The 71,652-nt window shown below is 47.2% G+C and overlaps 4 protein-coding genes and 1 long non-coding RNA gene across 7 annotated transcripts in view; all 5 read left to right on the top strand.

Moving 5' to 3' along the window:
- Positions 1 to 26,614: 26,614 nt before the first annotated feature.
- On the top strand, positions 26,615 to 29,705 carry LOC148398535 (uncharacterized). Its single transcript, XR_015858720.1, has 7 exons — positions 26,615 to 26,720; positions 26,952 to 28,223; positions 28,360 to 28,752; positions 28,881 to 28,920; positions 29,139 to 29,201; positions 29,288 to 29,386; positions 29,472 to 29,705. It is a non-coding gene; the product is annotated as an uncharacterized LOC148398535 (long non-coding RNA).
- Positions 29,706 to 30,101: 396 nt separating this feature from the next.
- Positions 30,102 to 31,309, top strand: LOC148398534 (janus kinase and microtubule-interacting protein 3-like). The gene is made up of 2 exons (XM_088377295.1): positions 30,102 to 30,465; positions 30,545 to 31,309. Exons 1-2 carry the CDS (start codon positions 30,253 to 30,255, stop codon positions 30,659 to 30,661), a joined length of 330 nt encoding a protein of 109 aa, XP_088233421.1. The 5' UTR covers positions 30,102 to 30,252; the 3' UTR covers positions 30,662 to 31,309.
- A 14,241-nt stretch (positions 31,310 to 45,550) lies between these two features.
- On the top strand, positions 45,551 to 50,262 carry LOC148398533 (janus kinase and microtubule-interacting protein 3-like). The gene is made up of 11 exons (XM_088375397.1): positions 45,551 to 47,006; positions 47,091 to 47,161; positions 47,298 to 47,402; positions 47,547 to 47,858; positions 48,079 to 48,141; positions 48,228 to 48,326; positions 48,416 to 48,649; positions 48,770 to 48,835; positions 49,042 to 49,119; positions 49,176 to 49,409; positions 49,489 to 50,262. Exons 4-11 carry the CDS (start codon positions 47,790 to 47,792, stop codon positions 49,603 to 49,605), a joined length of 960 nt encoding a protein of 319 aa, XP_088231523.1. The 5' UTR covers positions 45,551 to 47,006; positions 47,091 to 47,161; positions 47,298 to 47,402; positions 47,547 to 47,789; the 3' UTR covers positions 49,606 to 50,262.
- Positions 50,263 to 68,914: 18,652 nt separating this feature from the next.
- On the top strand, positions 68,915 to 71,262 carry LOC148398532 (janus kinase and microtubule-interacting protein 3-like). Of its 3 annotated transcripts, XM_088376634.1 has the most exons (8): positions 68,915 to 69,434; positions 69,519 to 69,589; positions 69,726 to 69,830; positions 69,975 to 70,286; positions 70,506 to 70,568; positions 70,655 to 70,753; positions 70,843 to 71,076; positions 71,197 to 71,262. In XM_088376634.1, exons 4-7 carry the CDS (start codon positions 70,218 to 70,220, stop codon positions 70,978 to 70,980), a joined length of 369 nt encoding a protein of 122 aa, XP_088232760.1. In that variant the 5' UTR covers positions 68,915 to 69,434; positions 69,519 to 69,589; positions 69,726 to 69,830; positions 69,975 to 70,217; the 3' UTR covers positions 70,981 to 71,076; positions 71,197 to 71,262. The 3 variants fall into 3 exon arrangements, with proteins under 3 accessions (XP_088232760.1, XP_088232758.1, XP_088232759.1); XM_088376632.1 differs by having other exon boundaries at positions 69,726 to 70,286; XM_088376633.1 differs by having other exon boundaries at positions 68,915 to 69,589; positions 69,726 to 70,286.
- A 209-nt stretch (positions 71,263 to 71,471) lies between these two features.
- LOC148398531 (janus kinase and microtubule-interacting protein 3-like) overlaps positions 71,472 to 71,652 on the top strand; it is a 1,218-nt gene continuing 1,037 nt past the window's right edge. Inside the window, exons 1-2 of the mRNA XM_088376636.1 lie at positions 71,472 to 71,546; positions 71,603 to 71,652. The exon at positions 71,603 to 71,652 is cut by the window's right edge and continues 184 nt beyond it. Coding sequence (XP_088232762.1) covers positions 71,472 to 71,546; positions 71,603 to 71,652 — 125 coding nt within the window. The remainder of the gene's footprint in view (positions 71,547 to 71,602) is intronic.

The raw sequence follows: 71,652 nt of genomic DNA, 5'->3' as shown, positions 1-71,652 counted from the left end.
CTCACTTTTCACTATTTTTCCATCTTGTCGGCCGAAGACCTGGGTAGCGCCTCAGCTACTCGGGGGAGGTTCTGGTTGAGGTGCATTCTCACTTCGCCGTCCTTCGTACCCATTCCAGGATTTATGCGACTCCGGTACGGCGAGGTTTACTGAAGGAGACATGCGCCGGCCTGTGCCTTCCGCTGCCTTCTATCTAACCAACTGGGTCGGCGGACCCTTTGGGGAATGTGTAGCGAGATAACCTTATAAACCTAACTCGCCTGAGCCTATCGGACATCCCAGTATTCCCTGACCCAAATTACCGAGTCGCATACTTTTCTTATTTTCCCAATTTCCTTTCTACATATGTTTCCTCTCCCCCACATCTCTCCTCCCCTTTTCTATCCTAGGGGGGGAGGGATATAAGACCATGTGTCGGGTCAGAAAACTCGGGGTTTTGGTTGAGATGCAGTCACATTTCCCTTTACCTATCCGTGGTCTCCCTCTCTCAATCTCTCTCTCTCTCTCTCTCTCTCTCTCTCTCTCTCTCTCTTTCTTTGTCTCTCTCTCTCTCGTTCTCTCGTTCTCTCGTTCTCTCTCGTTCTCTCTCCCTCTCTCTTGCTCTCTCGCTCTCTCTCTCTCTTTCTTTCTTTCTCTCTAACCCTAACCCTAACCTCTCTCTCGCTCTCTCTTGCTCTCTCGCTCTCTCGTTTTTTCTCTCTCGCTTTCTCTCTCTCCCTCTCGCGCTCTCTCTCTCTCTTTCTCTCTAACCCTAACCCTAACCCTGACCCTAACCTCTCTCTCTCTCTCTCTTGCTCTCTCGCTCTCTCGTTTTCTCTCTCTTTTTTTCTCTCTCTCCCTCTCTCTCTCGCTCTCTCTCTCTCTCTCTCTTTCTCTCTAACCCTAACCCTGACCCTAATCCTAACCCTAACCTCTCTCTCTCTCGCTCTCGCTCTCTCTCTCTCTCGCTCTCTCTCTTGCTCTCTCGTTCCCTCGTTTTTTCTCTCTCTTTCTCTCTCTCTCTCGCTCTCTCTCTCTCTCTTTTGCCCTCTCTCTCTCTCTCTCGCTCTGGCTCTCGCTCTCTCGTTCTCTTTTTTTCTCTCTCGCTTTCTCTCTCCCGCTCTCTCTCTCTCGCTCTCTCGCTTTCTCTCTCTCTCTCTCTCTCTCTCCCCTTTTTTTTAACTTTGACCAAAATAAAAAAGGAAAGTCTAAACTTTAATCAGACTCTTTGTTTTAACTCGAACAAAATTCTAAGCGCGTTTTCTTTCCAGACTAAAAGAGACGATAGAGGACGGGAGAGTACACATGAGGGCGCCATAGACACATAAAATGGCTGTCTGGCAAACAGGGCTTAGTTGGATAGAATCACTAATTGGTTATTATTATCTTTTAAATGTAGAAATAAATAAGTGGGGAAAACGCTAATAGATAGTATTAAATTGTTTTTTAACATTTTGTTTGATTTTGATGTTGGGGTGGATATTGTAATAAATACGCTTGGGGACAGTTGGTTGCCATGACAATGGAAGCGTCATCACGGATACTTCCGGCTTGGCTAACGTTTACTAGCCACTTGACGCGCACGGCTATTTCGTTTTAATTGCGCGGTTTTATTATTGTGGTGGGCGAGTGGATTTACGGACAATAGTGACCGGGTAGTGCGAGTTAACAATAGCAATCGAAATGTATTCTGTTATTATCACTGGGATGGGTAATTTTAATAATATTTTCGATTAACGGGGTTCACTACGACATTTTGCAGGGGTTATAGGTACTTCTGGGTTGCTAGTGCGAGGGTACTTCCGGGTTGCTAATGTTCATGACGTTGGCGCCGGTACGCCAAAAAAGAAAAGAGAAGAAGAAGGAGGAAGAGCGATTTCGTCCTAAATATGCGATCTTATTAATGTGAGCAATTGAATTTACGGATAAATGGGACCGGTTAATACATTTGAATAATACCAATGACCTTAATGGAAGTTTATTCGCTTTTTAACACTTTGTGGTATGAGTTTTCCGGCTTGCTAATGCTATATAGCCGCGATTTGCGTTAATCGATTTATTTCAAATAGGTTGTTGCGAATTAAATTTGCGGTTGCAGGGGAACAGTTAACACAATTAAACGGCACAAATGTGTTTTATCTAACTTTATTTAGTGCTTATTACATTGTTAGATAGGTTTAGGGACGGGATTGGTTGACGAGCCGCCGTGACACTTCGCAAAGGCTCATGGGAATTTGACAGTGACACCGTGAACCAAGAAAGTGGCGCTGGGAATGACAATCTCCTAAGGTAAGATTTTTCCGATAGATGAATGTCAGTTAAACGGATGATACAAACACAGTCCCTTTGATAAAATAATATTAATTACGTGGATATAATGGTTTGAAGGGTTTTACATCACAACTGGACTACAGGCAGACCTCCAATTATGCTGATAAACTTGTCCAGAGACTTAAATGAAATAATGTAACATCGAGTTAAATACAAACATACGTAATGATGGTTTAAATTCAATGAATCAATAAATTAAAAGAGGCAAAGACTGACCTATTGATCTTTTCTGTCTGCGTTAAAGCTGGACAGTTGACTTGACAAATAACTGTAATTTTAATTGACTAGGTAGACACACACCGGGGCTCGATCAACCCCGGCGGGGCCTCCCTTGGGCGAGGGTGTCTGGTGATAATGGCCGAAACACTCTGTGACCCCAAGGTCCACTACTGATGACGTGTCTACGAAATTCTGACGCTCAAATTACCCACAACAAGGACGACTTAATGGGACCCCTTCTAAAGAAAGCTGTTGGTTGAATATAAAAACAAGATATTAGGTCAAAAATACTTCAAAGTTAATAGACATAATATAATCCAAGGGTAGGACTTTGGGTTGCTTTCTTCTCTCACTTTTCACTATTTTTCCATCTTGTCGGCCGAAGACCTGGGTAGCGCCTCAGCTACTCGGGGGAGGTTCTGGTTGAGGTGCATTCTCACTTCGCCGTCCTTCGTACCCATTCCAGGATTTATGCGACTCCGGTACGGCGAGGTTTACTGAAGGAGACATGCGCCGGCCTGTGCCTTCCGCTGCCTTCTATCTAACCAACTGGGTCGGCGGACCCTTTGGGGAATGTGTAGCGAGATAACCTTATAAACCTAACTCGCCTGAGCCTATCGGACATCCCAGTATTCCCTGACCCAAATTACCGAGTCGCATACTTTTCTTATTTTCCCAATTTCCTTTCTACATATGTTTCCTCTCCCCCACATCTCTCCTCCCCTTTTCTATCCTAGGGGGGGAGGGATATAAGACCATGTGTCGGGTCAGAAAACTCGGGGTTTTGGTTGAGATGCAGTCACATTTCCCTTTACCTATCCGTGGTCTCCCTCTCTCAATCTCTCTCTCTCTCTCTCTCTCTCTCTCTCTCTCTCTCTCTTTCTTTGTCTCTCTCTCTCTCGTTCTCTCGTTCTCTCGTTCTCTCTCGTTCTCTCTCCCTCTCTCTTGCTCTCTCGCTCTCTCTCTCTCTTTCTTTCTTTCTCTCTAACCCTAACCCTAACCTCTCTCTCGCTCTCTCTTGCTCTCTCGCTCTCTCGTTTTTTCTCTCTCGCTTTCTCTCTCTCCCTCTCGCGCTCTCTCTCTCTCTTTCTCTCTAACCCTAACCCTAACCCTGACCCTAACCTCTCTCTCTCTCTCTCTTGCTCTCTCGCTCTCTCGTTTTCTCTCTCTTTTTTTCTCTCTCTCCCTCTCTCTCTCGCTCTCTCTCTCTCTCTCTCTTTCTCTCTAACCCTAACCCTGACCCTAATCCTAACCCTAACCTCTCTCTCTCTCGCTCTCGCTCTCTCTCTCTCTCGCTCTCTCTCTTGCTCTCTCGTTCCCTCGTTTTTTCTCTCTCTTTCTCTCTCTCTCTCGCTCTCTCTCTCTCTCTTTTGCCCTCTCTCTCTCTCTCTCGCTCTGGCTCTCGCTCTCTCGTTCTCTTTTTTTCTCTCTCGCTTTCTCTCTCCCGCTCTCTCTCTCTCGCTCTCTCGCTTTCTCTCTCTCTCTCTCTCTCTCTCCCCTTTTTTTTAACTTTGACCAAAATAAAAAAGGAAAGTCTAAACTTTAATCAGACTCTTTGTTTTAACTCGAACAAAATTCTAAGCGCGTTTTCTTTCCAGACTAAAAGAGACGATAGAGGACGGGAGAGTACACATGAGGGCGCCATAGACACATAAAATGGCTGTCTGGCAAACAGGGCTTAGTTGGATAGAATCACTAATTGGTTATTATTATCTTTTAAATGTAGAAATAAATAAGTGGGGAAAACGCTAATAGATAGTATTAAATTGTTTTTTAACATTTTGTTTGATTTTGATGTTGGGGTGGATATTGTAATAAATACGCTTGGGGACAGTTGGTTGCCATGACAATGGAAGCGTCATCACGGATACTTCCGGCTTGGCTAACGTTTACTAGCCACTTGACGCGCACGGCTATTTCGTTTTAATTGCGCGGTTTTATTATTGTGGTGGGCGAGTGGATTTACGGACAATAGTGACCGGGTAGTGCGAGTTAACAATAGCAATCGAAATGTATTCTGTTATTATCACTGGGATGGGTAATTTTAATAATATTTTCGATTAACGGGGTTCACTACGACATTTTGCAGGGGTTATAGGTACTTCTGGGTTGCTAGTGCGAGGGTACTTCCGGGTTGCTAATGTTCATGACGTTGGCGCCGGTACGCCAAAAAAGAAAAGAGAAGAAGAAGGAGGAAGAGCGATTTCGTCCTAAATATGCGATCTTATTAATGTGAGCAATTGAATTTACGGATAAATGGGACCGGTTAATACATTTGAATAATACCAATGACCTTAATGGAAGTTTATTCGCTTTTTAACACTTTGTGGTATGAGTTTTCCGGCTTGCTAATGCTATATAGCCGCGATTTGCGTTAATCGATTTATTTCAAATAGGTTGTTGCGAATTAAATTTGCGGTTGCAGGGGAACAGTTAACACAATTAAACGGCACAAATGTGTTTTATCTAACTTTATTTAGTGCTTATTACATTGTTAGATAGGTTTAGGGACGGGATTGGTTGACGAGCCGCCGTGACACTTCGCAAAGGCTCATGGGAATTTGACAGTGACACCGTGAACCAAGAAAGTGGCGCTGGGAATGACAATCTCCTAAGGTAAGATTTTTCCGATAGATGAATGTCAGTTAAACGGATGATACAAACACAGTCCCTTTGATAAAATAATATTAATTACGTGGATATAATGGTTTGAAGGGTTTTACATCACAACTGGACTACAGGCAGACCTCCAATTATGCTGATAAACTTGTCCAGAGACTTAAATGAAATAATGTAACATCGAGTTAAATACAAACATACGTAATGATGGTTTAAATTCAATGAATCAATAAATTAAAAGAGGCAAAGACTGACCTATTGATCTTTTCTGTCTGCGTTAAAGCTGGACAGTTGACTTGACAAATAACTGTAATTTTAATTGACTAGGTAGACACACACCGGGGCTCGATCAACCCCGGCGGGGCCTCCCTTGGGCGAGGGTGTCTGGTGATAATGGCCGAAACACTCTGTGACCCCAAGGTCCACTACTGATGACGTGTCTACGAAATTCTGACGCTCAAATTACCCACAACAAGGACGACTTAATGGGACCCCTTCTAAAGAAAGCTGTTGGTTGAATATAAAAACAAGATATTAGGTCAAAAATACTTCAAAGTTAATAGACATAATATAATCCAAGGGTAGGACTTTGGGTTGCTTTCTTCTCTCACTTTTCACTATTTTTCCATCTTGTCGGCCGAAGACCTGGGTAGCGCCTCAGCTACTCGGGGGAGGTTCTGGTTGAGGTGCATTCTCACTTCGCCGTCCTTCGTACCCATTCCAGGATTTATGCGACTCCGGTACGGCGAGGTTTACTGAAGGAGACATGCGCCGGCCTGTGCCTTCCGCTGCCTTCTATCTAACCAACTGGGTCGGCGGACCCTTTGGGGAATGTGTAGCGAGATAACCTTATAAACCTAACTCGCCTGAGCCTATCGGACATCCCAGTATTCCCTGACCCAAATTACCGAGTCGCATACTTTTCTTATTTTCCCAATTTCCTTTCTACATATGTTTCCTCTCCCCCACATCTCTCCTCCCCTTTTCTATCCTAGGGGGGGAGGGATATAAGACCATGTGTCGGGTCAGAAAACTCGGGGTTTTGGTTGAGATGCAGTCACATTTCCCTTTACCTATCCGTGGTCTCCCTCTCTCAATCTCTCTCTCTCTCTCTCTCTCTCTCTCTCTCTCTCTCTCTTTCTTTGTCTCTCTCTCTCTCGTTCTCTCGTTCTCTCGTTCTCTCTCGTTCTCTCTCCCTCTCTCTTGCTCTCTCGCTCTCTCTCTCTCTTTCTTTCTTTCTCTCTAACCCTAACCCTAACCTCTCTCTCGCTCTCTCTTGCTCTCTCGCTCTCTCGTTTTTTCTCTCTCGCTTTCTCTCTCTCCCTCTCGCGCTCTCTCTCTCTCTTTCTCTCTAACCCTAACCCTAACCCTGACCCTAACCTCTCTCTCTCTCTCTCTTGCTCTCTCGCTCTCTCGTTTTCTCTCTCTTTTTTTCTCTCTCTCCCTCTCTCTCTCGCTCTCTCTCTCTCTCTCTCTTTCTCTCTAACCCTAACCCTGACCCTAATCCTAACCCTAACCTCTCTCTCTCTCGCTCTCGCTCTCTCTCTCTCTCGCTCTCTCTCTTGCTCTCTCGTTCCCTCGTTTTTTCTCTCTCTTTCTCTCTCTCTCTCGCTCTCTCTCTCTCTCTTTTGCCCTCTCTCTCTCTCTCTCGCTCTGGCTCTCGCTCTCTCGTTCTCTTTTTTTCTCTCTCGCTTTCTCTCTCCCGCTCTCTCTCTCTCGCTCTCTCGCTTTCTCTCTCTCTCTCTCTCTCTCTCCCCTTTTTTTTAACTTTGACCAAAATAAAAAAGGAAAGTCTAAACTTTAATCAGACTCTTTGTTTTAACTCGAACAAAATTCTAAGCGCGTTTTCTTTCCAGACTAAAAGAGACGATAGAGGACGGGAGAGTACACATGAGGGCGCCATAGACACATAAAATGGCTGTCTGGCAAACAGGGCTTAGTTGGATAGAATCACTAATTGGTTATTATTATCTTTTAAATGTAGAAATAAATAAGTGGGGAAAACGCTAATAGATAGTATTAAATTGTTTTTTAACATTTTGTTTGATTTTGATGTTGGGGTGGATATTGTAATAAATACGCTTGGGGACAGTTGGTTGCCATGACAATGGAAGCGTCATCACGGATACTTCCGGCTTGGCTAACGTTTACTAGCCACTTGACGCGCACGGCTATTTCGTTTTAATTGCGCGGTTTTATTATTGTGGTGGGCGAGTGGATTTACGGACAATAGTGACCGGGTAGTGCGAGTTAACAATAGCAATCGAAATGTATTCTGTTATTATCACTGGGATGGGTAATTTTAATAATATTTTCGATTAACGGGGTTCACTACGACATTTTGCAGGGGTTATAGGTACTTCTGGGTTGCTAGTGCGAGGGTACTTCCGGGTTGCTAATGTTCATGACGTTGGCGCCGGTACGCCAAAAAAGAAAAGAGAAGAAGAAGGAGGAAGAGCGATTTCGTCCTAAATATGCGATCTTATTAATGTGAGCAATTGAATTTACGGATAAATGGGACCGGTTAATACATTTGAATAATACCAATGACCTTAATGGAAGTTTATTCGCTTTTTAACACTTTGTGGTATGAGTTTTCCGGCTTGCTAATGCTATATAGCCGCGATTTGCGTTAATCGATTTATTTCAAATAGGTTGTTGCGAATTAAATTTGCGGTTGCAGGGGAACAGTTAACACAATTAAACGGCACAAATGTGTTTTATCTAACTTTATTTAGTGCTTATTACATTGTTAGATAGGTTTAGGGACGGGATTGGTTGACGAGCCGCCGTGACACTTCGCAAAGGCTCATGGGAATTTGACAGTGACACCGTGAACCAAGAAAGTGGCGCTGGGAATGACAATCTCCTAAGGTAAGATTTTTCCGATAGATGAATGTCAGTTAAACGGATGATACAAACACAGTCCCTTTGATAAAATAATATTAATTACGTGGATATAATGGTTTGAAGGGTTTTACATCACAACTGGACTACAGGCAGACCTCCAATTATGCTGATAAACTTGTCCAGAGACTTAAATGAAATAATGTAACATCGAGTTAAATACAAACATACGTAATGATGGTTTAAATTCAATGAATCAATAAATTAAAAGAGGCAAAGACTGACCTATTGATCTTTTCTGTCTGCGTTAAAGCTGGACAGTTGACTTGACAAATAACTGTAATTTTAATTGACTAGGTAGACACACACCGGGGCTCGATCAACCCCGGCGGGGCCTCCCTTGGGCGAGGGTGTCTGGTGATAATGGCCGAAACACTCTGTGACCCCAAGGTCCACTACTGATGACGTGTCTACGAAATTCTGACGCTCAAATTACCCACAACAAGGACGACTTAATGGGACCCCTTCTAAAGAAAGCTGTTGGTTGAATATAAAAACAAGATATTAGGTCAAAAATACTTCAAAGTTAATAGACATAATATAATCCAAGGGTAGGACTTTGGGTTGCTTTCTTCTCTCACTTTTCACTATTTTTCCATCTTGTCGGCCGAAGACCTGGGTAGCGCCTCAGCTACTCGGGGGAGGTTCTGGTTGAGGTGCATTCTCACTTCGCCGTCCTTCGTACCCATTCCAGGATTTATGCGACTCCGGTACGGCGAGGTTTACTGAAGGAGACATGCGCCGGCCTGTGCCTTCCGCTGCCTTCTATCTAACCAACTGGGTCGGCGGACCCTTTGGGGAATGTGTAGCGAGATAACCTTATAAACCTAACTCGCCTGAGCCTATCGGACATCCCAGTATTCCCTGACCCAAATTACCGAGTCGCATACTTTTCTTATTTTCCCAATTTCCTTTCTACATATGTTTCCTCTCCCCCACATCTCTCCTCCCCTTTTCTATCCTAGGGGGGGAGGGATATAAGACCATGTGTCGGGTCAGAAAACTCGGGGTTTTGGTTGAGATGCAGTCACATTTCCCTTTACCTATCCGTGGTCTCCCTCTCTCAATCTCTCTCTCTCTCTCTCTCTCTCTCTCTCTCTCTCTCTCTTTCTTTGTCTCTCTCTCTCTCGTTCTCTCGTTCTCTCGTTCTCTCTCGTTCTCTCTCCCTCTCTCTTGCTCTCTCGCTCTCTCTCTCTCTTTCTTTCTTTCTCTCTAACCCTAACCCTAACCTCTCTCTCGCTCTCTCTTGCTCTCTCGCTCTCTCGTTTTTTCTCTCTCGCTTTCTCTCTCTCCCTCTCGCGCTCTCTCTCTCTCTTTCTCTCTAACCCTAACCCTAACCCTGACCCTAACCTCTCTCTCTCTCTCTCTTGCTCTCTCGCTCTCTCGTTTTCTCTCTCTTTTTTTCTCTCTCTCCCTCTCTCTCTCGCTCTCTCTCTCTCTCTCTCTTTCTCTCTAACCCTAACCCTGACCCTAATCCTAACCCTAACCTCTCTCTCTCTCGCTCTCGCTCTCTCTCTCTCTCGCTCTCTCTCTTGCTCTCTCGTTCCCTCGTTTTTTCTCTCTCTTTCTCTCTCTCTCTCGCTCTCTCTCTCTCTCTTTTGCCCTCTCTCTCTCTCTCTCGCTCTGGCTCTCGCTCTCTCGTTCTCTTTTTTTCTCTCTCGCTTTCTCTCTCCCGCTCTCTCTCTCTCGCTCTCTCGCTTTCTCTCTCTCTCTCTCTCTCTCTCCCCTTTTTTTTAACTTTGACCAAAATAAAAAAGGAAAGTCTAAACTTTAATCAGACTCTTTGTTTTAACTCGAACAAAATTCTAAGCGCGTTTTCTTTCCAGACTAAAAGAGACGATAGAGGACGGGAGAGTACACATGAGGGCGCCATAGACACATAAAATGGCTGTCTGGCAAACAGGGCTTAGTTGGATAGAATCACTAATTGGTTATTATTATCTTTTAAATGTAGAAATAAATAAGTGGGGAAAACGCTAATAGATAGTATTAAATTGTTTTTTAACATTTTGTTTGATTTTGATGTTGGGGTGGATATTGTAATAAATACGCTTGGGGACAGTTGGTTGCCATGACAATGGAAGCGTCATCACGGATACTTCCGGCTTGGCTAACGTTTACTAGCCACTTGACGCGCACGGCTATTTCGTTTTAATTGCGCGGTTTTATTATTGTGGTGGGCGAGTGGATTTACGGACAATAGTGACCGGGTAGTGCGAGTTAACAATAGCAATCGAAATGTATTCTGTTATTATCACTGGGATGGGTAATTTTAATAATATTTTCGATTAACGGGGTTCACTACGACATTTTGCAGGGGTTATAGGTACTTCTGGGTTGCTAGTGCGAGGGTACTTCCGGGTTGCTAATGTTCATGACGTTGGCGCCGGTACGCCAAAAAAGAAAAGAGAAGAAGAAGGAGGAAGAGCGATTTCGTCCTAAATATGCGATCTTATTAATGTGAGCAATTGAATTTACGGATAAATGGGACCGGTTAATACATTTGAATAATACCAATGACCTTAATGGAAGTTTATTCGCTTTTTAACACTTTGTGGTATGAGTTTTCCGGCTTGCTAATGCTATATAGCCGCGATTTGCGTTAATCGATTTATTTCAAATAGGTTGTTGCGAATTAAATTTGCGGTTGCAGGGGAACAGTTAACACAATTAAACGGCACAAATGTGTTTTATCTAACTTTATTTAGTGCTTATTACATTGTTAGATAGGTTTAGGGACGGGATTGGTTGACGAGCCGCCGTGACACTTCGCAAAGGCTCATGGGAATTTGACAGTGACACCGTGAACCAAGAAAGTGGCGCTGGGAATGACAATCTCCTAAGGTAAGATTTTTCCGATAGATGAATGTCAGTTAAACGGATGATACAAACACAGTCCCTTTGATAAAATAATATTAATTACGTGGATATAATGGTTTGAAGGGTTTTACATCACAACTGGACTACAGGCAGACCTCCAATTATGCTGATAAACTTGTCCAGAGACTTAAATGAAATAATGTAACATCGAGTTAAATACAAACATACGTAATGATGGTTTAAATTCAATGAATCAATAAATTAAAAGAGGCAAAGACTGACCTATTGATCTTTTCTGTCTGCGTTAAAGCTGGACAGTTGACTTGACAAATAACTGTAATTTTAATTGACTAGGTAGACACACACCGGGGCTCGATCAACCCCGGCGGGGCCTCCCTTGGGCGAGGGTGTCTGGTGATAATGGCCGAAACACTCTGTGACCCCAAGGTCCACTACTGATGACGTGTCTACGAAATTCTGACGCTCAAATTACCCACAACAAGGACGACTTAATGGGACCCCTTCTAAAGAAAGCTGTTGGTTGAATATAAAAACAAGATATTAGGTCAAAAATACTTCAAAGTTAATAGACATAATATAATCCAAGGGTAGGACTTTGGGTTGCTTTCTTCTCTCACTTTTCACTATTTTTCCATCTTGTCGGCCGAAGACCTGGGTAGCGCCTCAGCTACTCGGGGGAGGTTCTGGTTGAGGTGCATTCTCACTTCGCCGTCCTTCGTACCCATTCCAGGATTTATGCGACTCCGGTACGGCGAGGTTTACTGAAGGAGACATGCGCCGGCCTGTGCCTTCCGCTGCCTTCTATCTAACCAACTGGGTCGGCGGACCCTTTGGGGAATGTGTAGCGAGATAACCTTATAAACCTAACTCGCCTGAGCCTATCGGACATCCCAGTATTCCCTGACCCAAATTACCGAGTCGCATACTTTTCTTATTTTCCCAATTTCCTTTCTACATATGTTTCCTCTCCCCCACATCTCTCCTCCCCTTTTCTATCCTAGGGGGGGAGGGATATAAGACCATGTGTCGGGTCAGAAAACTCGGGGTTTTGGTTGAGATGCAGTCACATTTCCCTTTACCTATCCGTGGTCTCCCTCTCTCAATCTCTCTCTCTCTCTCTCTCTCTCTCTCTCTCTCTCTCTCTTTCTTTGTCTCTCTCTCTCTCGTTCTCTCGTTCTCTCGTTCTCTCTCGTTCTCTCTCCCTCTCTCTTGCTCTCTCGCTCTCTCTCTCTCTTTCTTTCTTTCTCTCTAACCCTAACCCTAACCTCTCTCTCGCTCTCTCTTGCTCTCTCGCTCTCTCGTTTTTTCTCTCTCGCTTTCTCTCTCTCCCTCTCGCGCTCTCTCTCTCTCTTTCTCTCTAACCCTAACCCTAACCCTGACCCTAACCTCTCTCTCTCTCTCTCTTGCTCTCTCGCTCTCTCGTTTTCTCTCTCTTTTTTTCTCTCTCTCCCTCTCTCTCTCGCTCTCTCTCTCTCTCTCTCTTTCTCTCTAACCCTAACCCTGACCCTAATCCTAACCCTAACCTCTCTCTCTCTCGCTCTCGCTCTCTCTCTCTCTCGCTCTCTCTCTTGCTCTCTCGTTCCCTCGTTTTTTCTCTCTCTTTCTCTCTCTCTCTCGCTCTCTCTCTCTCTCTTTTGCCCTCTCTCTCTCTCTCTCGCTCTGGCTCTCGCTCTCTCGTTCTCTTTTTTTCTCTCTCGCTTTCTCTCTCCCGCTCTCTCTCTCTCGCTCTCTCGCTTTCTCTCTCTCTCTCTCTCTCTCTCCCCTTTTTTTTAACTTTGACCAAAATAAAAAAGGAAAGTCTAAACTTTAATCAGACTCTTTGTTTTAACTCGAACAAAATTCTAAGCGCGTTTTCTTTCCAGACTAAAAGAGACGATAGAGGACGGGAGAGTACACATGAGGGCGCCATAGACACATAAAATGGCTGTCTGGCAAACAGGGCTTAGTTGGATAGAATCACTAATTGGTTATTATTATCTTTTAAATGTAGAAATAAATAAGTGGGGAAAACGCTAATAGATAGTATTAAATTGTTTTTTAACATTTTGTTTGATTTTGATGTTGGGGTGGATATTGTAATAAATACGCTTGGGGACAGTTGGTTGCCATGACAATGGAAGCGTCATCACGGATACTTCCGGCTTGGCTAACGTTTACTAGCCACTTGACGCGCACGGCTATTTCGTTTTAATTGCGCGGTTTTATTATTGTGGTGGGCGAGTGGATTTACGGACAATAGTGACCGGGTAGTGCGAGTTAACAATAGCAATCGAAATGTATTCTGTTATTATCACTGGGATGGGTAATTTTAATAATATTTTCGATTAACGGGGTTCACTACGACATTTTGCAGGGGTTATAGGTACTTCTGGGTTGCTAGTGCGAGGGTACTTCCGGGTTGCTAATGTTCATGACGTTGGCGCCGGTACGCCAAAAAAGAAAAGAGAAGAAGAAGGAGGAAGAGCGATTTCGTCCTAAATATGCGATCTTATTAATGTGAGCAATTGAATTTACGGATAAATGGGACCGGTTAATACATTTGAATAATACCAATGACCTTAATGGAAGTTTATTCGCTTTTTAACACTTTGTGGTATGAGTTTTCCGGCTTGCTAATGCTATATAGCCGCGATTTGCGTTAATCGATTTATTTCAAATAGGTTGTTGCGAATTAAATTTGCGGTTGCAGGGGAACAGTTAACACAATTAAACGGCACAAATGTGTTTTATCTAACTTTATTTAGTGCTTATTACATTGTTAGATAGGTTTAGGGACGGGATTGGTTGACGAGCCGCCGTGACACTTCGCAAAGGCTCATGGGAATTTGACAGTGACACCGTGAACCAAGAAAGTGGCGCTGGGAATGACAATCTCCTAAGGTAAGATTTTTCCGATAGATGAATGTCAGTTAAACGGATGATACAAACACAGTCCCTTTGATAAAATAATATTAATTACGTGGATATAATGGTTTGAAGGGTTTTACATCACAACTGGACTACAGGCAGACCTCCAATTATGCTGATAAACTTGTCCAGAGACTTAAATGAAATAATGTAACATCGAGTTAAATACAAACATACGTAATGATGGTTTAAATTCAATGAATCAATAAATTAAAAGAGGCAAAGACTGACCTATTGATCTTTTCTGTCTGCGTTAAAGCTGGACAGTTGACTTGACAAATAACTGTAATTTTAATTGACTAGGTAGACACACACCGGGGCTCGATCAACCCCGGCGGGGCCTCCCTTGGGCGAGGGTGTCTGGTGATAATGGCCGAAACACTCTGTGACCCCAAGGTCCACTACTGATGACGTGTCTACGAAATTCTGACGCTCAAATTACCCACAACAAGGACGACTTAATGGGACCCCTTCTAAAGAAAGCTGTTGGTTGAATATAAAAACAAGATATTAGGTCAAAAATACTTCAAAGTTAATAGACATAATATAATCCAAGGGTAGGACTTTGGGTTGCTTTCTTCTCTCACTTTTCACTATTTTTCCATCTTGTCGGCCGAAGACCTGGGTAGCGCCTCAGCTACTCGGGGGAGGTTCTGGTTGAGGTGCATTCTCACTTCGCCGTCCTTCGTACCCATTCCAGGATTTATGCGACTCCGGTACGGCGAGGTTTACTGAAGGAGACATGCGCCGGCCTGTGCCTTCCGCTGCCTTCTATCTAACCAACTGGGTCGGCGGACCCTTTGGGGAATGTGTAGCGAGATAACCTTATAAACCTAACTCGCCTGAGCCTATCGGACATCCCAGTATTCCCTGACCCAAATTACCGAGTCGCATACTTTTCTTATTTTCCCAATTTCCTTTCTACATATGTTTCCTCTCCCCCACATCTCTCCTCCCCTTTTCTATCCTAGGGGGGGAGGGATATAAGACCATGTGTCGGGTCAGAAAACTCGGGGTTTTGGTTGAGATGCAGTCACATTTCCCTTTACCTATCCGTGGTCTCCCTCTCTCAATCTCTCTCTCTCTCTCTCTCTCTCTCTCTCTCTCTCTCTCTTTCTTTGTCTCTCTCTCTCTCGTTCTCTCGTTCTCTCGTTCTCTCTCGTTCTCTCTCCCTCTCTCTTGCTCTCTCGCTCTCTCTCTCTCTTTCTTTCTTTCTCTCTAACCCTAACCCTAACCTCTCTCTCGCTCTCTCTTGCTCTCTCGCTCTCTCGTTTTTTCTCTCTCGCTTTCTCTCTCTCCCTCTCGCGCTCTCTCTCTCTCTTTCTCTCTAACCCTAACCCTAACCCTGACCCTAACCTCTCTCTCTCTCTCTCTTGCTCTCTCGCTCTCTCGTTTTCTCTCTCTTTTTTTCTCTCTCTCCCTCTCTCTCTCGCTCTCTCTCTCTCTCTCTCTTTCTCTCTAACCCTAACCCTGACCCTAATCCTAACCCTAACCTCTCTCTCTCTCGCTCTCGCTCTCTCTCTCTCTCGCTCTCTCTCTTGCTCTCTCGTTCCCTCGTTTTTTCTCTCTCTTTCTCTCTCTCTCTCGCTCTCTCTCTCTCTCTTTTGCCCTCTCTCTCTCTCTCTCGCTCTGGCTCTCGCTCTCTCGTTCTCTTTTTTTCTCTCTCGCTTTCTCTCTCCCGCTCTCTCTCTCTCGCTCTCTCGCTTTCTCTCTCTCTCTCTCTCTCTCTCCCCTTTTTTTTAACTTTGACCAAAATAAAAAAGGAAAGTCTAAACTTTAATCAGACTCTTTGTTTTAACTCGAACAAAATTCTAAGCGCGTTTTCTTTCCAGACTAAAAGAGACGATAGAGGACGGGAGAGTACACATGAGGGCGCCATAGACACATAAAATGGCTGTCTGGCAAACAGGGCTTAGTTGGATAGAATCACTAATTGGTTATTATTATCTTTTAAATGTAGAAATAAATAAGTGGGGAAAACGCTAATAGATAGTATTAAATTGTTTTTTAACATTTTGTTTGATTTTGATGTTGGGGTGGATATTGTAATAAATACGCTTGGGGACAGTTGGTTGCCATGACAATGGAAGCGTCATCACGGATACTTCCGGCTTGGCTAACGTTTACTAGCCACTTGACGCGCACGGCTATTTCGTTTTAATTGCGCGGTTTTATTATTGTGGTGGGCGAGTGGATTTACGGACAATAGTGACCGGGTAGTGCGAGTTAACAATAGCAATCGAAATGTATTCTGTTATTATCACTGGGATGGGTAATTTTAATAATATTTTCGATTAACGGGGTTCACTACGACATTTTGCAGGGGTTATAGGTACTTCTGGGTTGCTAGTGCGAGGGTACTTCCGGGTTGCTAATGTTCATGACGTTGGCGCCGGTACGCCAAAAAAGAAAAGAGAAGAAGAAGGAGGAAGAGCGATTTCGTCCTAAATATGCGATCTTATTAATGTGAGCAATTGAATTTACGGATAAATGGGACCGGTTAATACATTTGAATAATACCAATGACCTTAATGGAAGTTTATTCGCTTTTTAACACTTTGTGGTATGAGTTTTCCGGCTTGCTAATGCTATATAGCCGCGATTTGCGTTAATCGATTTATTTCAAATAGGTTGTTGCGAATTAAATTTGCGGTTGCAGGGGAACAGTTAACACAATTAAACGGCACAAATGTGTTTTATCTAACTTTATTTAGTGCTTATTACATTGTTAGATAGGTTTAGGGACGGGATTGGTTGACGAGCCGCCGTGACACTTCGCAAAGGCTCATGGGAATTTGACAGTGACACCGTGAACCAAGAAAGTGGCGCTGGGAATGACAATCTCCTAAGGTAAGATTTTTCCGATAGATGAATGTCAGTTAAACGGATGATACAAACACAGTCCCTTTGATAAAATAATATTAATTACGTGGATATAATGGTTTGAAGGGTTTTACATCACAACTGGACTACAGGCAGACCTCCAATTATGCTGATAAACTTGTCCAGAGACTTAAATGAAATAATGTAACATCGAGTTAAATACAAACATACGTAATGATGGTTTAAATTCAATGAATCAATAAATTAAAAGAGGCAAAGACTGACCTATTGATCTTTTCTGTCTGCGTTAAAGCTGGACAGTTGACTTGACAAATAACTGTAATTTTAATTGACTAGGTAGACACACACCGGGGCTCGATCAACCCCGGCGGGGCCTCCCTTGGGCGAGGGTGTCTGGTGATAATGGCCGAAACACTCTGTGACCCCAAGGTCCACTACTGATGACGTGTCTACGAAATTCTGACGCTCAAATTACCCACAACAAGGACGACTTAATGGGACCCCTTCTAAAGAAAGCTGTTGGTTGAATATAAAAACAAGATATTAGGTCAAAAATACTTCAAAGTTAATAGACATAATATAATCCAAGGGTAGGACTTTGGGTTGCTTTCTTCTCTCACTTTTCACTATTTTTCCATCTTGTCGGCCGAAGACCTGGGTAGCGCCTCAGCTACTCGGGGGAGGTTCTGGTTGAGGTGCATTCTCACTTCGCCGTCCTTCGTACCCATTCCAGGATTTATGCGACTCCGGTACGGCGAGGTTTACTGAAGGAGACATGCGCCGGCCTGTGCCTTCCGCTGCCTTCTATCTAACCAACTGGGTCGGCGGACCCTTTGGGGAATGTGTAGCGAGATAACCTTATAAACCTAACTCGCCTGAGCCTATCGGACATCCCAGTATTCCCTGACCCAAATTACCGAGTCGCATACTTTTCTTATTTTCCCAATTTCCTTTCTACATATGTTTCCTCTCCCCCACATCTCTCCTCCCCTTTTCTATCCTAGGGGGGGAGGGATATAAGACCATGTGTCGGGTCAGAAAACTCGGGGTTTTGGTTGAGATGCAGTCACATTTCCCTTTACCTATCCGTGGTCTCCCTCTCTCAATCTCTCTCTCTCTCTCTCTCTCTCTCTCTCTCTCTCTCTCTTTCTTTGTCTCTCTCTCTCTCGTTCTCTCGTTCTCTCGTTCTCTCTCGTTCTCTCTCCCTCTCTCTTGCTCTCTCGCTCTCTCTCTCTCTTTCTTTCTTTCTCTCTAACCCTAACCCTAACCTCTCTCTCGCTCTCTCTTGCTCTCTCGCTCTCTCGTTTTTTCTCTCTCGCTTTCTCTCTCTCCCTCTCGCGCTCTCTCTCTCTCTTTCTCTCTAACCCTAACCCTAACCCTGACCCTAACCTCTCTCTCTCTCTCTCTTGCTCTCTCGCTCTCTCGTTTTCTCTCTCTTTTTTTCTCTCTCTCCCTCTCTCTCTCGCTCTCTCTCTCTCTCTCTCTTTCTCTCTAACCCTAACCCTGACCCTAATCCTAACCCTAACCTCTCTCTCTCTCGCTCTCGCTCTCTCTCTCTCTCGCTCTCTCTCTTGCTCTCTCGTTCCCTCGTTTTTTCTCTCTCTTTCTCTCTCTCTCTCGCTCTCTCTCTCTCTCTTTTGCCCTCTCTCTCTCTCTCTCGCTCTGGCTCTCGCTCTCTCGTTCTCTTTTTTTCTCTCTCGCTTTCTCTCTCCCGCTCTCTCTCTCTCGCTCTCTCGCTTTCTCTCTCTCTCTCTCTCTCTCTCCCCTTTTTTTTAACTTTGACCAAAATAAAAAAGGAAAGTCTAAACTTTAATCAGACTCTTTGTTTTAACTCGAACAAAATTCTAAGCGCGTTTTCTTTCCAGACTAAAAGAGACGATAGAGGACGGGAGAGTACACATGAGGGCGCCATAGACACATAAAATGGCTGTCTGGCAAACAGGGCTTAGTTGGATAGAATCACTAATTGGTTATTATTATCTTTTAAATGTAGAAATAAATAAGTGGGGAAAACGCTAATAGATAGTATTAAATTGTTTTTTAACATTTTGTTTGATTTTGATGTTGGGGTGGATATTGTAATAAATACGCTTGGGGACAGTTGGTTGCCATGACAATGGAAGCGTCATCACGGATACTTCCGGCTTGGCTAACGTTTACTAGCCACTTGACGCGCACGGCTATTTCGTTTTAATTGCGCGGTTTTATTATTGTGGTGGGCGAGTGGATTTACGGACAATAGTGACCGGGTAGTGCGAGTTAACAATAGCAATCGAAATGTATTCTGTTATTATCACTGGGATGGGTAATTTTAATAATATTTTCGATTAACGGGGTTCACTACGACATTTTGCAGGGGTTATAGGTACTTCTGGGTTGCTAGTGCGAGGGTACTTCCGGGTTGCTAATGTTCATGACGTTGGCGCCGGTACGCCAAAAAAGAAAAGAGAAGAAGAAGGAGGAAGAGCGATTTCGTCCTAAATATGCGATCTTATTAATGTGAGCAATTGAATTTACGGATAAATGGGACCGGTTAATACATTTGAATAATACCAATGACCTTAATGGAAGTTTATTCGCTTTTTAACACTTTGTGGTATGAGTTTTCCGGCTTGCTAATGCTATATAGCCGCGATTTGCGTTAATCGATTTATTTCAAATAGGTTGTTGCGAATTAAATTTGCGGTTGCAGGGGAACAGTTAACACAATTAAACGGCACAAATGTGTTTTATCTAACTTTATTTAGTGCTTATTACATTGTTAGATAGGTTTAGGGACGGGATTGGTTGACGAGCCGCCGTGACACTTCGCAAAGGCTCATGGGAATTTGACAGTGACACCGTGAACCAAGAAAGTGGCGCTGGGAATGACAATCTCCTAAGGTAAGATTTTTCCGATAGATGAATGTCAGTTAAACGGATGATACAAACACAGTCCCTTTGATAAAATAATATTAATTACGTGGATATAATGGTTTGAAGGGTTTTACATCACAACTGGACTACAGGCAGACCTCCAATTATGCTGATAAACTTGTCCAGAGACTTAAATGAAATAATGTAACATCGAGTTAAATACAAACATACGTAATGATGGTTTAAATTCAATGAATCAATAAATTAAAAGAGGCAAAGACTGACCTATTGATCTTTTCTGTCTGCGTTAAAGCTGGACAGTTGACTTGACAAATAACTGTAATTTTAATTGACTAGGTAGACACACACCGGGGCTCGATCAACCCCGGCGGGGCCTCCCTTGGGCGAGGGTGTCTGGTGATAATGGCCGAAACACTCTGTGACCCCAAGGTCCACTACTGATGACGTGTCTACGAAATTCTGACGCTCAAATTACCCACAACAAGGACGACTTAATGGGACCCCTTCTAAAGAAAGCTGTTGGTTGAATATAAAAACAAGATATTAGGTCAAAAATACTTCAAAGTTAATAGACATAATATAATCCAAGGGTAGGACTTTGGGTTGCTTTCTTCTCTCACTTTTCACTATTTTTCCATCTTGTCGGCCGAAGACCTGGGTAGCGCCTCAGCTACTCGGGGGAGGTTCTGGTTGAGGTGCATTCTCACTTCGCCGTCCTTCGTACCCATTCCAGGATTTATGCGACTCCGGTACGGCGAGGTTTACTGAAGGAGACATGCGCCGGCCTGTGCCTTCCGCTGCCTTCTATCTAACCAACTGGGTCGGCGGACCCTTTGGGGAATGTGTAGCGAGATAACCTTATAAACCTAACTCGCCTGAGCCTATCGGACATCCCAGTATTCCCTGACCCAAATTACCGAGTCGCATACTTTTCTTATTTTCCCAATTTCCTTTCTACATATGTTTCCTCTCCCCCACATCTCTCCTCCCCTTTTCTATCCTAGGGATGCCGCACTGAACAACACCATCCTGCACTGAACAACACCATGCCGCACTGAACAACACCATGCCGCACTGAACAACACCATGCCGCACTGAACAACATTATGCCGCACTGAACAACATTATGCCGCACTGAACAACACCATGCCGCACTGAACAACACCATGCCGCACTGAACAACACCATGCTGCACTGAACAACATTATGCCGCACTGAACAACACGATCCCGCATTGAACAACACCATCCCGCAGTGAACAACACCATGCCGCATTGAACAACACCATGCCGCACTGAACAACACCATGCTGCACTGAACAACATTATGCTGCACTGAACAACACGATCCTGCATTGAACAACACCATGCCGCACTGAACAACACCATCCTGCACTGAACAACACCTTTCCACACTGAACAACACCATGCCGCACTGAACAACATTATGCCGCACTGAACAACACCATGCCGCACTGAACAACACCATGCCGCACTGAACAACACCATGCCGCACTGAACAACACCATGCCGCAATGAACAACACCATCCCGCACTGAACAACACCATGCCGCATTGAACAACACCATGCCGCACTGAACAACACCATCCCGCACTGAACAACACCACCCCGCACTGAACAACACGATCCCGCATTGAACAACACCATCCCGGACTGAACAACACCATGCCGCACTGAACAACACCATTCCGCACTGAACAACACCATGCCGCACTGAACAACACCATGCCGCACTGAACAACACCATGCCGCACTGAACAACACCATGCCGCACTGAACAACATTATGCCGCACTGAACAACACCATGCCGCACTGAACAACACCATCCCGCACTGAACAACACCATGCCGCATTGAACAACACCATGACGCACTGAACAACACCATCCTGCACTGAACAACACCATCCCGCACTGAACAACACCCTGCCGCACTGAACAACATTATGGCGCACTGAACAACATTATGCCGCACTGAACAACACCATGCCGCACTGAACAACACCATGCCGCACTGAACAACACCATGCCGCACTGAACAACACGACGTCGCACTGAACAACACGACGCCGCACAGAACAACACGACGCCGCACAGAATAACACAATACCGCACAGAACAACACAATACCGCACAAACAGTTTTAGATAATATTACGTCGCAGTCATGTGATGCGGACATGACGTCAATAGGCGGAACTCACGGCAAAATTATAATCCGTGGGCGTGGCTTGCAACAGGAAGTAGGAAAGCGGCAGTTCTGGCAAACAAGACACAGCTGTTAGTAACACGATGACTAACAAGGCAAATATTTTTGTTTTCAGCTTGCAACTTGACCGTCTAGAGCGTACAAGGTAATTACAACTGTTTTTTTTTAGCCCTGAAAAGCGAGGGAGTGTGGCGTTTGGGAGGAATGTCGAACTCGGCGTCTGCTTCCAGCCACAGACGCTAAATTTCGACGATTATTTCGACTGGTCAACGGTTGTAAATTATTGCGTTGACTAAAAACTTTATTTAACTCTACTCTTAACTTTGCCGTTTCAGATATGCGGGTATTACACCGCGGAAATGACGTCAATAGGCTGAACTCTCGCCAAAATTCAAATCTGTGGGCGCAATGGCCTTGAGCGAGACACCGGATACAAACACGACGATTATCAACAGAAATATCTTTATTTTCCGCTTGCAAGTGGACCGTCTAGAGCGTACACGGTAAGTACAACTCATTGTGTTTAAAAAGATTTACGTTTGTGTAGTTTGCGTTGCGTTGTATCTGTGAATGTTGGTTGAGGCTAAATGTTAATGTTTAATTTCATTCCTTTAGGTTCCACGGTGTTTGTTGGCTGTATGTTTTCCACTGCAAGAAGAGGCTCGTATCATTGACCAGCAGGAGCTACAATGGTGAGTACCCCTTTCGTCTTCCATTTATGTTAAACACTTCCTATTTCATGTCTAACAGTACTCGATTTAACAAATAACCATAAATAAATACAGTGTGGGCAGTCACGTTAACATATGTGATTATCCTGCCTAATATGTTTATCACAAATATGTCACTAATCACTAATATGTTTATTTGTTTATCACAACACCTTTGGACCTTCAGCAATCGATTATTTACCTTCATCTACATAGAGACAGAACGATGGTGTCTTAAACATCTCATTCATTTCACCAAATAACTTCACGCAGGTGGATAACGGCCGTCTCGGTCACGCTATGTTGCGTGATGCAGTTTTGAAGAACCAAATGCATTTATTCAATGAATAAGTCAAGCTAGTTCTATGTTTATGATGTTGTAAGTTACGGTACCGATTGAAGTTGAGTTCGAAGCCAGTGGAAAACAGCGCTGCGTTTGTGCTCTCCAGGTACAAATGTTGTGATCTCTGACTGACGACCGGGCGAGACTCGAGTAAGAGATGTCCAAACGAGCTCCGGCAGGGCGGGCCAAGGCGGAGCGAACGGACGCCCTTCAGGCCGCCAATGACGAGCTGAGAACCAAACTGATGGACGTCCAGTTAGAACTTCAGCAGGAGAAGAACAAGGTGAAAACCTCAACAGACAGACACTGCCTGCCTCCCTGCCTGCCTCCCTGCCTGCCTCCCTGCCTGCCTCCCTCCCTCCCAGTTTTCCCGATGTAGATTAGACATGCGTGTGCCATGACTGTGTCAGCCTACATCAACAAATGCACCGAGGACGTCAGCACCACTAAGAATATCATCACCCGGGGCAACCAACGACCCTGGATGACTGAGGAGGTACGTCAAACGCTACGAGCGCGGAACTCTGCCTTCAAGTCTGGCGACAAGGAGACACTGAGGACAGCGAGAGCCAACTTGAACCGTGCCATCAGGATAGCGAAGCGAGACCGCAGTCGAAAATTTCAGGATCGTTTCCACGACGTCAAAAACATCAGGAGTATGTGGCAAGGCATACGGGCGATTACAGACTACAACTCACCCTCCCCCCCCCCCCGGTGGGTGTAGTTGATGCTGACTTTCTAAATGGTCTAAATAACTTCTTTGGGAGGTTCGAGGCACTAAACGGCACTCCAGCAGTTAAAACTGTCCCCCATCAGGAAGAGGAGGTACTCTGCCTTGACTCCGCCGATGTGTTGAAGACCCTGAGGAGAGTCAACCCCTGTAAGGCCCCTGGCCCCGACAACATTCCTGGGCGTGTGTTCAGGGAATGTGCAAGTCATCTGGCTGGGGTCATCACAGACATTTTTAACACCTCGCTGGGCCAAGCCACAGTGCCGGCGTGCTTTAAGACTGCCTCCATCATTCCGGTGCCGAAGAAACCTCAAATCACCTCATTTAATGATTACCGGCCTGTTGCACTGACTCCGGTTATGATGAAGTGCTTCGAAAGGCTGCTTAAAGGTCACATCGTTTCCAGACTCCCCCTATTATTTGACCCGTTCCAGTTTGCCGACCGGCAAAACCGCTCCACTCAGGACGCCATCTCCTCCGTTCTTCACCTGAGCCTGGCTCACCTGGAGGAGAAGAACACCCATGTGCGGAGGCTGTTCCTGGACTTCAGCTCAGCGTTTAACACCATCATCCCACAGCATCTGGTAGGAAAATTGGAACACCTGGGCTTCAACACCCCCCTTCGCAACTGGCTGCTAGACTTCCTCACCAACAGACCTCAGTCAGTCCGGGTCGGACAGAACACCTCTGATGTCATCACCCTCAGCACAGGCTCCCTTCAGGGCTGCGTCCTGAGCCCCCTGCTGTGCACCCTGATGACACACGACTGCGTCCTCAGGTTCACCACCAATCACATCGTGAAGTCAGCAGACGACACAACGGTGGTGGGGCTCATCAGAGACAACAACGACCTGGACTACAGAGAGGAGGTGGAGCAGCTGGTGGGCTGGTGCAGAGAAAACAGCCTGATCCTGAATGAGGAGAAGATGAAGGAGATCATCGTCGACTTCAGGAAAAAACAGCCTCACCACGCTCCACTGATCATCAACAGCTCAGCTGTGGAGGTGGTCAGCACCACCAAATTCCTGGGGGTCCACATCACAGAAGACCTCACCTGGACTATGAACACTACGGCACTGGTCAAGAGGGCACAGAAGCGCTTGTACTTCCTGCGGAGGATGAGGAGAGCCCACCTGCCCCCACCCATCATGAGGACGTTCTACAGGAGCACCATAGAGAGCATTCTGACAAGCTGTCTCTCTGTGTGGTGTGGAGGCTGCACCGCCTCCGATTGGAAGAACGTGAGGAGAGTGGTGAGGACAGCAGAGAGGATCATAGGGGCTCCTCTTCCCTCCATTCAGGACATTTCATCTCAGCGCTGCATGTCCCGTGCCCGTAACATCATCAATGACCCATCACACCCCCACCATGGACTGTTCTCCCTGCTGCCCTCTGGGAAGAGGTTTGCAGCATCCGCTGCAGGTCCACCAGGTTCTGCAACAGCTTTTTCCCTGCTGTCATCAGACTGTTGAACACTAGAACTGTTGAGCTCTAAACTGAACTCTGCATCACACATTCACAGAACTGTACTTTATGACACTACGGACCTCTATCTTGCACTATCTCGCACTACCAACTTTACTGAACTTGTATAAACCCTTTAAATAGAAGTTTAATACATGGTTTAGCATTCCTCTGCACACTCTTGAATACTGTTTTGCCACTTGCACTATTGCATAATTATCACTGCTGCACTTTATACTTATTTTTAATATATATATATATATATAGTATATATGTATATATATATATTTTCATAGGATATGTTACTTCTATTCAACTGCAATATCACTACTTTGTTGTAAGACGTATGCAACGGAATTTCGTTTTGTATGCACCATGTGCAGACAAGATGACAATAAAGTTTGTCTAAGTCTAAGTCATGTCAGGTCAGCTGTCTGGAGAGAGAGAGAAGTCAGGACCTGCGGGCGGAGCACCACCGTGCCACCGCCGCCATGACGGAACTCAAAAGCAAACTCCATGAGGAGAAGCAGAAAGAGTTAGCCATTACCAGGGAGACATTACTGCGGCAGCATGAAATGGAGCTGATGAGAGTGATCAAAATCAAAGATGGAGAGATCCAGCGACTGAATGCCTTGGTCCTCAGCCTGAGGGACGGCTCCATGGACAAGGTGATCCGCTCTATCCGTGTCTGACTATCCGCACGCCACGTCGGGCTTCGATGCGGCCGCTACCGTATTGTGTAGCTTGTCCCCAGTAAGCGTCGCGGCGCTCCGTTGCGGTCTCAACGGCCCGGTGTGGCGCAATGTCTGCTCAGGTGAGGAGGGGGGGCGCTTTGCTGGCGGAGGTGGAGGAGACGCGGCGGTGTCGGGAGACCGAGCGGTGTCGCCTCCACCAGGAGCGCGGAAGAAGCCCTGGCAGCGGCCCAGCAGGCCTGGCAGTCCCGAGCGGCCGAGCTCCGATCGGCTCATCACCAGCATCGGGAGGAGCTGAGCCGAACCAAGAGAGACTGCGAGAGGGAGATCCGCCGACTGGTAGGACTGATCAGATGCGCGGTGCGTGGCTATGTTCCCAATTTCGTTGTATACCTGCAGTGCAATGACACCTAAGGCATTCTATTCTATTCTATTTCACAAGAAGAAAATGTCCGGTTGCTCGCTTCGCTTTTGTCACAGCAAAGGTGTTCTAGTCGATTCAAGAAAAAAATTGGCCGGTTGCTCTCTTTGTTTTTGTCACAATTCTGGCAAATGAGTTTGCCCGCCTGCCTGAGCGCTCCCCGTTTGTACATCCAGACGGATGAGATCAAGCTGAAAGACAGAGCGGTTAGTGTTTTGGATGAAGCCCTGGGGCCGGCCACGTCCACCGCCTTCAGCTGCAGACTCAGGCTGCCGAGCAGCAGATCGCTGCCCTGAGGGATTCCCAAAGGGCGGGCCTAAACTACCCTGGAAGTGGGGTCAACGCCGCTACTAGCAATCCTCTTCATTGCGTAAGCCACCTCATCACACACTTGCAGTACGCATGACTTAGTTCGTTGCTGGAGGAAGGTAGCACAAAAACAGTTTTGAACTTTGAACGAGTGCTTGTGTGTGTGTGTTGCGGGGCGTTTTCAGTCTCAGGAGGATCGGGACACGCGACGGTTTCATCTGAAAATCGCTGAGCTCAGCGCAGCCATCAGGAAACTGGAGGATCGAAACGCCCTGCTTTCTGAAGAGCGCAATGAACTGGTAATTTATTGACGGCACGCTTGAAGGTTTGCGCTACGTTTGATGCGCGCCATCCAGCGAGGCACCCATTGCGCTTGCTTATTAGTTGAGCGGCGCAGCGAGTCGGTTGCCTGGTAGATGTCTTTTATTGGGAGCCAAAGCCACGATTCCGTTCAAACCGATGCAAAAGGAATGGATACGTTCTGGCCCGCGTGTTGTGCGTCTTTCACATCCCGCACTTCATGCTTGCAGCTAAAGCGACTGAGAGAAACAGAAAGCCAGTTTCTGCCACTCCTGTACAAAAACAAACGCCTGAGCAGGAAGAATGAAGAACTCTCGCTGGTGCTGTGTCGCCTTGAAAACAAAGTGCGCTTTGTCACCCAGGAGAACGAGGAGATGGCAAGCTTGGTAAGTCGACGCGGACAACGGCGGCGTGCCAACAGAGTCCACTGCATTTGTGTTCCACAGAGAAGGCCTAGTTCGCTCAATGACCTGGACCGCGGTTGCGGCCAGCAGGACGGTGAAATGGAGTTCCTTCAAGTTGTGGAGCAGCGGCACATCATCGACGACTTGTCCAAGGTCTTCAGGCAGGCGACTCGGTGCACGTACGGCAGCGCCGCGCTCGCTCGCTGTCGCCAGGAAACCTTTTCCGTCCAAAGCTTGGCCGGCGGCCGCCATCCAAAAAATTGGCCCCTTAAATTCCGACCTTTCAAGCAGGAGCATTGTGCGCACGCGTTTGAACACGCTTTAGACTTGTTTTGCCGTTTTCAGCAGCTCAAAGCTCCCGTTTTGTCAGCGCCTTTGCCACTCGCTGTGCGCTGAAAACGACGGACTTGCCCGGCTGCTCAGCCCGTCAACCATGAGCCGCGAGCGCGACGTCATTGTCCGTAGGCAGCTAGTGGCAAAATGCACCCTGTTAGAGTTGCGCTCGCTCCAACTTATTTTGCAAGAACCACACGGGAGACAAGTAAGTTCTTTTGGACACCTGCAGGTGGAGAGTCCATCCGTTGTACGAATGAAGTCTGACTCTCGGCTCCTGCACGAGCATTTTAATTAAGAGAAACAGGGTGGGTGTAAGAGTGGATTGAATAGAGGAAGCCCTTGACCTCTAGTCAAAACATAGCAAGGGGTGTTTTACGACTTTGTGTAGGAAGGGATAAGCGATAGGGATAAATAAGGGATAAATAATATTATTTATTACAGGTCGCAGTCAAAGTCAAAGCAACACAATGATACGATAAAGATAATCTGGAAAACCCTGACACACCCTGTAGTTGTCACTTTTGGAAAAGACGAGCGTCCCTCCAATCATCGCCGGTGACGTGTTTTTCAGGCTCTGGAGACAGGAGCTCATGTCAGAAATGTCATTGTGAGTCGCGTTTGTTTCTGCGCCGGAGCCGTTCGTTCCCTTTGCATCCAAAGAATCTCAAAGGCGGATTATTTGTGTCGACAGGAGAGAGATTTGCTGCTACGATACCGACGTCGAGAATCTCTGAGGAGGAACAAAGCGTGAGGTCCTGCAAGGTGAGTCTGTTTGTTTGCGGCTGCTTGGTGTTGCGCAAGATGAAATGGCCTTTTTCTCGCTATCGTTCCTCTCGTCGATTCATCGTGAGGTGTCGCTTCAGTTTGTTCAGAGAGATGTTTGCTTCCGCGCCCGCAGGTCATCGAAACATTTTACGGCTACGACGAAGACGTGTTGGTGGACTCGGACGGATCGTCCTTGTCTTTTCACACCGACAGAACCCCCGACACGGAACCCGAAGAGGTAGCCCGCCATTTCTGCCAGCGTATTGGCACCAAACATTCCTCTTCAGCCTGGAATCGGACTCGTCTTTGCGTCGCGGGTGCTTTGTCGCCGGTCTGACTGATTCTGGTACTAGTGCTGTGTTGCATTGGTGTGTGCATGAAGAGGCGGAGCTTCGCTACCGCCAGCTGACGCAAGAATATCAAGCGCTGCAACGAGCCTACGCTCTGCTAGCCCAGACCAGCGAAAGGGGACTACGACGCCGAGAAGGAGATCAAGGTGGCGCCCCTTCCCGCAACCCCCGGCCAGGTCGCAGCCTCCCCGTTCTCACCCAGCCTCGGGTGTTCTCTGGTCTGAAAGGAGGAGGAGGAGCCTCCCTCCTCCTCCTTTCAGACCAGAGAAAAGCTGATGGTAGAAATGGGTCACTATCAAAGCAGAGTAGCAGATCTGGAGTCAGCGCTGAAGCAACAAGGACAGGTAAGCTCATCAATGAGCACACCTTTTTCTCAGACAAAATAGCTACATTCTTCAGTCACTCATCCGTCTGGCATTACTGGACCAACCCCCCCTCCCCCCCCCCGAACGTGGCTGGGAAAATGCGGAGAAAAGAAAATGTCATTTTCCAGTCAACCAAAGAATTTGTGGATGAAAATGACACAACATTCCAAAGCTGTCCACGCGTTTGTCTCTTCTAGAATGTCAAGTGGGTGGAGGAGAAGCAGCTGCTGCGTCAGAGCAATCAGCAGTTGGCCGAAAAGGTGACGGAAAGAAAGGCGCTGGGCGGAGTCGCTTGGCGTCACACCTGTCGGGAAGCCCCGCAGATGAGGTCTGACTGTCTTTTCAGGTCAGGCGGATGGAGGCGGAAGAAGCGCGTCTGAAAGAGCACATCCAGGATATCCGAGACCAAAACGAACTGCTTGAGTTCCGCATCCTGGAGCTGGAGGTGGGAAGACTCGCACAAGCGTGTTGAGGCCAGAGATGTGACGGACGGACGGACGGACGGACGGATGCATGCCTCTGCCTTTCAGGAGAGGGAGTGGCGCTCCCCCGTCTTGAAGTTTCTGCAAGTCCGTTTCCCAGACGGCCTCAGCCCTTTGCAGATCTACTGCGAGGCCGAGGGCGTGAGCGTACGTAAGGCGTCCCTCGCAACCCTAACCTTAACCCGAGGTCCCAGAACACCTTACATTGCTCCTTGCGCCTTTCCCCCGGACATCGTCATCAGTGATCTGATGAAGAAGCTGGACATCCTGGGCTATAACGCCGTAAGTGTATGTCGAACTCCTTATGTTCGCACTCCACGAGACTCGGCGGCTCAAATGTGACTTTTGGAAGGCTTTGCGCTGAAAGAAGCTTGTTGACGCTGTGCCTTTGGGCTCTTGCAGAATCTCACCAACGAGGAGCAGGTGGTCGTGATTCACGCCAGGACCCTTCTCACCCTAGCCGAGAAGGTAACGCGCACGTCCACGCACGCTCTCGCATTCTGCTTATGTGACAGCAGCCTTTCCTCAGTGGTTAGAATACATCAAAGTGACCAAGTCAGCACTTCAACAGAAGATGTTGGACATTGAAAGTGAGAAGGTAGACAGACACGCGACATCAGCCAAGGGGAACTCCGGCAATGTGCCCCAACAATTCTGACCTTGAGCTGTGCTAGGATATGTTCTGCAAGCAGAAGGGCTACCTGGATGAAGAGTTGGACTTCAGGAAGTGTTCCATGGACCAGGCTCATAAGGTAAGCCGCCCTCAAATCTCCCGCCGGACCACTGATGGACGAGGATTGCGGCCCAGAGGATCCTGGAGCTGGAGGCCATGTTGTACGAGGCGCTACCGCAGCGGGACTGCCCCGCCACGGACGGCGAAAAAGCCAGCCACGCTGGCGTGAATGACGTGCTGACGGCGGATCAGAGAGAAGAGCTTAGGAGCGCCGTGGACCAATGGAAGCGAGCCCTGATGTGCGAGTTGAGGGAGCGCGACGCTTGCATCCTCCAAGAGAGAATGGATCTGCTGCACAGCGCGCAACAGGTAAGGGCCCAAAGCCAGCCCGGCACTTACTTGCACGCTTACTGGCTTTTGAATGCCACTTTCCATTTGTCCGTCCTAGAGGAACAAAGAGCTGAAAGAATTCATCGAAGCTCAGAAGAGACAAATCAAACAATTGGAGGAGAAGTTTCTGTTTCTCTTTCTATTCTTCTCCTTGGCCTTCATTCTGTGGCCCTAACACCAGCTGGTGAGTGAGCTCCAGCGGCACCGCACTCGACACCTCCGATACACTGCCAGCCGGTCTCAGACGTTGGCAGACGCTCCGATGCCAACGTATACCCCCCGCCACGGTGACAGAGGCACCGCGTCACACCGGCGCTCATCCAATCAGAAGGCAGGAAAAGCAAATTCACATGCAGGGCACTTTTGAACCAGAAGAGAGCGCCACAAAAAACGGTTGTTGCCCCAAACGCGCACTAAAAAGGGTCAGAATAACAAGAGTCCCACTGGCCAGCCGGGGCCACCCGTCCAGCTGTTTCTTCAGGGGGGAAAAAAATTGGAGTCACCGGTGAGTACATTTTGCATTTAGCTCTGCTTTTCTGCTTCTGTCTTCAAGTGTGTGGCATCCTGCGATCAAAGAGTCAGCCAACCCCAAAGCGGTTGACCTCAACGTCCCACCACCATGCCTACCAGAGCAGGTGACGTGATGCTTTGGACATCCTTCCGTCTCAGATGCCCAAAAGTACTCTTTGCCACATCTGCGGCAATACGGTGTCTTTTCAAAGGTGCAAATAAATCCAGCGTGGGCGGAACACGCACGTCTTCGGTTTTTCCCGCTTTGTTTGTGTGACAGCTGTTGTGAAAATTTTATACAAATAAAGTTGTATAGTACAGGTTTGGCCAAGCCGCAACTCCCGAACCGCATGCGGCTCTTTTATGTTCATATCAACATTTGTGTGTGTGTGTGTGTGTGGGGGGGGGGGGGTTGTGCGTGTTGGCTTCACTTGAGTTCAATTTGGTATTTTGGTCAAAAGCGCATGTGGTGAAATTCCACAAAGTAGGATGGGCAAACACATTTCTTTAAACTATGAGTGTCAATTGGGCTCTCGAAATGGCAGGGAAAAGATGCACAGCAAAACGAAAATACGTAGATGAACACAGGACGTTTTAATCAGAGTGGGAAAGTTTCTATTTTTTGTTGAACGTGATGGCAAACCATTCTGCCTGATATGTCAGACCTCAGCGCATTTCAAAGATTCAAATCTTCAGCGCCATGCACTTCAGCTCACTCCATGCTAACATTGATCAGGCGTCGAACCCGCATCATCATGCTTAAGAGGTGGCCATGCTAACCAGTGCGCCATTATGTCAACGCATAATAACTAAGTCTACTGGTCAAAACAGCGGTTACTATATGACGTCGCTACGTCGTGGTCACGTGACGCAGACAAGACGTCAATGGACGTGGGCAGAGTTAACTTGTTTAAAAGGGAGTAGGCAGAAGAAATATTTAATTTATTTAAATCTATTTTGAGTGCACACCATTATGCCAATGCATAACAACTGTAAATCTACTAAACAAAACAGCGGTTGCTATATGACATCTGCCACGTCGTGGTCACGTGACATACGTGACGTCGATGGGCGTAACTTTCGCCGGAATTCAAATCCGCGGGGAGAGTTAACTTGTTTAAAAGAGAGTGGGCAGAAGAATTATTTAATTTATTTAAATCTATTTGGTGTGTGCGCCATTATGTCAATGCATAACAACTGTAAGTCTACTAAACAAAACAGCGGTTGCTATTTGACGTCTGCCACGTCGTGGTCACGTGACGCGGACGTGACGTCGACGCCTACTTTACATCCCACCGATCACAGGACTCCTCGGCTGCATAATCGTGCCCCCTTCCCAACCAATCGGATTTGCTATACGCGAAAACGACGCCAATGGAAAGAGCTTCCGCCCAAATTTAAATCCGTGGGCGTGGCTCGCAGCAGGAAGTAGGAAAATGGCGGCGATGTTGACAAAGACACAGCGGATGGTAACATACGACTAACAAGAGAAATATTTTTATTTTCTGCTTGCAACTGGACCGTCCAGAGCGTACACGGTAAGTACAACTCATCGTTTTTAAAAAGAAGTACTTTTGTTGCCCTGAAAAGCGAGTGAGCGTGGCGTTTGTGGGGGACGTCGAATTTCGACGATTCTTTCTGGTCAACGGTTGTAAATGATTGTGTTGATTAAAAAAGAAAACTTGATGTAACTCTACTTTTAACTGCCGTTTCAGATAGATTTGGAATTGCATCACATCCAATTTTGCCTAGAGCGTACACGGTAAGTAACACTCGTTGTGTTTAAGGAGATTTACGTTTGTAATAGCAGAAGTGTAGCCGCGTTGCGTTGTACGTGTGAATGTTGGTCCGGGCGAAATGTTAATGTTTAATTTCATTCCTTTAGGTTCCACGGTGTTTGTTGGCTGCAAGTTTTCCACTGCAAGAAGAGGCTCATATCATTGACCAGGAGCGAGCTACAATGGTGAGTAGCCATAACATTTATGTTAAACACTTCCTATTTCATGTCTAACAGTACTTGATTTAACAAATAACCATAAATAAATACAGTGTGGGCACTGAAGTTAACATATGTGATTATACTGCCTAATCTGTCACCGAGTAGATTGTTGCAAAGTAATATAAGATCCAAAGTTGTAATTCAGAATAGTTTTCAAAAGAAGGCCATTAGAATTATATACAAGTCTGATTACCCCGAACAAGCTATTAATTAAATCACAAATTCTTCAATTCAAAGATTTGGTAGATTATCAGACAAATAATGTCTAACAGTAATTGATTTAACACATCACGATAAGTAGATTGAGTGTGGGCACTCTCAAGTTAACCTATGTGATTATACTGCCTAATCTGTTACAGAGTATGTTGTTGCCAAGTAATGTAGAATAGATCCAAAGTAGTAATCCAGAATAGTTTTGAAGAGGCCATTAGAATGATAAACAAATCTGATTACCTTGAACATAATAACAAGCTAAGTGTTTAATATGTCCTATGAAGTCAAAATTGGGCACCATCATGTGGTGAAATTTGGAATTGCATCACATCCAATTTTGCCTGGGAACAAACAGATTACATAAATCTTAGTTTTGAATAAGACACTCCTTCTCAAACAAGTAAACTCTGCCCATTTTGCGCAGTAGATGTTCTGTTAATATCTAGTATTTATACAAAGTCATAATTTAAATTGCTTTCAACCTTCATTCATCGGTTCAACCAACATTACTCGCTCTTCTTACCAACTTGTATTGATTTAACTAAGCGTTTAATACTTCCTATCAGGTCTCAAATCGAGATTTGGCAAAATACAATTTCAGCAAATCCAATTTTGCCAGGGAACAAAAATAGATTAAATAAACTAAATAAGTCCTCTTCCCATTAAATAAATCAGAAAAGTCTGTCTTGTAACCAGTCCTCTTCAAACAAGTAAAGTCTGCCCATTTTGTGCCGTAGATTTTGTGACTATGCCTAGTATTTAAACAAAATCATAATTTAAACGACTTCTTTCCTTCATTCACTTTGGAAATTTGGAATTGCAGCAAATCGAATTTTGGCAGGGAACAAAAATAGATCAATTAAACTAAATAAGTCTTCTTCCCATTAAATAAATTAAAAAAGTCTGTCTTGTAACCAGTCCTTTTCAAACAAGTAAAGTCTGCCCATTTTGTGCCGTCGATTTTGTGTTAATGCCTAGTATTTATACAAAATCATAATTTAAAGGACTTCATTCCTTCATTCACTTTGGAAATTTGGAATTGCAGCACATCAAATTTTGCCTGGGAAGAAAAGTAGATTAAATAAATTTAATAAGTCTTACTACTTCCCATTAAATAAATTAAATACGTCTTACTTGTTCCCACTCCTTTTCAAAACAGTAGTTTAAAACGAGGGCCCTTCACTCAATCTTTAACCTCAACCCCGCACGTTGTGTTGTATCTGTGAATGTTGGTTGTGGCCAAATGATAGTTTTCTTTCATTCGTTTAGGTTCCAAGAAAACTTGATGTAACTCTACTTTTAACTGCCGTTTCAGATAAGCGGGTATTACGTCGCAGTCAAATGCCGCGGATATGACGTAATTGCCCGAACCTCCGCCAAAATTCAAATCTGTTGGCGCGATGGCCGTGAGCCACTGAGCAGCGACGATTATCAACAGAAATATCTTTATTTTCTGCTTGCAACTGGACCGTCTAGAGCGTACACGGTAAGTAACACTCATTGTGTTTAAGGAGATTTACGTTTGTAATAGCAGAAGTGTAGCCGCGTTGCGTTGTACGTGTGAAAATTGGTCGAGGCGAAATGTTAATGTTTAATTTCATTCCTTTAGGTTCCACGGTGTTTGTTGGCTGCAAGTTTTCCACTGCAAGAAGAGGCTCGTATCATTGACCAGGAGCGAGCTACAATGGTGAGTAGCCATAACATTTATGTTAAACACTTCCTATTTCATGTCTAACAGTACTTGATTTAACAAATAACCATAAATAAATACAGTGTGGGCACTGAAGTTAACATATGTGATTATACTGCCTAATCTGTCACGGAGTAGATTGTTGCAAAGTAATATAAGATCCAAAGTTGTAATTCAGAATAGTTTTCAAAAGAAGGCCATTAGAATTATATACAAGTCTGATTACCCCGAACAAGCTATTAATTAAATCACAAATTCTTCAATTCAAAGATTTGGTAGATTATCAGACAAATAATGTCTAACAGTAATTGATTTAACACATCACGATAAGTAGATTGAGTGTGGGCACTCTCAAGTTAACATATGTGATTATACTGCCTAATCTGTTACAGAGTATGTTGTTGCCAAGTAATGTAGAATAGATCCAAAGTAGTAATCCAGAATAGTTTTGAAGAGGCCATTAGAATGATAAACAAATCTGATTACCTTGAACATAATAACAAGCTAAGTGTTTAATATGTCCTATGAAGTCAAAATTGGGCACCATCATGTGGTGAAATTTGGAATTGCATCACATCCAATTTTGCCTGGGAACAAACAGATTACATAAATCTTAGTTTTGAATAAGCCACTCCTTCTCAAACAAGTAAACTCTGCCCATTTTGCGCAGTAGATGTTCTGTTAATATCTAGTATTTATACAAAGTCATAATTTAAATTGCTTTCAACCTTCATTCATCGGTTCAACCAACATTACTCGCTCTTCTTACCAACTTGTATTGATTTAACTAAGCGTTTAATACTTCCTATCAGGTCTCAAATCGAGATTTGGCAAAATACAATTTCAGCAAATCCAATTTTGCCAGGGAACAAAAATAGATTAAATAAACTAAATAAGTCCTCTTCCCATTAAATAAATCAGAAAAGTCTGTCTTGTAACCAGTCCTCTTCAAACAAGTAAAGTCTGCCCATTTTGTGCCGTAGATTTTGTGTCTATGCCTAGTATTTAAACAAAATCATAATTTAAACGACTTCTTTCCTTCATTCACTTTGGAAATTTGGAATTGCAGCAAATCGAATTTTGCCAGGGAACAAAAATAGATCAATTAAACTAAATAAGTCTTCTTCCCATTAAATAAATTAAAAAAGTCTGTCTTGTAACCAGTCCTTTTCAAACAAGTAAAGTCTGCCCATTTTGTGCCGTCGATTTTGTGTTAATGCCTAGTATTTATACAAAATCATAATTTAAAGGACTTCATTCCTTCATTCACTTTGGAAATTTGGAATTGCAGCACATCAAATTTTGCCTGGGAAGAAAAGTAGATTAAATAAATTTAATAAGTCTTACTACTTCCCATTAAATAAATTAAATACGTCTTACTTGTTCCCACTCCTTTACAAAAAAGTAGTTTAAAACGAGGTCCCTTCACTCAACCTTTAACCCTATTTATTCACCTTCTAGGCTAAGTGTTAAAGGCTAAGTGTTAAAGGCTAAGTGTTAAAGGCTAAGTGTTAGAGGCTAAGTGCCAGAGGCTAGGCGCCAGAGGCGAGTTTTTGTGGGCTGAAGTTTTAGTGGGGTTAGTGTGAATACAATCCAAAAGAATACAACAGAATACAATACAATAGAATATAATACATAGATTAAATTCAATAGCTCTTACTACTTCCCATTAAATAAATTAAATACGTCTTACTTGTTCCCAATCCTTTTCAAAAAAGTAGTTTAAAACGAGGGCCCTTCACTCAACCTTTAACCTCAACCCCGCACGTCACATTGTGTTGTATCTGTGAATGTTGGTTGTGGCCAAATGATAGTTTTCTTTCATTCGTTTAGGTTCCACGGTGTTTGTTGGCTATGTTTTCCACTGTCAGAAGGATGAAAATACAAAGTACAACGCTTGGACGTGGGCGAAGACGTCACCGGTGAGTCCTTCCTTCCTATTTATTTACCTTCTAGATGCTAGAGGCTAAGTGTTAGAGGCTAAGTGTTAGAGGCTAAGTGTTAAACACAATACGAACAACACAACGATACTGCACTGAACAACACGATACCGCACTGAGAAACACGATACCGCACTGAACAACACGATACCGCACTGAACAACACCATGCCGCACTGAACACCATGCCACACTGAACAACACCATCCCGCACTGAACAACACCATGCCGCACTAAACAACACCATGCCGCACTGAAATACACCATGCCTCACTGAACGACACCATGCCGCACTGAAAGACACCATGCCGCACTGAACGACACCATGCCGCACTGAAAGACACCATCCCGCACTGAACACCATGCCGCACTGAACAACACCATCCTGCACTGAACAACACCATCCCGCACTGAACAACACCATGCCGCACTGAACAACATTATGCCGCACTGAACATTATGCCGCACTGAACAACACCATGCCGCACTGAACAACACCATGCCGCACTGAACAACATTATGCCGCACTGAACAACACCATGCCGCACTGAACAACACCATGCCGCACTGAACAACACCATGCCGCACTGAACAACATTATGCCGCACTGAACAACACCATGCCGCACTGAACAACGCCATCCTGCACTGAACAACACCATTCCGCATTGAACACCATGCCACACTGAACAACACCATCCCGCACTGAACAACACCATCCTGCACTGAACAACACCATCCCGCACTGAACAACACCATGCCGCACTGAACAACATTATGCCGCACTGAACAACATTATGCCGCACTGAACAACACCATGCCGCACTGAACAACACCATGCCGCAATGAACAACACCATCCCGCACTGAACAACACCATGCCGCACTGAGCAACACCATGCCGCACTGAACAACACCATCCTGCACTGAACAACACCATGCCGCACTGAACAACACCATTCCGCACTGAACAACACCATGCCGCACTGAACAACATTACGCTGCACTGAACAACACCATGCCGCACTGAACAACACCATGCCGCACTGAACAACACCATGCCGCACCGAACAACACCATGCCGCATTGAACAACACCATGCCGCACTGAACAACACCATCCTGCACTGAACAACACCATGCCGCATTGAACAACACCATGCCGCACTGAACAACACCATCCTGCACTGAACAACACCATCCCGCACTGAACAACACCATCCCGCATTGAACAACACCATCCTGCACTGAACAACACCATGCCGCACTGAACAACACCATGCCGCACTGAACAACACCATTCCGCACTGAACAACACCATGCCGCACTGCACAACACCATCCTGCACTGAACAACACCATCCCGCACTGAACAACACCATGCCGCATTGAACAACACCATCCTGCACTGAACAACACCATCCTGCACTGAACAACACCATGCCGCACTGAACAACACCATGCCGCACTGAACAACACCATGCCGCACTGAACAACACCATGCCGCACTGAACAACATTATGCCGCACTGAACAACATTATGTCGCACTGAACAACACCATGCCGCACTGAACAACACCATGCCGCACTGAACAACATTATGCCGCACTGAAAAACACCATGCCGCACTGAACAACACCATCCCGCACTGAACAACACCATGCCGCATTGAACAACACCATGCCGCACTGAACAACACCATGCTGCACTGAACAACATTATGCTGCACTGAACAACACGATCCTGCATTGAACAACACCATGCCGCACTGAACAACACCATCCTGCACTGAACAACACCATCCTGCACTGAACAACACCACCCCGCACTGAACAACACGATCCCGCATTGAACACCATCCCGCACTGAACAACACCATGCCGCACTGAACAACACCATTCCGCACTGAACAACACCATGCCGCACTGAACAACACCATGCCGCACTGAACAACACCATGCCGCACTGAACAACACCATGCCGCACTGAACAACATTATGCCGCACTGAACAACACCATGCCGCACTGAACAACACCATCCCGCACTGAACAACACCATGCCGCATTGAACAACACCATGCCGCACTGAACAACACCATCCTGCACTGAACAACACCATCCCGCACTAAACAACACCATGCCGCACTGAACAACATTATGGCGCACTGGACAACATTATGCCGCACTGAACAACACCATGCCGCACTGAACAACACCATGCCGCACTGAACAACACCATGCCGCACTGAACAACACCATGCCGCACTGAACAACATTATGCCGCACTGAACAACACCATGCCGCACTGAACAACACCATGCCGCACTGAACAACACGATCCCGCATTGAACAACACCATCCTGCACTGAACAACACCATGCCGCACTGAACAACACCATGCCGCACTGAACAACACCATTCCGCACTGAACAACACCATGCCGCACTGAACAACACCATCCTGCACTGAACAACACCATCCCGCACTGAACAACACCATGCCGCATTGAACAACACCATGCCGCACTGAACAACACCATCCTGCACTGAACAACACCATGCCGCACTGAACAACACCATGCCGCACTGAACAACACCATGCCGCACTGAACAACATTATGCCGCACTGAACAACATTATGCCGCACTAAACAACATTATGTCGCACTGAACAACACCATGCCGCACTGAACAACACCATGCTGCACTGAACAACATTATGCCGCACTGAACAACACGATCCCGCATTGAACAACACCATCCCGCAGTGAACAACACCATGCCGCATTGAACAACACCATGCCGCACTGAACAACACCATGCTGCACTGAACAACATTATGCTGCACTGAACAACACGATCCTGCATTGAACAACACCATGCCGCACTGAACAACACCATCCTGCACTGAACAACACCTTTCCACACTGAACAACACCATGCCGCACTGAACAACATTATGCCGCACTGAACAACACCATGCCGCACTGAACAACACCATGCCGCACTGAACAACACCATGCCGCACTGAACAACACCATGCCGCAATGAACAACACCATCCCGCACTGAACAACACCATGCCGCATTGAACAACACCATGCCGCACTGAACAACACCATCCCGCACTGAACAACACCACCCCGCACTGAACAACACGATCCCGCATTGAACAACACCATCCCGGACTGAACAACACCATGCCGCACTGAACAACACCATTCCGCACTGAACAACACCATGCCGCACTGAACAACACCATGCCGCACTGAACAACACCATGCCGCACTGAACAACACCATGCCGCACTGAACAACATTATGCCGCACTGAACAACACCATGCCGCACTGAACAACACCATCCCGCACTGAACAACACCATGCCGCATTGAACAACACCGTGCCGCACTGAACAACACCATCCCGCACTGAACAACACCATCCCGCACTGAACAACACCATGCCGCACTGAACAACATTATGGCGCACTGAACAACACTATGCCGCACTGAACAACACCATGACGCACTGAACAACACCATGCCGCACTGAACAACACCATGCCGCACTGAACAACATTATGCCGCACTGAACAACATTATGCCGCACTGAACAACACCATGCCGCACTGAACAACACCATGCCGCACTGAACAACACCATGCCGCACTGAACAACACGACGTCGCACAGAACAACACGACGCCGCACAGAACAACACGACGCCGCACAGAATAACACAATACCGCACAGAACAACACAATACCGCACAAACAGTTTTAGATAATATTACGTCGCAGTCATGTGACGCGGACATGACGTCAATAGGCGGAACTCACGGCAAAATTATAATCCGTGGGCGTGGCTTGCAACAGGAAGTAGGAAAGCGGCAGTTCTGGCAAACAAGACACAGCTGTTAGTAACACGATGACTAACAAGGCAAATATTTTTGTTTTCAGCTTGCAACTTGACCGTCTAGAGCGTACAAGGTAATTACAACTGTTTTTTTTTAGCCCTGAAAAGCGAGGGAGTGTGGCGTTTGGGAGGAATGTCGAACTCGGCGTCTGCTTCCAGCCACAGACGCCAAATTTCGACGATTATTTCGACTGGTCAACGGTTGTAAATTATTGCGTTGACTAAAAACTTTATTTAACTCTACTCTTAACTTTGCCGTTTCAGATATGCGGGTATTACACCGCGGAAATGACGTCAATAGGCTGAACTCTCGCCAAAATTCAAATCTGTGGGCGCAATGGCCTTGAGCGAGACACCGGATACAAACACGACGATTATCAACAGAAATATCTTTATTTTCCGCTTGCAAGTGGACCGTCTAGAGCGTACACGGTAAGTACAACTCATTGTGTTTAAAAAGATTTACGTTTGTGTAGTTTGCGTTGCGTTGTATCTGTGAATGTTGGTTGAGGCTAAATGTTAATGTTTAATTTCATTCCTTTAGGTTCCACGGTGTTTGTTGGCTGTATGTTTTCCACTGCAAGAAGAGGCTCGTATCATTGACCAGCAGGAGCTACAATGGTGAGTACCCCTTTCGTCTTCCATTTATGTTAAACACTTCCTATTTCATGTCTAACAGTACTCGATTTAACAAATAACCATAAATAAATACAGTGTGGGCAGTCACGTTAACATATGTGATTATCCTGCCTAATATGTTTATCACAAATATGTCACTAATCACTAATATGTTTATTTGTTTATCACAACACCTTTGGACCTTCAGCAATCGATTATTTACCTTCATCTACATAGAGACAGAACGATGGTGTCTTAAACATCTCATTCATTTCACCAAATAACTTCACGCAGGTGGATAACGGCCGTCTCGGTCACGCTATGTTGCGTGATGCAGTTTTGAAGAACCAAATGCATTTATTCAATGAATAAGTCAAGCTAGTTCTATGTTTATGATGTTGTAAGTTACGGTACCGATTGAAGTTGAGTTCGAAGCCAGTGGAAAACAGCGCTGCGTTTGTGCTCTCCAGGTACAAATGTTGTGATCTCTGACTGACGACCGGGCGAGACTCGAGTAAGAGATGTCCAAACGAGCTCCGGCAGGGCGGGCCAAGGCGGAGCGAACGGACGCCCTTCAGGCCGCCAATGACGAGCTGAGAACCAAACTGATGGACGTCCAGTTAGAACTTCAGCAGGAGAAGAACAAGGTGAAAACCTCAACAGACAGACACTGCCTGCCTCCCTGCCTGCCTCCCTGCCTGCCTCCCTGCCTGCCTCCCTCCCTCCCAGTTTTCCCGATGTAGATTAGACATGCGTGTGCCATGACTGTGTCAGCCTACATCAACAAATGCACCGAGGACGTCAGCACCACTAAGAATATCATCACCCGGGGCAACCAACGACCCTGGATGACTGAGGAGGTACGTCAAACGCTACGAGCGCGGAACTCTGCCTTCAAGTCTGGCGACAAGGAGACACTGAGGACAGCGAGAGCCAACTTGAACCGTGCCATCAGGATAGCGAAGCGAGACCGCAGTCGAAAATTTCAGGATCGTTTCCACGACGTCAAAAACATCAGGAGTATGTGGCAAGGCATACGGGCGATTACAGACTACAACTCACCCTCCCCCCCCCCCGGTGGGTGTAGTTGATGCTGACTTTCTAAATGGTCTAAATAACTTCTTTGGGAGGTTCGAGGCACTAAACGGCACTCCAGCAGTTAAAACTGTCCCCCATCAGGAAGAGGAGGTACTCTGCCTTGACTCCGCCGATGTGTTGAAGACCCTGAGGAGAGTCAACCCCTGTAAGGCCCCTGGCCCCGACAACATTCCTGGGCGTGTGTTCAGGGAATGTGCAAGTCATCTGGCTGGGGTCATCACAGACATTTTTAACACCTCGCTGGGCCAAGCCACAGTGCCGGCGTGCTTTAAGACTGCCTCCATCATTCCGGTGCCGAAGAAACCTCAAATCACCTCATTTAATGATTACCGGCCTGTTGCACTGACTCCGGTTATGATGAAGTGCTTCGAAAGGCTGCTTAAAGGTCACATCGTTTCCAGACTCCCCCTATTATTTGACCCGTTCCAGTTTGCCGACCGGCAAAACCGCTCCACTCAGGACGCCATCTCCTCCGTTCTTCACCTGAGCCTGGCTCACCTGGAGGAGAAGAACACCCATGTGCGGAGGCTGTTCCTGGACTTCAGCTCAGCGTTTAACACCATCATCCCACAGCATCTGGTAGGAAAATTGGAACACCTGGGCTTCAACACCCCCCTTCGCAACTGGCTGCTAGACTTCCTCACCAACAGACCTCAGTCAGTCCGGGTCGGACAGAACACCTCTGATGTCATCACCCTCAGCACAGGCTCCCTTCAGGGCTGCGTCCTGAGCCCCCTGCTGTGCACCCTGATGACACACGACTGCGTCCTCAGGTTCACCACCAATCACATCGTGAAGTCAGCAGACGACACAACGGTGGTGGGGCTCATCAGAGACAACAACGACCTGGACTACAGAGAGGAGGTGGAGCAGCTGGTGGGCTGGTGCAGAGAAAACAGCCTGATCCTGAATGAGGAGAAGATGAAGGAGATCATCGTCGACTTCAGGAAAAAACAGCCTCACCACGCTCCACTGATCATCAACAGCTCAGCTGTGGAGGTGGTCAGCACCACCAAATTCCTGGGGGTCCACATCACAGAAGACCTCACCTGGACTATGAACACTACGGCACTGGTCAAGAGGGCACAGAAGCGCTTGTACTTCCTGCGGAGGATGAGGAGAGCCCACCTGCCCCCACCCATCATGAGGACGTTCTACAGGAGCACCATAGAGAGCATTCTGACAAGCTGTCTCTCTGTGTGGTGTGGAGGCTGCACCGCCTCCGATTGGAAGAACGTGAGGAGAGTGGTGAGGACAGCAGAGAGGATCATAGGGGCTCCTCTTCCCTCCATTCAGGACATTTCATCTCAGCGCTGCATGTCCCGTGCCCGTAACATCATCAATGACCCATCACACCCCCACCATGGACTGTTCTCCCTGCTGCCCTCTGGGAAGAGGTTTGCAGCATCCGCTGCAGGTCCACCAGGTTCTGCAACAGCTTTTTCCCTGCTGTCATCAGACTGTTGAACACTAGAACTGTTGAGCTCTAAACTGAACTCTGCATCACACATTCACAGAACTGTACTTTATGACACTACGGACCTCTATCTTGCACTATCTCGCACTACCAACTTTACTGAACTTGTATAAACCCTTTAAATAGAAGTTTAATACATGGTTTAGCATTCCTCTGCACACTCTTGAATACTGTTTTGCCTACTTGCACTATTGCATAATTATCACTGCTGCACTTTATACTTATTTTTAATATATATATATATATATATATATATATATAGTATATATGTATATATATATATTTTCATAGGGTATGTTACTTCTATTCAACTGCAATATCACTACTTTGTTGTAAGACGTATGCAACGGAATTTCGTTTTGTATGCACCATGTGCAGACAAGATGACAATAAAGTTTGTCTAAGTCTAAGTCTAAGTCATGTCAGGTCAGCTGTCTGGAGAGAGAGAGAAGTCAGGACCTGCGGGCGGAGCACCACCGTGCCACCGCCGCCATGACGGAACTCAAAAGCAAACTCCATGAGGAGAAGCAGAAAGAGTTAGCCATTACCAGGGAGACATTACTGCGGCAGCATGAAATGGAGCTGATGAGAGTGATCAAAATCAAAGATGGAGAGATCCAGCGACTGAATGCCTTGGTCCTCAGCCTGAGGGACGGCTCCATGGACAAGGTGATCCGCTCTATCCGTGTCTGACTATCCGCACGCCACGTCGGGCTTCGATGCGGCCGCTACCGTATTGTGTAGCTTGTCCCCAGTAAGCGTCGCGGCGCTCCGTTGCGGTCTCAACGGCCCGGTGTGGCGCAATGTCTGCTCAGGTGAGGAGGGGGGGCGCTTTGCTGGCGGAGGTGGAGGAGACGCGGCGGTGTCGGGAGACCGAGCGGTGTCGCCTCCACCAGGAGCGCGGAAGAAGCCCTGGCAGCGGCCCAGCAGGCCTGGCAGTCCCGAGCGGCCGAGCTCCGATCGGCTCATCACCAGCATCGGGAGGAGCTGAGCCGAACCAAGAGAGACTGCGAGAGGGAGATCCGCCGACTGGTAGGACTGATCAGATGCGCGGTGCGTGGCTATGTTCCCAATTTCGTTGTATACCTGCAGTGCAATGACACCTAAGGCATTCTATTCTATTCTATTTCACAAGAAGAAAATGTCCGGTTGCTCGCTTCGCTTTTGTCACAGCAAAGGTGTTCTAGTCGATTCAAGAAAAAAATTGGCCGGTTGCTCTCTTTGTTTTTGTCACAATTCTGGCAAATGAGTTTGCCCGCCTGCCTGAGCGCTCCCCGTTTGTACATCCAGACGGATGAGATCAAGCTGAAAGACAGAGCGGTTAGTGTTTTGGATGAAGCCCTGGGGCCGGCCACGTCCACCGCCTTCAGCTGCAGACTCAGGCTGCCGAGCAGCAGATCGCTGCCCTGAGGGATTCCCAAAGGGCGGGCCTAAACTACCCTGGAAGTGGGGTCAACGCCGCTACTAGCAATCCTCTTCATTGCGTAAGCCACCTCATCACACACTTGCAGTACGCATGACTTAGTTCGTTGCTGGAGGAAGGTAGCACAAAAACAGTTTTGAACTTTGAACGAGTGCTTGTGTGTGTGTGTTGCGGGGCGTTTTCAGTCTCAGGAGGATCGGGACACGCGACGGTTTCATCTGAAAATCGCTGAGCTCAGCGCAGTCATCAGGAAACTGGAGGATCGAAACGCCCTGCTTTCTGAAGAGCGCAATGAACTGGTAATTTATTGACGGCACGCTTGAAGGTTTGCGCTACGTTTGATGCGCGCCATCCAGCGAGGCACCCATTGCGCTTGCTTATTAGTTGAGCGGCGCGGCGAGTCGGTTGCCTGGTAGATGTCTTTTATTGGGAGCCAAAGCCACGATTCCGTTCAAACCGATGCAAAAGGAATGGATACGTTCTGGCCCGCGTGTTGTGCGTCTTTCACATCCCGCACTTCATGCTTGCAGCTAAAGCGACTGAGAGAAACAGAAAGCCAGTTTCTGCCACTCCTGTACAAAAACAAACGCCTGAGCAGGAAGAATGAAGAACTCTCGCTGGTGCTGTGTCGCCTTGAAAACAAAGTGCGCTTTGTCACCCAGGAGAACGAGGAGATGGCAAGCTTGGTAAGTCGACGCGGACAACGGCGGCGTGCCAACAGAGTCCACTGCATTTGTGTTCCACAGAGAAGGCCTAGTTCGCTCAATGACCTGGACCGCGGTTGCGGCCAGCAGGACGGTGAAATGGAGTTCCTTCAAGTTGTGGAGCAGCGGCACATCATCGACGACTTGTCCAAGGTCTTCAGGCAGGCGACTCGGTGCACGTACGGCAGCGCCGCGCTCGCTCGCTGTCGCCAGGAAACCTTTTCCGTCCAAAGCTTGGCCGGCGGCCGCCATCCAAAAAATTGGCCCCTTAAATTCCGACCTTTCAAGCAGGAGCATTGTGCGCACGCGTTTGAACACGCTTTAGACTTGTTTTGCCGTTTTCAGCAGCTCAAAGCTCCCGTTTTGTCAGCGCCTTTGCCACTCGCTGTGCGCTGAAAACGACGGACTTGCCCGGCTGCTCAGCCCGTCAACCATGAGCCGCGAGCGCGACGTCATTGTCCGTAGGCAGCTAGTGGCAAAATGCACCCTGTTAGAGTTGCGCTCGCTCCAACTTATTTTGCAAGAACCACACGGGAGACAAGTAAGTTCTTTTGGACACCTGCAGGTGGAGAGTCCATCCGTTGTACGAATGAAGTCTGACTCTCGGCTCCTGCACGAGCATTTTAATTAAGAGAAACAGGGTGGGTGTAAGAGTGGATTGAATAGAGGAAGCCCTTGACCTCTAGTCAAAACATAGCAAGGGGTGTTTTACGACTTTGTGTAGGAAGGGATAAGCGATAGGGATAAATAAGGGATAAATAATATTATTTATTACAGGTCGCAGTCAAAGTCAAAGCAACACAATGATACGATAAAGATAATCTGGAAAACCCTGACACACCCTGTAGTTGTCACTTTTGGAAAAGACGAGCGTCCCTCCAATCATCGCCGGTGACGTGTTTTTCAGGCTCTGGAGACAGGAGCTCATGTCAGAAATGTCATTGTGAGTCGCGTTTGTTTCTGCGCCGGAGCCGTTCGTTCCCTTTGCATCCAAAGAATCTCAAAGGCGGATTATTTGTGTCGACAGGAGAGAGATTTGCTGCTACGATACCGACGTCGAGAATCTCTGAGGAGGAACAAAGCGTGAGGTCCTGCAAGGTGAGTCTGTTTGTTTGCGGCTGCTTGGTGTTGCGCAAGATGAAATGGCCTTTTTCTCGCTATCGTTCCTCTCGTCGATTCATCGTGAGGTGTCGCTTCAGTTTGTTCAGAGAGATGTTCGCTTCCGCGCCCGCAGGTCATCGAAACATTTTACGGCTACGACGAAGACGTGTTGGTGGACTCGGACGGATCGTCCTTGTCTTTTCACACCGACAGAACCCCCGACACGGAACCCGAAGAGGTAGCCCGCCATTTCTGCCAGCGTATTGGCACCAAACATTCCTCTTCAGCCTGGAATCGGACTCGTCTTTGCGTCGCGGGTGCTTTGTCGCCGGTCTGACTGATTCTGGTACTAGTGCTGTGTTGCATTGGTGTGTGCATGAAGAGGCGGAGCTTCGCTACCGCCAGCTGACGCAAGAATATCAAGCGCTGCAACGAGCCTACGCTCTGCTAGCCCAGACCAGCGAAAGGGGACTACGACGCCGAGAAGGAGATCAAGGTGGCGCCCCTTCCCGCAACCCCCGGCCGGGTCGCAGCCTCCCCGTTCTCACCCAGCCTCGGGTGTTCTCTGGTCTGAAAGGAGGAGGAGGAGCCTCCCTCCTCCTCCTTTCAGACCAGAGAAAAGCTGATGGTAGAAATGGGTCACTATCAAAGCAGAGTAGCAGATCTGGAGTCAGCGCTGAAGCAACAAGGACAGGTAAGCTCATCAATGAGCACACCTTTTTCTCAGACAAAATAGCTACATTCTTCAGTCACTCATCCGTCTGGCATTACTGGACCAACCCCCCCCCCCCCCCCCCCCGAACGTGGCTGGGAAAATGCGGAGAAAAGCAAATGTCATTTTCCAGTCAACCAAAGAATTTGTGGATGAAAATGACACAACATTCCAAAGCTGTCCACGCGTTTGTCTCTTCTAGAATGTCAAGTGGGTGGAGGAGAAGCAGCTGCTGCGTCAGAGCAATCAGCAGTTGGCCGAAAAGGTGACGGAAAGAAAGGCGCTGGGCGGAGTCGCTTGGCGTCACACCTGTCGGGAAGCCCCGCAGATGAGGTCTGACTGTCTTTTCAGGTCAGGCGGATGGAGGCGGAAGAAGCGCGTCTGAAAGAGCACATCCAGGATATCCGAGACCAAAACGAACTGCTTGAGTTCCGCATCCTGGAGCTGGAGGTGGGAAGACTCGCACAAGCGTGTTGAGGCCAGAGATGTGACGGACGGACGGACGGACGGACGGACGGATGCATGCCTCTGCCTTTCAGGAGAGGGAGTGGCGCTCCCCCGTCTTGAAGTTTCTGCAAGTCCGTTTCCCAGACGGCCTCAGCCCTTTGCAGATCTACTGCGAGGCCGAGGGCGTGAGCGTACGTAAGGCGTCCCTCGCAACCCTAACCTTAACCCGAGGTCCCAGAACACCTTACATTGCTCCTTGCGCCTTTCCCCCGGACATCGTCATCAGTGATCTGATGAAGAAGCTGGACATCCTGGGCTATAACGCCGTAAGTGTATGTCGAACTCCTTATGTTCGCACTCCACGAGACTCGGCGGCTCAAATGTGACTTTTGGAAGGCTTTGCGCTGAAAGAAGCTTGTTGACGCTGTGCCTTTGGGCTCTTGCAGAATCTCACCAACGAGGAGCAGGTGGTCGTGATTCACGCCAGGACCCTTCTCACCCTAGCCGAGAAGGTAACGCGCACGTCCACGCACGCTCTCGCATTCTGCTTATGTGACAGCAGCCTTTCCTCAGTGGTTAGAATACATCAAAGTGACCAAGTCAGCACTTCAACAGAAGATGTTGGACATTGAAAGTGAGAAGGTAGACAGACACGCGACATCAGCCAAGGGGAACTCCGGCAATGTGCCCCAACAATTCTGACCTTGAGCTGTGCTAGGATATGTTCTGCAAGCAGAAGGGCTACCTGGATGAAGAGTTGGACTTCAGGAAGTGTTCCATGGACCAGGCTCATAAGGTAAGCCGCCCTCAAATCTCCCGCCGGACCACTGATGGACGAGGATTGCGGCCCAGAGGATCCTGGAGCTGGAGGCCATGTTGTACGAGGCGCTACCGCAGCGGGACTGCCCCGCCACGGACGGCGAAAAAGCCAGCCACGCTGGCGTGAATGACGTGCTGACGGCGGATCAGAGAGAAGAGCTTAGGAGCGCCGTGGACCAATGGAAGCGAGCCCTGATGTGCGAGTTGAGGGAGCGCGACGCTTGCATCCTCCAAGAGAGAATGGATCTGCTGCACAGCGCGCAACAGGTAAGGGCCCAAAGCCAGCCCGGCACTTACTTGCACGCTTACTGGCTTTTGAATGCCACTTTCCATTTGTCCGTCCTAGAGGAACAAAGAGCTGAAAGAATTCATCGAAGCTCAGAAGAGACAAATCAAACAATTGGAGGAGAAGTTTCTGTTTCTCTTTCTATTCTTCTCCTTGGCCTTCATTCTGTGGCCCTAACACCAGCTGGTGAGTGAGCTCCAGCGGCACCGCACTCGACACCTCCGATACACTGCCAGCCGGTCTCAGACGTTGGCAGACGCTCCGATGCCAACGTATACCCCCCGCCACGGTGACAGAGGCACCGCGTCACACCGGCGCTCATCCAATCAGAAGGCAGGAAAAGCAAATTCACATGCAGGGCACTTTTGAACCAGAAGAGAGCGCCACAAAAAACGGTTGTTGCCCCAAACGCGCACTAAAAAGGGTCAGAATAACAAGAGTCCCACTGGCCAGCCGGGGCCACCCGTCCAGCTGTTTCTTCAGGGGGGAAAAAAATTGGAGTCACCGGTGAGTACATTTTGCATTTAGCTCTGCTTTTCTGCTTCTGTCTTCAAGTGTGTGGCATCCTGCGATCAAAGAGTCAGCCAACCCCAAAGCGGTTGACCTCAACGTCCCACCACCATGCCTACCAGAGCAGGTGACGTGATGCTTTGGACATCCTTCCGTCTCAGATGCCCAAAAGTACTCTTTGCCACATCTGCGGCAATACGGTGTCTTTTCAAAGGTGCAAATAAATCCAGCGTGGGCGGAACACGCACGTCTTCGGTTTTTCCCGCTTTGTTTGTGTGACAGCTGTTGTGAAAATTTTATACAAATAAAGTTGTATAGTACAGGTTTGGCCAAGCCGCAACTCCCGAACCGCATGCGGCTCTTTTATGTTCATATCAACATTTGTGTGTGTGTGTGTGGGGGGGGGGGGGTTGTGCGTGTTGGCTTCACTTGAGTTCAATTTGGTATTTTGGTCAAAAGCGCATGTGGTGAAATTCCACAAAGTAGGATGGGCAAACACATTTCTTTAAACTATGAGTGTCAATTGGGCTCTCGAAATGGCAGGGAAAAGATGCACAGCAAAACGAAAATACGTAGATGAACACAGGACGTTTTAATCAGAGTGGGAAAGTTTCTATTTTTTGTTGAACGTGATGGCAAACCATTCTGCCTGATATGTCAGACCTCAGCGCATTTCAAAGATTCAAATCTTCAGCGCCATGCACTTCAGCTCACTCCATGCTAACATTGATCAGGCGTCGAACCCGCATCATCATGCTTAAGAGGTGGCCATGCTAACCAGTGCGCCATTATGTCAACGCATAATAACTAAGTCTACTGGTCAAAACAGCGGTTACTATATGACGTCGCTACGTCGTGGTCACGTGACGCAGACAAGACGTCAATGGACGTGGGCAGAGTTAACTTGTTTAAAAGGGAGTAGGCAGAAGAAATATTTAATTTATTTAAATCTATTTTGAGTGCACACCATTATGCCAATGCATAACAACTGTAAATCTACTAAACAAAACAGCGGTTGCTATATGACATCTGCCACGTCGTGGTCACGTGACATACGTGACGTCGATGGGCGTAACTTTCGCCGGAATTCAAATCCGCGGGGAGAGTTAACTTGTTTAAAAGAGAGTGGGCAGAAGAATTATTTAATTTATTTAAATCTATTTGGTGTGTGCGCCATTATGTCAATGCATAACAACTGTAAGTCTACTAAACAAAACAGCGGTTGCTATTTGACGTCTGCCACGTCGTGGTCACGTGACGCGGACGTGACGTCGACGCCTACTTTACATCCCACCGATCACAGGACTCCTCGGCTGCATAACCGTGCCCCCTTCCCAACCAATCGGATTTGCTATACGCGAAAACGACGCCAATGGAAAGAGCTTCCGCCCAAATTTAAATCCGTGGGCGTGGCTCGCAGCAGGAAGTAGGAAAATGGCGGCGATGTTGACAAAGACACAGCGGATGGTAACATACGACTAACAAGAGAAATATTTTTATTTTCTGCTTGCAACTGGACCGTCCAGAGCGTACACGGTAAGTACAACTCATCGTTTTTAAAAAGAAGTACTTTTGTTGCCCTGAAAAGCGAGTGAGCGTGGCGTTTGTGGGGGACGTCGAATTTCGACGATTCTTTCTGGTCAACGGTTGTAAATGATTGTGTTGATTAAAAAAGAAAACTTGATGTAACTCTACTTTTAACTGCCGTTTCAGATAGATTTGGAATTGCATCACATCCAATTTTGCCTAGAGCGTACACGGTAAGTAACACTCGTTGTGTTTAAGGAGATTTACGTTTGTAATAGCAGAAGTGTAGCCGCGTTGCGTTGTACGTGTGAATGTTGGTCCGGGCGAAATGTTAATGTTTAATTTCATTCCTTTAGGTTCCACGGTGTTTGTTGGCTGCAAGTTTTCCACTGCAAGAAGAGGCTCATATCATTGACCAGGAGCGAGCTACAATGGTGAGTAGCCATAACATTTATGTTAAACACTTCCTATTTCATGTCTAACAGTACTTGATTTAACAAATAACCATAAATAAATACAGTGTGGGCACTGAAGTTAACATATGTGATTATACTGCCTAATCTGTCACCGAGTAGATTGTTGCAAAGTAATATAAGATCCAAAGTTGTAATTCAGAATAGTTTTCAAAAGAAGGCCATTAGAATTATATACAAGTCTGATTACCCCGAACAAGCTATTAATTAAATCACAAATTCTTCAATTCAAAGATTTGGTAGATTATCAGACAAATAATGTCTAACAGTAATTGATTTAACACATCACGATAAGTAGATTGAGTGTGGGCACTCTCAAGTTAACCTATGTGATTATACTGCCTAATCTGTTACAGAGTATGTTGTTGCCAAGTAATGTAGAATAGATCCAAAGTAGTAATCCAGAATAGTTTTGAAGAGGCCATTAGAATGATAAACAAATCTGATTACCTTGAACATAATAACAAGCTAAGTGTTTAATATGTCCTATGAAGTCAAAATTGGGCACCATCATGTGGTGAAATTTGGAATTGCATCACATCCAATTTTGCCTGGGAACAAACAGATTACATAAATCTTAGTTTTGAATAAGCCACTCCTTCTCAAACAAGTAAACTCTGCCCATTTTGCGCAGTAGATGTTCTGTTAATATCTAGTATTTATACAAAGTCATAATTTAAATTGCTTTCAACCTTCATTCATCGGTTCAACCAACATTACTCGCTCTTCTTACCAACTTGTATTGATTTAACTAAGCGTTTAATACTTCCTATCAGGTCTCAAATCGAGATTTGGCAAAATACAATTTCAGCAAATCCAATTTTGCCAGGGAACAAAAATAGATTAAATAAACTAAATAAGTCCTCTTCCCATTAAATAAATCAGAAAAGTCTGTCTTGTAACCAGTCCTCTTCAAACAAGTAAAGTCTGCCCATTTTGTGCCGTAGATTTTGTATCTATGCCTAGTATTTAAACAAAATCATAATTTAAACGACTTCTTTCCTTCATTCACTTTGGAAATTTGGAATTGCAGCAAATCGAATTTTGGCAGGGAACAAAAATAGATCAATTAAACTAAATAAGTCTTCTTCCCATTAAATAAATTAAAAAAGTCTGTCTTGTAACCAGTCCTTTTCAAACAAGTAAAGTCTGCCCATTTTGTGCCGTCGATTTTGTGTTAATGCCTAGTATTTATACAAAATCATAATTTAAAGGACTTCATTCCTTCATTCACTTTGGAAATTTGGAATTGCAGCACATCAAATTTTGCCTGGGAAGAAAAGTAGATTAAATAAATTTAATAAGTCTTACTACTTCCCATTAAATAAATTAAATACGTCTTACTTGTTCCCACTCCTTTTCAAAACAGTAGTTTAAAACGAGGGCCCTTCACTCAATCTTTAACCTCAACCCCGCACGTTGTGTTGTATCTGTGAATGTTGGTTGTGGCCAAATGATAGTTTTCTTTCATTCGTTTAGGTTCCAAGAAAACTTGATGTAACTCTACTTTTAACTGCCGTTTCAGATAAGCGGGTATTACGTCGCAGTCAAATGCCGCGGATATGACGTAATTGCCCGAACCTCCGCCAAAATTCAAATCTGTTGGCGCGATGGCCGTGAGCCACTGAGCAGCGACGATTATCAACAGAAATATCTTTATTTTCTGCTTGCAACTGGACCGTCTAGAGCGTACACGGTAAGTAACACTCATTGTGTTTAAGGAGATTTACGTTTGTAATAGCAGAAGTGTAGCCGCGTTGCGTTGTACGTGTGAAAATTGGTCGAGGCGAAATGTTAATGTTTAATTTCATTCCTTTAGGTTCCACGGTGTTTGTTGGCTGCAAGTTTTCCACTGCAAGAAGAGGCTCGTATCATTGACCAGGAGCGAGCTACAATGGTGAGTAGCCATAACATTTATGTTAAACACTTCCTATTTCATGTCTAACAGTACTTGATTTAACAAATAACCATAAATAAATACAGTGTGGGCACTGAAGTTAACATATGTGATTATACTGCCTAATCTGTCACGGAGTAGATTGTTGCAAAGTAATATAAGATCCAAAGTTGTAATTCAGAATAGTTTTCAAAAGAAGGCCATTAGAATTATATACAAGTCTGATTACCCTTAACATAACAACAAGCTATTAATTAAATCACAAATTCTTCAATTCAAAGATTTGGTAGATTATCAGACAAATAATGTCTAACAGTAATTGATTTAACACATCACGATAAGTAGATTGAGTGTGGGCACTCTCAAGTTAACAGATATGATTATACTGCCTAATCTGTTAGAGTATGTTGTTGCCAAGTAATGTAGAATAGATCCAAAGTAGTAATCCAGAATAGTTTTGAAGAGGCCATTAGAATAATAAACAAATCTGATTACCTTGAACATAATAACAAGCTAAGTGTTTAATATGTCCTATGAAGTCAAAATTGGGCACCATCATGTGGTGAAATTTGGAATTGCATCACATCCAATTTTGCCTGGGAACAAACAGATTAAATAAATCTTAGTTTTGAATAAGCCACTCCTTCTCAAACAAGTAAACTCTGCCCATTTCGCGCAGTAGATGTTCTGTTAATATCTAGTATTTATACAAAGTCATAATTTAAATTGCTTTCAACCTTCATTCATCGGTTCAACCAACATTACTCGCTCTTATTACCAACTTGTATTGATTTAACTAAGCGTTTAATACTTCCTATCAGGTCTCAAGGCAAGATTTGGCAAAATACAATTTCAGCAAATCCAATTTTGCCAGGGAACAAAAATAGATTAAATAAACTAAATAAGTCCTCTTCCCATTAAATAAATCAGAAAAGTCTGTCTTGTAACCAGTCCTCTTCAAACAAGTAAAGTCTGCCCATTTTGTGCCGTAGATTTTGTGTCTATGCCTAGTATTTAAACAAAATCATAATTTAAACGACTTCTTTCCTTCATTCACTTTGGAAATTTGGAATTGCAGCAAATCGAATTTTGCCAGGGAACAAAAATAGATCAATTAAACTAAATAAGTCTTCTTCCCATTAAATAAATTAAAAAAGTCTGTCTTGTAACCAGTCCTTTTCAAACAAGTAAAGTCTGCCCATTTTGTGCCGTCGATTTTGTGTTAATGCCTAGTATTTATACAAAATCATAATTTAAAGGACTTCATTCCTTCATTCACTTTGGAAATTTGGAATTGCAGCACATCAAATTTTGCCTGGGAAGAAAAGTAGATTAAATAAATTTAATAAGTCTTACTACTTCCCATTAAATAAATTAAATACGTCTTACTTGTTCCCACTCCTTTACAAAAAAGTAGTTTAAAACGAGGTCCCTTCACTCAACCTTTAACCCTATTTATTCACCTTCTAGGCTAAGTGTTAAAGGCTAAGTGTTAAAGGCTAAGTGTTAAAGGCTAAGTGTTAGAGGCTAAGTGCCAGAGGCTAGGCGCCAGAGGCGAGTTTTTGTGGGCTGAAGTTTTAGTGGGGTTAGTGTGAATACAATCCAAAAGAATACAACAGAATACAATACAATAGAATATAATACATAGATTAAATTCAATAGCTCTTACTACTTCCCATTAAATAAATTAAATACGTCTTACTTGTTCCCAATCCTTTTCAAAAAAGTAGTTTAAAACGAGGGCCCTTCACTCAACCTTTAACCTCAACCCCGCACGTCACATTGTGTTGTATCTGTGAATGTTGGTTGTGGCCAAATGATAGTTTTCTTTCATTCGTTTAGGTTCCACGGTGTTTGTTGGCTATGTTTTCCACTGTCAGAAGGATGAAAATACAAAGTACAACGCTTGGACGTGGGCGAAGACGTCACCGGTGAGTCCTTCCTTCCTATTTATTTACCTTCTAGATGCTAGAGGCTAAGTGTTAGAGGCTAAGTGTTAGAGGCTAAGTGTTAAACACAATACGAACAACACAACGATACTGCACTGAACAACACGATACCGCACTGAGAAACACGATACCGCACTGAACAACACGATACCGCACTGAACAACACCATGCCGCACTGAACACCATGCCACACTGAACAACACCATCCCGCACTGAACAACACCATGCCGCACTAAACAACACCATGCCGCACTGAACAACACCATGCCTCACTGAACGACACCATGCCGCACTGAAAGACACCATGCCGCACTGAACGACACCATGCCGCACTGAACGACACCATGCCGCACTGAAAGACACCATCCCGCACTGAACACCATGCCGCACTGAACAACACCATCCTGCACTGAACAACACCATCCCGCACTGAACAACACCATGCCGCACTGAACAACATTATGCCGCACTGAACATTATGCCGCACTGAACAACACCATGCCGCACTGAACAACACCATGCCGCACTGAACAACATTATGCCGCACTGAACAACACCATGCCGCACTGAACAACACCATGCCGCACTGAACAACACCATGCCGCACTGAACAACATTATGCCGCACTGAACAACACCATGCCGCACTGAACAACACCATCCTGCACTGAACAACACCATTCCGCATTGAACACCATGCCGCACTGAACAACACCATCCCGCACTGAACAACACCATCCCGCACTGAACAACACCATGCCGCACTGAACAACATTATGCCGCACTGAACAACATTATGCCGCACTGAACAACACCATGCCGCACTGAACAACACCATGCCGCACTGAACAACACCATGCCGCACTGAACAACATTATAACGCACTGAACAACACCATCCCGCACTGAACAACACCATGCCGCACTAAACAACATTATGCCGCACTGAACAACATTATGCCGAAATGAACAACACCATGCCGCACTGAACAACACCATGCCGCACTGAACAACACCATCCTGCACTGAACAACACCATCCCGCACTGAACAACACCATGCCGCACTGAACAACACCATGCCGCACTGAACAACACCATGCCGCAATGAACAACACCATCCCGCACTGAACAACATTATGCCGCACTGAACAACATTATGCCGCACTGAACAACATTATGCCGCACTGAACAACACCATGCCGCACTGAACAACACCATCCTGCACTGAACAACACCATCCCGCACTGAACAACACCATGCCGCACTGAACAACATTATGGCGCACTGAACAACATTATGCCGCACTGAACAACACCATGCCGCACTGAACAACACCATGCCGCACTGAACAACACCATGCCGCAATGAACAACACCATCCCGCACTGAACAACACCATGCCGCACTGAGCAACACCATGCCGCACTGAACAACACCATCCTGCACTGAACAACACCATGCCGCACTGAACAACACCATTCCGCACTGAACAACACCATGCCGCACTGAACAACATTACGCCGCACTGAACAACACCATGCCGCACTGAACAACACCATGCCGCACTGAACAACACCATGCTGCACTGAACAACATTATGCTGCACTGAACAACACGATCCTGCATTGAACAACACCATGCCGCACTGAACAACACCATCCTGCACTGAACAACACCATCCTGCACTGAACAACACCACCCCGCACTGAACAACACGATCCCGCATTGAACACCATCCCACACTGAACAACACCATGCCGCACTGAACAACACCATTCCGCACTGAACAACACCATGCCGCACTGAACAACACCATGCCGCACTGAACAACACCATGCCGCACTGAACAACACCATGCCGCACTGAACAACATTATGCCGCACTGAACAACACCATGCCGCACTGAACAACACCATCCCGCACTGAACAACACCATGCCGCATTGAACAACACCATGCCGCACTGAACAACACCATCCTGCACTGAACAACACCATCCCGCACTAAACAACACCATGCCGCACTGAACAACATTATGGCGCACTGGACAACATTATGCCGCACTGAACAACACCATGCCGCACTGAACAACACCATGCCGCACTGAACAACACCATGCCGCACTGAACAACACCATGCCGCACTGAACAACACCATGCCGCACTGAACAACACTATGCCGCACTGAACAACACCATGCCGCACTGAACAACACCATGCCGCACTGAACAACACGATCCCGCATTGAACAACACCATCCTGCACTGAACAACACCATGCCGCACTGAACAACACCATGCCGCACTGAACAACACCATTCCGCACTGAACAACACCATGCCGCACTGAACGACACCATCCTGCACTGAACAACACCATCCCGCACTGAACAACACCATGCCGCATTAAACAACACCATGCCGCACTGAACAACACCATCCTGCACTGAACAACACCATGCCGCACTGAACAACACCATGCCGCACTGAACAACACCATGCCGCACTGAACAACATTATGCCGCACTGAACAACATTATGCCGCACTAAACAACATTATGTCGCACTGAACAACACCATGCCGCACTGAACAACACCATGCTGCACTGAACAACATTATGCCGCACTGAACAACACGATCCCGCATTGAACAACACCATCCCGCAGTGAACAACACCATGCCGCATTGAACAACACCATGCCGCACTGAACAACACCATGCTGCACTGAACAACATTATGCTGCACTGAACAACACGATCCTGCATTGAACAACACCATGCCGCACTGAACAACACCATCCTGCACTGAACAACACCATCCTGCACTGAACAACACCACCCCGCACTGAACAACACGATCCCGCATTGAACACCATCCCGCACTGAACAACACCATGCCGCACTGAACAACACCATTCCGCACTGAACAACACCATGCCGCACTGAACAACACCATGCCGCACTGAACAACACCATGCCGCACTGAACAACACCATGCCGCACTGAACAACATTATGCCGCACTGAACAACACCATGCCGCACTGAACAACACCATCCCGCACTGAACAACACCATGCCGCATTGAACAACACCATGCCGCACTGAACAACACCATCCTGCACTGAACAACACCATCCCGCACTAAACAACACCATGCCGCACTGAACAACATTATGGCGCACTGGACAACATTATGCCGCACTGAACAACACCATGCCGCACTGAACAACACCATGCCGCACTGAACAACACCATGCCGCACTGAACAACACCATGCCGCACTGAACAACATTATGCCGCACTGAACAACACCATGCCGCACTGAACAACACCATGCCGCACTGAACAACACGATCCCGCATTGAACAACACCATCCTGCACTGAACAACACCATGCCGCACTGAACAACACCATGCCGCACTGAACAACACCATTCCGCACTGAACAACACCATGCCGCACTGAACGACACCATCCTGCACTGAACAACACCATCCCGCACTGAACAACACCATGCCGCATTAAACAACACCATGCCGCACTGAACAACACCATCCTGCACTGAACAACACCATGCCGCACTGAACAACACCATGCCGCACTGAACAACACCATGCCGCACTGAACAACATTATGCCGCACTGAACAACATTATGCCGCACTAAACAACATTATGTCGCACTGAACAACACCATGCCGCACTGAACAACACCATGCTGCACTGAACAACATTATGCCGCACTGAACAACATGATCCCGCATTGAACAACACCATCCCGCAGTGAACAACACCATGCCGCATTGAACAACACCATGCCGCACTGAACAACACCATGCTGCACTGAACAACATTATGCTGCACTGAACAACACGATCCTGCATTGAACAACACCATGCCGCACTGAACAACACCATCCTGCACTGAACAACACCATCCTGCACTGAACAACACCACCCCGCACTGAACAACACGATCCCGCATTGAACACCATCCGGCACTGAACAACACCATGCCGCACTGAACAACACCATTCCGCACTGAACAACACCATGCCGCACTGAACAACACCATGCCGCACTGAACAACACCATGCCGCACTGAACAACACCATGCCGAACTGAACAACATTATGCCGCACTGAACAACACCATGCCGCACTGAACAACACCATCCCGCACTGAACAACACCATGCCGCATTGAACAACACCATGCCGCACTGAACAACACCATCCTGCACTGAACAACACCATCCCGCACTAAACAACACCATGCCGCACTGAACAACATTATGGCGCACTGGACAACATTATGCCGCACTGAACAACACCATGCCGCACTGAACAACACCATGCCGCACTGAACAACACCATGCCGCACTGAACAACACCATGCCGCACTGAACAACATTATGCCGCACTGAACAACACCATGCCGCACTGAACAACACCATGCCGCACTGAACAACACGATCCCGCATTGAACAACACCATCCTGCACTGAACAACACCATGCCGCACTGAACAACACCATGCCGCACTGAACAACACCATTCCGCACTGAACAACACCATGCCGCACTGAACGACACCATCCTGCACTGAACAACACCATCCCGCACTGAACAACACCATGCCGCATTAAACAACACCATGCCGCACTGAACAACACCATCCTGCACTGAACAACACCATGCCGCACTGAACAACACCATGCCGCACTGAACAACACCATGCCGCACTGAACAACATTATGCCGCACTGAACAACATTATGCCGCACTAAACAACATTATGTCGCACTGAACAACACCATGCCGCACTGAACAACACCATGCTGCACTGAACAACATTATGCCGCACTGAACAACACGATCCCGCATTGAACAACACCATCCCGCAGTGAACAACACCATGCCGCATTGAACAACACCATGCCGCACTGAACAACACCATGCTGCACTGAACAACATTATGCTGCACTGAACAACACGATCCTGCATTGAACAACACCATGCCGCACTGAACAACACCATCCTGCACTGAACAACACCATGCCGCACTGAACAACACCATGCCGCACTGAACAACATTATGCCGCACTGAAAAACACCATGCCGCACTGAACAACACCATCCCGCACTGAACAACACCATGCCGCATTGAACAACACCATCCCGCACTGAACAACACCATGCTGCACTGAACAACATTATGCTGCACTGAACAACACGATCCTGCATTGAACAACACCATGCCGCACTGAACAACACCATCCTGCACTGAACAACACCATCCTGCACTGAACAACACCACCCCGCACTGAACAACACGATCCCGCATTGAACAACACCATCCCGCACTGAACAACACCATGCCGCACTGAACAACACCATTCCGCACTGAACAACACCATGCCGCACTGAACAACACCATGCCGCACTGAACAACACCATGCCGCACTGAACAACACCATGCCGCACTGAACAACATTATGCCGCACTGAACAACACCATGCCGCACTGAACAACACCATCCCGCACTGAACAACACCATGCCGCATTGAACAACACCATGCCGCACTGAACAACACCATCCTGCACTGAACAACACCATCCCGCACTAAACAACACCATGCCGCACTGAACAACATTATGGCGCACTGGACAACATTATGCCGCACTGGACAACACCATGCCGCACTGAACAACACCATGCCGCACTGAACAACACCATGCCGCACTGAACAACACCATGCCGCACTGAACAACATTATGCCGCACTGAACAACACCATGCCGCACTGAACAACACCATGCCGCACTGAACAACACGATCCCGCATTGAACAACACCATCCTGCACTGAACAACACCATGCCGCACTGAACAACACCATGCCGCACTGAACAACACCATTCCGCACTGAACAACACCATGCCGCACTGAACAACACCATCCTGCACTGAACAACACCATCCCGCACTGAACAACACCATGCCGCATTGAACAACACCATGCCGCACTGAACAACACCATCCTGCACTGAACAACACCATGCCGCACTGAACAACACCATGCCGCACTGAACAACACCATGCCGCACTGAACAACATTATGCCGCACTGAACAACATTATGCCGCACTAAACAACATTATGTCGCACTGAACAACACCATGCCGCACTGAACAACACCATGCTGCACTGAACAACATTATGCCGCACTGAACAACACGATCCCGCATTGAACAACACCATCCCGCAGTGAACAACACCATGCCGCATTGAACAACACCATGCCGCACTGAACAACACCATGCTGCACTGAACAACATTATGCTGCACTGAACAACACGATCCTGCATTGAACAACACCATGCCGCACTGAACAACACCATCCTGCACTGAACAACACCTTTCCACACTGAACAACACCATGCCGCACTGAACAACATTATGCCGCACTGAACAACACCATGCCGCACTGAACAACACCATGCCGCACTGAACAACACCATGCCGCACTGAACAACACCATGCCGCAATGAACAACACCATCCCGCACTGAACAACACCATGCCGCATTGAACAACACCATGCCGCACTGAACAACACCATCCCGCACTGAACAACACCACCCCGCACTGAACAACACGATCCCGCATTGAACAACACCATCCCGGACTGAACAACACCATGCCGCACTGAACAACACCATTCCGCACTGAACAACACCATGCCGCACTGAACAACACCATGCCGCACTGAACAACACCATGCCGCACTGAACAACACCATGCCGCACTGAACAACATTATGCCGCACTGAACAACACCATCCCGCACTGAACAACACCATCCCGCACTGAACAACACCATGCCGCATTGAACAACACCATGCCGCACTGAACAACACCATCCTGCACTGAACAACACCATCCCGCACTGAACAACACCATGCCGCACTGAACAACATTATGGCGCACTGAACAACATTATGCCGCACTGAACAACACCATGCCGCACTGAACAACACCATGCCGCACTGAACAACACCATGCCGCACTGAACAACATTATGCCGCACTGAACAACATTATGCCGCACTGAACAACACCATGCCGCACTGAACAACACCATGCCGCACTGAACAACACCATGCCGCACTGAACAACACGACGTCGCACTGAACAACACGACGCCGCACAGAACAACACGACGCCGCACAGAATAACACAATACCGCACAGAACAACACAATACCGCACAAACAGTTTTAGATAATATTACGTCGCAGTCATGTGACGCGGACATGACGTCAATAGGCGGAACTCACGGCAAAATTATAATCCGTGGGCGTGGCTTGCAACAGGAAGTAGGAAAGCGGCAGTTCTGGCAAACAAGACACAGCTGTTAGTAACACGATGACTAACAAGGCAAATATTTTTGTTTTCAGCTTGCAACTTGACCGTCTAGAGCGTACAAGGTAATTACAACTGTTTTTTTTTAGCCCTGAAAAGCGAGGGAGTGTGGCGTTTGGGAGGAATGTCGAACTCGGCGTCTGCTTCCAGCCACAGACGCCAAATTTCGACGATTATTTCGACTGGTCAACGGTTGTAAATTATTGCGTTGACTAAAAACTTTATTTAACTCTACTCTTAACTTTGCCGTTTCAGATATGCGGGTATTACACCGCGGAAATGACGTCAATAGGCTGAACTCTCGCCAAAATTCAAATCTGTGGGCGCAATGGCCTTGAGCGAGACACCGGATACAAACACGACGATTATCAACAGAAATATCTTTATTTTCCGCTTGCAAGTGGACCGTCTAGAGCGTACACGGTAAGTACAACTCATTGTGTTTAAAAAGATTTACGTTTGTGTAGTTTGCGTTGCGTTGTATCTGTGAATGTTGGTTGAGGCTAAATGTTAATGTTTAATTTCATTCCTTTAGGTTCCACGGTGTTTGTTGGCTGTATGTTTTCCACTGCAAGAAGAGGCTCGTATCATTGACCAGCAGGAGCTACAATGGTGAGTACCCCTTTCGTCTTCCATTTATGTTAAACACTTCCTATTTCATGTCTAACAGTACTCGATTTAACAAATAACCATAAATAAATACAGTGTGGGCAGTCACGTTAACATATGTGATTATCCTGCCTAATATGTTTATCACAAATATGTCACTAATCACTAATATGTTTATTTGTTTATCACAACACCTTTGGACCTTCAGCAATCGATTATTTACCTTCATCTACATAGAGACAGAACGATGGTGTCTTAAACATCTCATTCATTTCACCAAATAACTTCACGCAGGTGGATAACGGCCGTCTCGGTCACGCTATGTTGCGTGATGCAGTTTTGAAGAACCAAATGCATTTATTCAATGAATAAGTCAAGCTAGTTCTATGTTTATGATGTTGTAAGTTACGGTACCGATTGAAGTTGAGTTCGAAGCCAGTGGAAAACAGCGCTGCGTTTGTGCTCTCCAGGTACAAATGTTGTGATCTCTGACTGACGACCGGGCGAGACTCGAGTAAGAGATGTCCAAACGAGCTCCGGCAGGGCGGGCCAAGGCGGAGCGAACGGACGCCCTTCAGGCCGCCAATGACGAGCTGAGAACCAAACTGATGGACGTCCAGTTAGAACTTCAGCAGGAGAAGAACAAGGTGAAAACCTCAACAGACAGACACTGCCTGCCTCCCTGCCTGCCTCCCTGCCTGCCTCCCTGCCTGCCTCCCTCCCTCCCAGTTTTCCCGATGTAGATTAGACATGCGTGTGCCATGACTGTGTCAGCCTACATCAACAAATGCACCGAGGACGTCAGCACCACTAAGAATATCATCACCCGGGGCAACCAACGACCCTGGATGACTGAGGAGGTACGTCAAACGCTACGAGCGCGGAACTCTGCCTTCAAGTCTGGCGACAAGGAGACACTGAGGACAGCGAGAGCCAACTTGAACCGTGCCATCAGGATAGCGAAGCGAGACCGCAGTCGAAAATTTCAGGATCGTTTCCACGACGTCAAAAACATCAGGAGTATGTGGCAAGGCATACGGGCGATTACAGACTACAACTCACCCTCCCCCCCCCCCGGTGGGTGTAGTTGATGCTGACTTTCTAAATGGTCTAAATAACTTCTTTGGGAGGTTCGAGGCACTAAACGGCACTCCAGCAGTTAAAACTGTCCCCCATCAGGAAGAGGAGGTACTCTGCCTTGACTCCGCCGATGTGTTGAAGACCCTGAGGAGAGTCAACCCCTGTAAGGCCCCTGGCCCCGACAACATTCCTGGGCGTGTGTTCAGGGAATGTGCAAGTCATCTGGCTGGGGTCATCACAGACATTTTTAACACCTCGCTGGGCCAAGCCACAGTGCCGGCGTGCTTTAAGACTGCCTCCATCATTCCGGTGCCGAAGAAACCTCAAATCACCTCATTTAATGATTACCGGCCTGTTGCACTGACTCCGGTTATGATGAAGTGCTTCGAAAGGCTGCTTAAAGGTCACATCGTTTCCAGACTCCCCCTATTATTTGACCCGTTCCAGTTTGCCGACCGGCAAAACCGCTCCACTCAGGACGCCATCTCCTCCGTTCTTCACCTGAGCCTGGCTCACCTGGAGGAGAAGAACACCCATGTGCGGAGGCTGTTCCTGGACTTCAGCTCAGCGTTTAACACCATCATCCCACAGCATCTGGTAGGAAAATTGGAACACCTGGGCTTCAACACCCCCCTTCGCAACTGGCTGCTAGACTTCCTCACCAACAGACCTCAGTCAGTCCGGGTCGGACAGAACACCTCTGATGTCATCACCCTCAGCACAGGCTCCCTTCAGGGCTGCGTCCTGAGCCCCCTGCTGTGCACCCTGATGACACACGACTGCGTCCTCAGGTTCACCACCAATCACATCGTGAAGTCAGCAGACGACACAACGGTGGTGGGGCTCATCAGAGACAACAACGACCTGGACTACAGAGAGGAGGTGGAGCAGCTGGTGGGCTGGTGCAGAGAAAACAGCCTGATCCTGAATGAGGAGAAGATGAAGGAGATCATCGTCGACTTCAGGAAAAAACAGCCTCACCACGCTCCACTGATCATCAACAGCTCAGCTGTGGAGGTGGTCAGCACCACCAAATTCCTGGGGGTCCACATCACAGAAGACCTCACCTGGACTATGAACACTACGGCACTGGTCAAGAGGGCACAGAAGCGCTTGTACTTCCTGCGGAGGATGAGGAGAGCCCACCTGCCCCCACCCATCATGAGGACGTTCTACAGGAGCACCATAGAGAGCATTCTGACAAGCTGTCTCTCTGTGTGGTGTGGAGGCTGCACCGCCTCCGATTGGAAGAACGTGAGGAGAGTGGTGAGGACAGCAGAGAGGATCATAGGGGCTCCTCTTCCCTCCATTCAGGACATTTCATCTCAGCGCTGCATGTCCCGTGCCCGTAACATCATCAATGACCCATCACACCCCCACCATGGACTGTTCTCCCTGCTGCCCTCTGGGAAGAGGTTTGCAGCATCCGCTGCAGGTCCACCAGGTTCTGCAACAGCTTTTTCCCTGCTGTCATCAGACTGTTGAACACTAGAACTGTTGAGCTCTAAACTGAACTCTGCATCACACATTCACAGAACTGTACTTTATGACACTACGGACCTCTATCTTGCACTATCTCGCACTACCAACTTTACTGAACTTGTATAAACCCTTTAAATAGAAGTTTAATACATGGTTTAGCATTCCTCTGCACACTCTTGAATACTGTTTTGCCTACTTGCACTATTGCATAATTATCACTGCTGCACTTTATACTTATTTTTAATATATATATATATATATATATATATATAGTATATATGTATATATATATATTTTCATAGGGTATGTTACTTCTATTCAACTGCAATATCACTACTTTGTTGTAAGACGTATGCAACGGAATTTCGTTTTGTATGCACCATGTGCAGACAAGATGACAATAAAGTTTGTCTAAGTCTAAGTCATGTCAGGTCAGCTGTCTGGAGAGAGAGAGAAGTCAGGACCTGCGGGCGGAGCACCACCGTGCCACCGCCGCCATGACGGAACTCAAAAGCAAACTCCATGAGGAGAAGCAGAAAGAGTTAGCCATTACCAGGGAGACATTACTGCGGCAGCATGAAATGGAGCTGATGAGAGTGATCAAAATCAAAGATGGAGAGATCCAGCGACTGAATGCCTTGGTCCTCAGCCTGAGGGACGGCTCCATGGACAAGGTGATCCGCTCTATCCGTGTCTGACTATCCGCACGCCACGTCGGGCTTCGATGCGGCCGCTACCGTATTGTGTAGCTTGTCCCCAGTAAGCGTCGCGGCGCTCCGTTGCGGTCTCAACGGCCCGGTGTGGCGCAATGTCTGCTCAGGTGAGGAGGGGGGGCGCTTTGCTGGCGGAGGTGGAGGAGACGCGGCGGTGTCGGGAGACCGAGCGGTGTCGCCTCCACCAGGAGCGCGGAAGAAGCCCTGGCAGCGGCCCAGCAGGCCTGGCAGTCCCGAGCGGCCGAGCTCCGATCGGCTCATCACCAGCATCGGGAGGAGCTGAGCCGAACCAAGAGAGACTGCGAGAGGGAGATCCGCCGACTGGTAGGACTGATCAGATGCGCGGTGCGTGGCTATGTTCCCAATTTCGTTGTATACCTGCAGTGCAATGACACCTAAGGCATTCTATTCTATTCTATTTCACAAGAAGAAAATGTCCGGTTGCTCGCTTCGCTTTTGTCACAGCAAAGGTGTTCTAGTCGATTCAAGAAAAAAATTGGCCGGTTGCTCTCTTTGTTTTTGTCACAATTCTGGCAAATGAGTTTGCCCGCCTGCCTGAGCGCTCCCCGTTTGTACATCCAGACGGATGAGATCAAGCTGAAAGACAGAGCGGTTAGTGTTTTGGATGAAGCCCTGGGGCCGGCCACGTCCACCGCCTTCAGCTGCAGACTCAGGCTGCCGAGCAGCAGATCGCTGCCCTGAGGGATTCCCAAAGGGCGGGCCTAAACTACCCTGGAAGTGGGGTCAACGCCGCTACTAGCAATCCTCTTCATTGCGTAAGCCACCTCATCACACACTTGCAGTACGCATGACTTAGTTCGTTGCTGGAGGAAGGTAGCAAAAAAACAGTTTTGAACTTTGAACGAGTGCTTGTGTGTGTGTGTTGCGGGGCGTTTTCAGTCTCAGGAGGATCGGGACACGCGACGGTTTCATCTGAAAATCGCTGAGCTCAGCGCAGTCATCAGGAAACTGGAGGATCGAAACGCCCTGCTTTCTGAAGAGCGCAATGAACTGGTAATTTATTGACGGCACGCTTGAAGGTTTGCGCTACGTTTGATGCGCGCCATCCAGCGAGGCACCCATTGCGCTTGCTTATTAGTTGAGCGGCGCGGCGAGTCGGTTGCCTGGTAGATGTCTTTTATTGGGAGCCAAAGCCACGATTCCGTTCAAACCGATGCAAAAGGAATGGATACGTTCTGGCCCGCGTGTTGTGCGTCTTTCACATCCCGCACTTCATGCTTGCAGCTAAAGCGACTGAGAGAAACAGAAAGCCAGTTTCTGCCACTCCTGTACAAAAACAAACGCCTGAGCAGGAAGAATGAAGAACTCTCGCTGGTGCTGTGTCGCCTTGAAAACAAAGTGCGCTTTGTCACCCAGGAGAACGAGGAGATGGCAAGCTTGGTAAGTCGACGCGGACAACGGCGGCGTGCCAACAGAGTCCACTGCATTTGTGTTCCACAGAGAAGGCCTAGTTCGCTCAATGACCTGGACCGCGGTTGCGGCCAGCAGGACGGTGAAATGGAGTTCCTTCAAGTTGTGGAGCAGCGGCACATCATCGACGACTTGTCCAAGGTATTCAGGCAGGCGACTCGGTGCACGTACGGCAGCGCCGCGCTCGCTGTCGCCAGGAAACCTTTTCCGTCCAAAGCTTGGCCGGCGGCCGCCATCCAAAAAATTGGCCCCTTAAATTCCGACCTTTCAAGCAGGAGCATTGTGCGCACGCGTTTGAACACGCTTTAGACTTGTTTTGCCGTTTTCAGCAGCTCAAAGCTCCCGTTTTGTCAGCGCCTTTGCCACTCGCTGTGCGCTGAAAACGACGGACTTGCCCGGCTGCTCAGCCCGTCAACCATGAGCCGCGAGCGCGACGTCATTGTCCGTAGGCAGCTAGTGGCAAAATGCACCCTGTTAGAGTTGCGCTCGCTCCAACTTATTTTGCAAGAACCACACGGGAGACAAGTAAGTTCTTTTGGACACCTGCAGGTGGAGAGTCCATCCGTTGTACGAATGAAGTCTGACTCTCGGCTCCTGCACGAGCATTTTAATTAAGAGAAACAGGGTGGGTGTAAGAGTGGATTGAATAGAGGAAGCCCTTGACCTCTAGTCAAAACATAGCAAGGGGTGTTTTACGACTTTGTGTAGGAAGGGATAAGCGATAGGGATAAATAAGGGATAAATAATATTATTTATTACAGGTCGCAGTCAAAGTCAAAGCAACACAATGATACGATAAAGATAATCTGGAAAACCCTGACACACCCTGTAGTTGTCACTTTTGGAAAAGACGAGCGTCCCTCCAATCATCGCCGGTGACGTGTTTTTCAGGCTCTGGAGACAGGAGCTCATGTCAGAAATGTCATTGTGAGTCGCGTTTGTTTCTGCGCCGGAGCCGTTCGTTCCCTTTGCATCCAAAGAATCTCAAAGGCGGATTATTTGTGTCGACAGGAGAGAGATTTGCTGCTACGATACCGACGTCGAGAATCTCTGAGGAGGAACAAAGCGTGAGGTCCTGCAAGGTGAGTCTGTTTGTTTGCGGCTGCTTGGTGTTGCGCAAGATGAAATGGCCTTTTTCTCGCTATCGTTCCTCTCGTCGATTCATCGTGAGGTGTCGCTTCAGTTTGTTCAGAGAGATGTTCGCTTCCGCGCCCGCAGGTCATCGAAACATTTTACGGCTACGACGAAGACGTGTTGGTGGACTCGGACGGATCGTCCTTGTCTTTTCACACCGACAGAACCCCCGACACGGAACCCGAAGAGGTAGCCCGCCATTTCTGCCAGCGTATTGACACCAAACATTCCTCTTCAGCCTGGAATCGGACTCGTCTTTGCGTCGCGGGTGCTTTGTCGCCGGTCTGACTGATTCTGGTACTAGTGCTGTGTTGCATTGGTGTGTGCATGAAGAGGCGGAGCTTCGCTACCGCCAGCTGACGCAAGAATATCAAGCGCTGCAACGAGCCTACGCTCTGCTAGCCCAGACCAGCGAAAGGGGACTACGACGCCGAGAAGGAGATCAAGGTGGCGCCCCTTCCCGCAACCCCCGGCCGGGTCGCAGCCTCCCCGTTCTCACCCAGCCTCGGGTGTTCTCTGGTCTGAAAGGAGGAGGAGGAGCCTCCCTCCTCCTCCTTTCAGACCAGAGAAAAGCTGATGGTAGAAATGGGTCACTATCAAAGCAGAGTAGCAGATCTGGAGTCAGCGCTGAAGCAACAAGGACAGGTAAGCTCATCAATGAGCACACCTTTTTCTCAGACAAAATAGCTACATTCTTCAGTCACTCATCCGTCTGGCATTACTGGACCAACCCCCCCCCCCCTCCCCCCGAACGTGGCTGGGAAAATGCGGAGAAAAGCAAATGTCATTTTCCAGTCAACCAAAGAATTTGTGGATGAAAATGACACAACATTCCAAAGCTGTCCACGCGTTTGTCTCTTCTAGAATGTCAAGTGGGTGGAGGAGAAGCAGCTGCTGCGTCAGAGCAATCAGCAGTTGGCCGAAAAGGTGACGGAAAGAAAGGCGCTGGGCGGAGTCGCTTGGCGTCACACCTGTCGGGAAGCCCCGCAGATGAGGTCTGACTGTCTTTTCAGGTCAGGCGGATGGAGGCGGAAGAAGCGCGTCTGAAAGAGCACATCCAGGATATCCGAGACCAAAACGAACTGCTTGAGTTCCGCATCCTGGAGCTGGAGGTGGGAAGACTCGCACAAGCGTGTTGAGGCCAGAGATGTGACGGACGGACGGACGGACGGACGGACGGATGCATGCCTCTGCCTTTCAGGAGAGGGAGTGGCGCTCCCCCGTCTTGAAGTTTCTGCAAGTCCGTTTCCCAGACGGCCTCAGCCCTTTGCAGATCTACTGCGAGGCCGAGGGCGTGAGCGTACGTAAGGCGTCCCTCGCAACCCTAACCTTAACCTGAGGTCCCAGAACACCTTACATTGCTCCTTGCGCCTTTCCCCCGGACATCGTCATCAGTGATCTGATGAAGAAGCTGGACATCCTGGGCTATAACGCCGTAAGTGTATGTCGAACTCCTTATGTTCGCACTCCACGAGACTCGGCGGCTCAAATGTGACTTTTGGAAGGCTTTGCGCTGAAAGAAGCTTGTTGACGCTGTGCCTTTGGGCTCTTGCAGAATCTCACCAACGAGGAGCAGGTGGTCGTGATTCACGCCAGGACCCTTCTCACCCTAGCCGAGAAGGTAACGCGCACGTCCACGCACGCTCTCGCATTCTGCTTATGTGACAGCAGCCTTTCCTCAGTGGTTAGAATACATCAAAGTGACCAAGTCAGCACTTCAACAGAAGATGTTGGACATTGAAAGTGAGAAGGTAGACAGACACGCGACATCAGCCAAGGGGAACTCCGGCAATGTGCCCCAACAATTCTGACCTTGAGCTGTGCTAGGATATGTTCTGCAAGCAGAAGGGCTACCTGGATGAAGAGTTGGACTTCAGGAAGTGTTCCATGGACCAGGCTCATAAGGTAAGCCGCCCTCAAATCTCCCGCCGGACCACTGATGGACGAGGATTGCGGCCCAGAGGATCCTGGAGCTGGAGGCCATGTTGTACGAGGCGCTACCGCAGCGGGA

The sequence above is a fragment of the Syngnathus floridae genome, chromosome 5, assembly GCF_059516105.1.
Source record: "Syngnathus floridae isolate MCC-2025c chromosome 5, RoL_Sflo_1.0, whole genome shotgun sequence".
Lineage (NCBI taxonomy): Eukaryota > Metazoa > Chordata > Actinopteri > Syngnathiformes > Syngnathidae > Syngnathus > Syngnathus floridae.
Note: the sequence above shows the minus strand (reverse complement) of the source record. Positions and strands in the feature narration are given on the sequence as shown.

What these genes read in the sequence shown, in the direction of transcription:
- LOC148398534 (XM_088377295.1), top strand. Translation starts at nt 30,253, where the DNA reads ATGTTGTACGAGGCGCTACCGCAGCGGGACTGCCCCGCCACGGACGGC. An exon ending in TGCTGCACAGCGCGCAACAG is followed by an intron (nt 30,466 to 30,544) that starts GTAAGGGCCCAA and finishes TGTCCGTCCTAG; the next exon opens with AGGAACAAAGAGCTGAAAGA.
- LOC148398532 (XM_088376634.1), top strand. Translation starts at nt 70,218, where the DNA reads ATGGTAGAAATGGGTCACTATCAAAGCAGAGTAGCAGATCTGGAGTCA. An exon ending in ATCAGCAGTTGGCCGAAAAG is followed by an intron (nt 70,569 to 70,654) that starts GTGACGGAAAGA and finishes CTGTCTTTTCAG; the next exon opens with GTCAGGCGGATGGAGGCGGA. An exon ending in TCCGCATCCTGGAGCTGGAG is followed by an intron (nt 70,754 to 70,842) that starts GTGGGAAGACTC and finishes TCTGCCTTTCAG; the next exon opens with GAGAGGGAGTGGCGCTCCCC.
- LOC148398533 (XM_088375397.1), top strand. Translation starts at nt 47,790, where the DNA reads ATGGTAGAAATGGGTCACTATCAAAGCAGAGTAGCAGATCTGGAGTCA. An exon ending in CGCTGAAGCAACAAGGACAG is followed by an intron (nt 47,859 to 48,078) that starts GTAAGCTCATCA and finishes TGTCTCTTCTAG; the next exon opens with AATGTCAAGTGGGTGGAGGA. An exon ending in ATCAGCAGTTGGCCGAAAAG is followed by an intron (nt 48,142 to 48,227) that starts GTGACGGAAAGA and finishes CTGTCTTTTCAG; the next exon opens with GTCAGGCGGATGGAGGCGGA.